Here is a 72,089-nt window from a genome sequence, read left to right on the forward strand (position 1 = left end):
GGTGAGAATTCTACCACTGAACTGCTCACACACCCCTGAAGCTATTATTTTTAAATATTAAAACCAATGGTGGCTCAGTGGCAGAATTCTCGCCTGCCATGCTGGAGACCTGAGTTTGAGTACCAGAGCCTGCCATTGCAAAAAAAAAAATCCAAGGACATCACATAGTAAGAAAGCAGATCAATATTCTTTATGTATATAGGCCAAGAAATATTACCAAATATTATCAAACCAATCCAGCAACACATAAAATGGTATGTGGAATAAATACTCAAGTGGTATTTATTCAAGCAATGGTTAGGATAGTTCAACACACAAGTATCAAACAATAAACACAACCATCTCATTAAACCCAGAAAAGTCACTTGACAACAGTCAACAAAATTTCACAATAAAAACACTCAAAATTAAGGAGTAGAAAGAGAATTTCTCAATTCGAACAACAACAACAAAAAACATCTATGAAAAGCACATATGTAAAAGAACTCTTAATGGTGAAGGACTGAATAATTTCCCCCTAAGATCAGGAACGACAGAGGATTACTGCTTTCACTGCTCCTATTCCACATCGTACTGGTGGTTGTAGCCAGGGTAACTGAACAAGAAAAATACTTAAAAACTTTAAGATTCGGTGTGCAATGGTGGCTCAGTGGCAGAGTTCTCGCCTGCCGTGCAGGAGACCCGGGTTCGATTCCTGGTGCAAAAAAACTTCTAGATCAGTACTGTGCACACACACACACACACACAGGTGACATCATCTTTATAGAAAACTGTAACAAATTCACTAAAAATTATTGGAGCTATTAAACAAAGGCTGCAAGTTTGCAGGATCTGATATCAGAAAACAAAAATCAATTTATCTTTATATACGCACAATGAAAAATCTGAATATTTTATTTTGAGAAAGCAATTGCATCTAAAATAGAATCAAAATAATGAAATACTAACAAGTGAATTTAACAAATAAAGTCCAAAACATGTGTATTGTAAGCTACCAAACATCTTTCACAGAAATATTTTAATAACACTAAATAAATGAAAAGATATCCGTGGTCACAGATTAGAAGACTTAATAGTGTTAAGATGGCAATAATTTCAAATTAATTTCCTGACTGAATAGAATCCATATAAGTCCCAGCTTAGATTTTTTTTTCAGTAATTTCTCAACTGACGCTAAAACTTATATGGAAAAGCTAGAGAGATAGGATAGCCAGAAAGGTCTTTAAAACAAAGAAAAAAATTAGAGGGCTCAAACTGAACAAATTCAAAAATTATACGAAGCTGCACAGTAACAGAGAAAAAGTGATACTAGATTCACACAGAAATATAAATAAATGAAATGAAATGGAACGTTTAGGAAAATACAATTGTTTTCTTAGAAGAAAACACAGTAGTAACTTCTCATGAACTTGGATTAGTCAACACTTTCTGAGATATGACATCGAAACCGCAAATTACAACACAAAATATTGATAAATTGAAAAAAATAAATTTAAAATTTAGTCAATATATAATGTAAAAATGATTTTTCTTCACAGGACATATGAAGAGTGTATAAAGATAAGAGAGAAAACATTTACAAACCATATAATTGACAAAGAATTTAATGAAAAATATATAAAGAACACTTTGAATTCAGTAACAGGAAGTTCACATTAATGGTGAGAGGCTGAAAGCCTCCACGATAAGGAATAAGACAAGCTCACCACTTCTCTTCAACTATACTGGAATGTCTAGACTAAGAAATTAGGCAAGAAAAACAGAAATAATATAAATCCAAACTGGAAAGGACGAAGTAAAATTATCTGTTTATGCAGATGACGTGATTTTATATATACAAAATCCTAAATATTAACGAAGAATATTAAGTAAAGAAATATGATATAACACAGCAGTTCTACTCCTGGATATATATATATATACAGAGAAGAACCGCAAACAGGTATTGAAGCACACATGAATATTCATAAAAGCACTAATACAATAGCCAAAAGGTGAGAACAGCCCTGATGTCCGTCGATTGATAAACGCACAAGCCAAAAGAAGGTACATTCTCATAACTCTCCTAGGCCATGTCCCTGGAGGGGGCCCTCATACTAGGATCCTGATGTCCACATTACTGCTGGGAGACGTACACGGCCACATCTTCTAAGCACTCAGGCGACTGGAACGGCACAAGGCCTCCTTTAACCTCAGATGCAAAAATAAAAATTTCACATCAGAAGCATGGGTTACAGAGACAGAAATGAGGGTGAGGGGCTGAGAACATGTGTGCAATGGGGAAAAGAATGCCAGGCATACAAGTGAGGTGTGGAGGAGACATGGGGGTGGGGAGACAAATGTGGACAAAGAAAGGAACCTCTGCAAGCGGCATCAAGAGCCCCCTACAGAGGTAGACTAAGGGCACTGGGGGAGAAAATAGGATCTTTCACAGCCGGCGGGGCCCAGTCGTTCTTTGTCTTCCAAAGTCTCCAAGGAGGAAAGAGTAAAAGCCATGGAGCAGATAATGCTGACAGTACTGGAAAACACAAGGAGAACAGCACCCCCAATTTCTGGCATCCCATGGATGATCACAACTTAATATATCCATTCCTTAAAACTAGTCCCTCACCCTTAGGACTAAACTCTCTAAGGGAAAAAAGGCAATGGAGGCATGATGGTATCCAAAAGGATGGGGTCACGATAAAGTTATACCAGCAGTCGTTCCCTGCAGACCTGCAGTGCTCCACAGTCCTCATCCTTCTGCCCAGGTTCCCATTCAAATGACATGATCTCTGCTCCACATGGATATGGGCTCCATTCCCCACCAAACTTTAGGGCCCCCCACCCACACCCACACACACACACACTCAGACACCATCAGACCAAGGGACTCTGCAAGGGGTTTTCCCCTCATGACAGAGATCTTGATCTAGAGGTGCTGTCCCACACTCTTAGCCTGGGACTGCCATTGTCCACCCAGAGACACCGTAATGCTGAGAGGCCCCAGCAAAGGGGATTATACCACAATAAGAGTGCAGTCTCATCACTGGAGGGGGTTCCTGTTACAAGTAGGTCTCACCACTGGAAGCACCCTTTTCCAGACGGCAACAGAATCCCTTTCCTCACCTAAGCGCACATGGTGGCCTGGCCTGCAGAGACTCTTTCTGGCACCCATTAGCTGCATCACCACGGATGAGTGGAAGACCCAGCCCCGTGGGATAAGCCAAGCATAGCAATATAACACCCACCAGCTCTGAAAATCAGACTGTCATGCAACCCACAGCCTGTGACAGAAAGCCAGGATCTGCATGGCAAACCTGAACATAATGATGTGTGATGAAATAAAACTTTAAACAGAACCTGAACTTACTAGCTAAAAGGTCCAGGATATACTCCAAAATCATCCTTCATACAAAAAACCCAGGAAAATCGCAATTTGAATGAGGAACGTCAATCAAATGAGGCGAACACCGAGAGGAATCTCATGTCAATCACTGAGCAAGGAATTGAAAGGAGCCGTCATTAAAAAAAAAAGAGGTGGGGGGCGTGCGATGGTAGCCGAGTGGCAGAATTCTTGCCTGCCTTGGCGGAGACCCGGGTTCAGTTCCGGTGCCTGCCCATGTTAAAAAATAAAAAAAATAATAAATAAAAAAAAAGGAAAAAAAGATTCACCAAGCAGTTAATAATTCTCTTGACCATCTCACGAAATAAAATAGATTTAATTAAAAAGACTCAAACCAGGAATTAGAGAACTGAAAAATACAGTAAGAGGAAAAAAACACCTCATTGGACAGCCTCACTAGTAGAGCGGACGTGACAGAGGACAGAGTTGTGAACTTGAGGGCACATCAACAACACCTACCCAATCTGAAAACCAGAGACAAAGAGATAGAAGACATCAGTAAATCTCAGTGTCTTCCAGCCACTTGCGACGTACCAGAAGCCAACATCGGGTCATTAGATACCTGGAAACAGAGGGTGTCTGATGAGCGTCAGAAGGAACAATGTGCGAAACCTTTCCATCTTTGGTGAAATATAAACCCAGAGAGTCATGAGTGGGGTGAACCCCAAAGAGGATAAACACAACGCAAACCACACATGGGAGCGCCGGGTGGTGCCCGGATACCTGAATTGCGCGGAAAATCCACAGAAACTGAGAAGCTTGGGGACGACCGACTGGGCTCGGAGCAGGTGGAAAGAGGGTTCCCAGCTGCTCAGGCTCCGCAGGGGCTGATGGGGGAGCAGCCCCCCCTGGGGTGACACCGCCTGGCCCCGCCCCTCCCCTGGGGGCCACTGAGGAGGAGGGACCGGAAACAGGGGCACTTCCCTCAGGGCTTGGCGCCCTCTGGAGGTCCCGCTCTCGTCCGCAGCCACGTGGGTCCTGCGCGGGTGAGCTGGGCAGAGCCGGCAGCTGAGGAGGTGAGTCCCGAGGGACCAGACGGAGGGCGGGGCCGGCACTGCCCAGAGGGCGCGCGTTGGCTGGACTCTTCCTCCTCCAGGGCTGCGCCCACTGACCACCTGCAGCCCTGTCCTGACTGACGAGCCGGGGAGGAGCGACCTTGGTGAGGCCCCCATCGGCCTCGGTCCTGGCTTCCCCGCGGCGCCTTCCCCGGGTGGTTCTGGGGCCGGGACGCCCCTGCGGGCAGCGCGACGTCGCGGAAGGGCGCGGGGGACCACAGCCTGCGCCTCGGCTTCGACTGAACCCAGATTTTGAACTTTCCGAGGAAGGTCCCTCTGACCTTTCCCCAAGTGCCCTGTGGCTCACGCACCGCCTTATTCCTTGGTCCCTGACGGCGGGATCACGACAGGGATGGTTGGGAGAGGAAACCCCCAGCCTCTTGGGAACTTTCAGTGGGGTGCGAGGGGAGCTTCTCACGGGAGATTGGAGGGGAATTTCTCTTCGGGGCGCGAGGGGAGCTTCTCACGGGAGATTGGAGGGGAATTTCTCTTCGGGGCGCGAGGGGAGCTTCTCACGGGAGATTGGAGGGGAATTTCTCTTCGGGGCGCGAGGGGAGCTTCTCACGGGAGATTGGAGGAGAACTTTTCATCCGGCTATGAAGGGTTCAGGTGGAATGTTAGGGAACTTTGCATTTGCGTGCAGGGAACTTTTCTTTCGATAGTGCCGATGGAAGGAAACCCAGAGTGTCGGGGACTATAAGCGTCCATGATGAGTCGCGACAACCACGCTTGCACTGTGCCAGGCACACTGCGATGTGCTTTCCTAGCAACTGGATCTAAACAGCAGATTTTTAAAAGTAGAAGCTATTATTCTATTGTTAAGGGGACGGCACGGTGAGCAGTTGAGTAACTTGCTGAGGGTCGCGCCGCCAGCAGGCTCGGCACGCGTGGGCGAATCTATCGCTGTAGTTCGCCTCCTCTTAGTCAAGTCAGAGGTGGGAGCAGAGAGGGTCGATTTTCAGTGACTCCTGGGAAGAGAGGCCTGAGCGTTTGATTTTCGTTCTTCCAGTCCAGGAGACCGCAGGCAGACATAGAGAGCCCAGAGACGCTTGGGCGGTTCTAGGTCCTAACAGACATGTGCGTGTCTGCGTCCTCCGTCTCGGAGTCTCCGCTGAGACCATTTTGATTGCTGTAGGGATGGAATTTGCGTGAGACCGCAAATTCTAAGCTCATTAGCTGTTTCGCTCTCTAACTTGCTCTATAGTCATGGGCAAATTATTCAACGTGGCTTAGACTCAAACCTCGGTTCCCTCAACTGCATTCAGGGGATCATACTCGTACCCACCTACTAAAATTGAGTGAGGAGTAAATGAGCTAATGTATGCAGGATGCCGAGAACAGTTCCTGGCATGTAGTATGAACTCAAGAATTGTCCATTTTTACGGATGCAGAGCAGATTCCTGATAGTCTGCCTTAGGCAGTGGTTTTTTCTCAGAGGAAAGAAACTTGGAATGTCCTGCAGGCAGGGGGAACGGGGACGGTAGCGGAAGTACTCATACCGGTGGTAAGACGAATGAGGGATTGATGCTTGACTGCTCTCACCAAATCTCTAGCCAAAGTCCATTTGATTTAAGGCTACTAAGGGGTGTTCAAGCCAAGGGACTTGAGGGTTATTCAAAAGTTTTGTTAGGGGTGTGCCGGTGGTTTAGCGGTAGAATGTTCGCCTTCGAGGCCGGAGACCCGGGTTTGATTCCCCGACTCTGCACCCCGCAAGAAAACAAACAAACAAGCAAAAATCCCTGCATCCAAGAACAAAACAAAACTTTTATTAGTATTCCTCCTCCTTTTCATTTGAGTCTATCTGTACTCAGAAACATTAAACAGTGTTTAGTGGATTGAAAATGGCATTAGAGGCCAGCACATTTAAGGGCAGGTGTTCTTCTCCTGGGCTGGGTGGAATTCTAGAACAGAGCTGTCAGAACTTATCACAATGATGGCGACCGAGCATTTACAATGATGGTAGTGTGACTGAGGAAGCAAATGTTTATTTTCAATTAATTTGAAAATTAAGTAGCCAGGTGGGGCTGGATGATGAAATCCTTGGATATCTGTAAGATATTGTAAAGATATTGTAAACCTTTGGGGATCGTATGTAGATTTGGATGTGTAAATGTATTTTTCTAGAGAGTGAGTTTGCCACTTTCACAAGCTTCTCAAAACCGCAAAATATAATAAGAACTGCTGCCATAAGACATTGGGGAAAAGAGATAATGGAGATAAGAAGGCCCTCTCCTAACCACTGCTCTTTCTTCTTATGTTTTCCTCTTCTCAGCTGTAGGTGGCTTTGAATCGGAATCTCAGACTTCAGTTCCCAGATCAATTCTAAATTGCTGGAAGGAGGCGATGGCTGTGATCCTAGGTTGTGCGATGCAGGCCTCCCTGAACCAGGGCTCCATGCTTCAAGAGTATGACCCTGACCATGAAGTCTTCCGTCAGTGCTTCAGGCAGTTCCAGTACAAAGAGGCAGCCGGGCCTCGTGACGCGTTCAGCAAACTGAGGGAGCTGTGCTTTCGGTGGCTGCAGCCACACATGCATTCCAAGGAACAGATCTTAGAGCTTCTAGTGTTGGAGCAATTCCTAAATATTCTGCCCACGAAGATAGAGACCTGGGTGAGGCTGAACAGCCCAGAGAATAGAGAAAGAATTTTGTCACTGATAGAAGACTTAGAGGAAGAACTTGAGATCTCGAAGAATCAGGTGAGATAAAAGTTGGCAATTAAACAGCAAGAGCTGGGACTAGATCAGATATTTTGTCTTGGCATTATTCTTTAACCGCAAGATTTCTCCAAAGCAACATTTCATAGTTTTCTTCTGCTGAAGTCAGCACATGAGTCAGGGATTGTCAGCTCTATCAGACCCAACCCCCATTCTATAACATGTTTTGTAATGACCCCCCTACTGTCCTAAAATAACATTCATGGATAGCATAGTCCATATACCAACATATATAAAGTAAAAAGATAAATAAAATGCTTGGTGTTTTACAGGCCAAATCTGGCCAACCCCCTGCTTTCGTACAACCCATGAGCTAATAATGGCTTTTACCTTTTTAGAGAAATGTTTTTTGTATGCTGTTTGGCGGGGGTCACATCTCATTCTTTTTCCATGTGATTATCCTGTTATTGCAGCACCATTTGTTGAATTTTATTTGTTTTTCCTGTTTGTTTTTCTTTTTTCTGGGGGGAGGAAGTACATGGGCCGCAAATTAAACCCAAGTCTCCCACATGGCAGGTGCGAATTCTGCCTCTGAACTACCCTTGCATTTTTATTTTTAATGAGGAAAAAAAAAAAAGGATATGCAACTGACCAGTTGTGGCCCGCAAAGGCTAAAATATGACTTTCTGCGCCTTGTTGGAAAAAGATTGCAAATCCCTGTGCCAAATAGCGTGTAATTGGAATATGAGGAAAAAGTTAGAGGAAAGCAATCTATCATGAAGAGATGTGTATTTCAGTACGTACAAAAGAGATATATATCTTATGTAAGTCTGGGCTTGATTGTACCTGAAAACATAATGAAGTGGTCTGATAGTTGCCTCTATTCATAGAGTTGTTGTGAATGCAACCGCCTGAAATTCACACTAAGACAGGTCAAATGTTAACAGCAGTGTTGCTGCTAGTCATGGGAGTTTCCAAAATGGGATTGAACTCTTGCCAAAATTCTGAACAAATTATAGTATAGTCTTCCTTGATTTTTACAGTAGTGGATTCCTAGAAAATTCAAGTTGGTCTAAAAATATGTGAAAATATTTTGCATTTTTATGACTAACAGGGTGCTGTTCTGACATTTTCTTCACCTACATGCACGTTTGAGTGGGACACTCAAGTGTTGCTTACGATGTGGAACATTTCTGCCTTGTAAATTACTCTCCCATGTCTGGCCCTCCAAATTCAAATAACCTCCACATGCCATCGCATTCTGAGCACCCCAAGAGGGTGGCACTGGCCCCTGTTGAGCACCACCATGGACCAGACCCTCTGTTTTGGTGTACTTTAGCTGCGCACAGGGGAGAATCTTTGGGAGACGCTAGGAAGAGCTTCTGGGTGGCCATGAAGGGCACTCCAGGGCTGTGTGTTGCTGGGGCTCCTCAGGAGCTGTTCCATTCCAGGCACTTGGCCTACCTGAACAGGAGCTTCCTAAATGCCTTCCTACCCTAGCATAGAAGTCATTTGTAGTTTTCCATCCTTTCTCTTCTTGGTATTGTTTGTCACATAAGATTCTTACGGTGTTAGACTTATGCTGCCCAATACAGTAGACACTAACCACCTGTGGCTCTTGAGCCTGTAAGGTGTGGCTCATCCAAATTGGGACATGCTGTTAGTGGAAAAAGTATACCAAATTCCAAAGACTCCTTATGCAATGATATGTGTGAAATATCTCATTAATGTTTGTTTGTTTTGATCAGAGTTTGAAATCAAGGTATTTTGAATATAACGTGTTAAATAAAACATACTATTAAGGGTGACTTCTCATTTCAGTTTTATTTTTTCCTATGGACACTAAAAAATTTACAACTGCAGGCGTGGATATCATTATATTTCTACTGGGTAGTGCAGGTCTAGAAGTTAGAGTGATGGTTTCTCGCATTTCTCCCAGGCTCACAAGAAAGAAACACTCTCAGAAGAGCAGCAACCAGTAGAAACAGCCCATACTCCACCACACATCGAACTGGAGTCCTCTGCAATCCAGGTTGTGGGACCTTCCCAGCATATCACACTGGCAGAGGAGTGGATCCCACAGGATGAGCCACAGGAGCTGAACTACAGTACTGCTGGGGAATGTCAGCCCTTCCTGGAGTTTGGTAAGTCAAAGGTTTGATTTCACGTCTTTTGTTTCTGTTTTGAGAGAACAAGAACTCTGAACGGTTGGCACTGTGGTCCGAGTTAGAAGCACCAATTATTAGCCCTGATAAATAGTCACAGGAGTGGGCAAGCTCTCAGGCACAGCAGGGAACAAAGCAAGTTAGATCAAATGGGATTAGGCACTCTGTAAGCTAATGAACTTTGGATCCCTTGTGACACGCAGGGAAGCTTTGGGAAAATGGATGCTGTGGATAATGACTCATTTCTCCCTGGAAAATAGAATCAATACGAAATGTAATGTTGCCAGTTCTGAGGGGTTTCCATCATTCCTGGGGTCTTCCTTGGTTGTTTTTTGGGGATAACTTTGAAATTTATTACTTTGAGTAATATTCACTCTACTCCAAACAATCAAAAGGGATGCAACTATTTACAAAATTAGAAAGAAATAGTCTATCTTATTAAATCTTAAACTAGATTGGTATTTCTCATAGTACAGTAACCAGACTATTTTGAGTCACCTGCGGTGCATTTTTTTAAGCAAACATGTAATCTTTATTGTTTAAGTAAAGGGGATCATATTATATGTACTCCCCTGCATATGCTTTTTTTAAGATCGTCTTTAATCAAGATGACACAAAAGTTTAAAAGTAAATAGAGGAGTTAGCATGATTTTAAAAATGCATAATATTTTTGAGTGAGGAGCCGTTTTCTAAAACAATAAGGAAGGAGGTGGTCAACATACATATCAATAAGGATATTAGTCTGATAAGACATAGAATCTTTGTCGTCTAGGCAGGTTACTCAGATGGTTAAAAATCTTTTATAGCTTCTCACTAAGAGCAAAAAAAAAAATAATCCAAGAAAACATTCTCATTTTAACAGAGTGAAAATTTAATCCATGTTTTACATGAACATACATCTGATAAGAAAACTATTAAAATGTTATACAACTATAAAATCTTACCCAACTTAACCAGAACCAATAAAAATCCCTTCCAGCACGTCTTCTACAACTTTCTGCATCAATCAGTTATTTTACTTCAAGGGGAAAAGTATTCCCTTTTTCCTTAAACAAAAACACTTCCTGCCTAGTTTACATGTTTAAATTACCAAAAAAGATCTTGAAATCAACCTTCAAGCCAACATTCTACAGAACACAATTCTTATTTTTGTGTTCGTTTGATTTTCCTTCTTTTCTTTGTTGTGAAAAATAACCTACGTACAAAAAAGCAATACATTTCAAAGCACAGCACAATTGGTTGTAGAACAGATTTCAGAGTTTGATAGGGGTTACAGTTCCACAATTTTAGGTTTTTACTTCTAACTTCTCTAAGACACTGGGAACTAAAAGAAATATCAACATAATCGATTCAGCAATCATGCTCATTTGTCAAACTTACCTTCTCTGTAAAACTCCAACCTGCAGTGCATTTTTACCTAGTTCTTCCAGAGATGAACATTAAGTTGTTAGAATCACTGCACAATAACCTACAGGGGTTAGCACTAGAGAGAAAAGCCCAGTTAGAGAAAGATCTTGGGTGCCTCTGTTTTTCACCGCCTATTGGGGTTTTCTTAGATTGTTATCAATGTGCTCCTCCTTGCTAATCTTTTAGAAAGAGGCCAAGTGTGTCCACAAACATCCCGCTTATTCCCAGGCACAGGTGCAACAGGGTGGCACTTTCAAGAGACAATGAAATAGCAAGAGAACAAAAGAGACATAAAAAAGTGAAAAATAAGTCGGAAAGAATCTAGGGTACAATAACAGTTTCTGAGCCATCCATAATTAGCGCATTGCTGGAGTTTAGCAAATTTTTCCCTTCCCACATCCTAATTTTATTCACTCAACAAATAAATACGGACACCCGTTAATAGCCAGGCACTGTGCCTGAAACTGGGGTTCGATAGTATACAGTCCCTGCTTTCCTGGAGCTTATAATACTATGGAGGGTTCAGATATGTAAATAGTGATCTGTACAAAGATGTGACAGAGGGAGCAGAACACTGTGGGATTGGCCTGGGGGACCACCTAACCAGCCTTTGACTGAGAGGGAAGACTTCCCGGAGGAAGGGGAGATCTAGTTTCTAACCCATGTGATGAGCTGTAGTCTGCCTGGTGAGCAGAGGCAGTGGAGAAGGGAGAGGGCACTGGGCAGAAGAGATAGTGTGCACGGAGTCTCCGAGGTAGAGAGTGGGCGCATTTGAAGAACCAAGAGCATGTCCCTCCAACTTGCCGTGTGAGTGGCAGTTGAGAAGGAGATGAAGGGGGCTGGCAAAAGAAGAGCCTGCAGAGAGAAGCAGAGGCCTGGATCATGAGAAACTTTTTCAGCCTGTTGAGAAATTTGTGCCTTCTTACCAGGGCTCTGGGGAGCCATTGGTGGTTCTTACATAGGGCGTAGATATCCACAGAATTGCATTTTAGAAGTTCAGTCTGGCTGTGATATGAGTGAGTAAGACTGGAAAGAGGGACACTAGTTAGGAGTTTGCTGTAATCCTCCACGTGAGAGAGGACGGTTTTTAAAAGTAGGATCATGGCAGTGAAGATGGAGAGAAAAGGTCTGATTCACAAATTATTTAGGAGGTAGAAATTATCGAACTGGGTGATCGATTGGGTGTTGGAATGAGGAGGAAGAAAGGGTTAAGGATGGTATCCAGAGTTTCTGGCCAGCAAACAGGGTAAAGGGTGTATTCTTCACTGAAACAGAGAACACTGGAGGAGGAGCAGGTTTGCTTGGTGAAGGTGAGTTTAAATTGAAACGTGGGGGTTTTTGAAGCGCTTATAAGTCTTGAGATGGAAGTGGCCAATTTGGAATTTGAGAGATCAGGGTTTGAGATAGGCATTTGCAAGTCAAAGGTTTATAGATGATCACTGAAGTCTTGAGGGGAGTTGAGATCAAACCAGGAGTGTATCCAGTGAGAAAGCACAAGGACCAAAGGGCAGACCCTGGGAGACATCATGTCACGCAAGATCATTGTATGAATTTAAAGATTTGTTAAACCTTTCGGGGACCTTGCCTGAGTTCCTTACATTCGAAACGAGCCACTTGAGAACTGATACCCCAGGTACTGTGACCTGTTTGCACTGGAAGCCTAGATCAATTCTAGCTCTGATGGTTCCCTAAGGCTGTTCCCATCCCTGCTGCTTTTCATTCTGAGAGCCATCTCTCTTCTGCTGGTGCCAGGCAGACTATGGGGAAGGGCACAGTCAGTCCTCTCACCTCTCATGTGAGACTCCACCTGGTACTTGGAGAGAATGGCTTCGTCCCTTCCTCACCTAACTGCAGGACTGTATGTTATCAGCACATGCCAGTGCCCCCATAGAATGTGAATACTCATCCTAAAATTACAGGGTAGCTGCTTTTCGAGAAAATTGTCCCTCTTTCTGCATTTAATCATTCTGTCCAGGTGCCATTTTTTGTAGCCTGCTTTACCAAGTGGTGCCCATGAAAAAGGCATGGAATCTCTCTTCTTTTTTTCTTTTTTTATTAATTAAAGAAAAAAAAAGAAATTAACCCAACATTTAGAAATCATTCCATTCTACATATGCAATCAGTAATTCTTAACATCATCACATAGATGCATGATCATCATTTCTTAGTACATTTGCATCGTTTTAGAAGAAGAACGAGCAAAACAACAGAAAAAGATATAGAATGGTAATATAGAGAAAAAAATAAAAATAATAATAATAGTACAAAAAAAAGACAAACAAACACTCAGACAAAATAAAAACACCTATAGCTCAGAGGCAGCTTCATTCAGTGTTTTAACATGATTACTTTACAATTAGGTATTATTATGCTGTCCATTTGTGAGTTTTTGTATCTAGTCCTGTTGCACAATCTGTATCCCTTCAGCTCCAATTGCCCATTATCTTACCCTGTTTCTAACTCCTGCTGGACTCTGTTACTAATGACATGTTCCAAGTTTATTCTCGAATGAAGGTTCACATTGGTGGGACCATACAGTATTTGTCCTTTAGTTTTTGGCTAGACTCACTCAGCATAATGTTCTCTAGGTCCATCCATGTTATTACATGCTTCATAAGTTTATTCTGTCTTAAAGCTGCATAATATTCCATCGTATGTATATACCACAGTTTGTTTAGCCACTCGTCTGTTGATGGACATTTTGGCTGTTTCCATCTCTTCGCAATTGTAAATAACGCTGCTATAAACATTGGTGTGCAAATGTCCGTTTGTGTCTTTGCCCTTAAGTCCTTTGAGTAGATACCCAGCAACGGTATTGCTGGGTCTTATGGCAATTCTATATTCAGCTTTTTGAGGAACCGCCAAACTGCCTTCCACAGTGGTTGCACCCTTTGACATTCCCACCAACAGTGGATAAGTGTGCCTCTTTCTCCGCATCCTCTCCAGCACTTGTCATTTTCTGTTTTGTTGATAATGGCCATTCTGGTGGGTGTGAGATGATATCTCATTGTGGTTTTGATTTGCATTTCTCTAATGGCCAGGGACATTGAGCATCTCTTCATGTGCCTTTTGGCCATTTGTATTTCCTCTTCTGAGAGGTGTCTGTTCAAGTCTTTTTCCCATTTTGTAATTGGGTTGGCTGTCTTTTTGTTGTTGAGTTGGACAATCTCTTCATAAATTCTGGATACTAGACCATTATCTGATATGTCATTTCCAAATATTGTCTCCCATTGTGTAGGCTGTCTTTCTACTTTCTTGATGAAGTTCTTTGATGCACAAAAGTGTTTAATTTTGAGGAGCTCCCATTTATTTATTTCCTTCTTCAGTGCTCCTGCTTTAGGTTTAAGGTCCATAAAACCGCTTCCAATTGTAAGTTTCATAACATATCTCCCTACATTTTCCTCTAACTGTTTTATGGTCTTAGACCTAATGTTTAGATCTTTGATCCTTTTTGAGTTAACTTTTGTGTAGGGTGTGAGATACGGGTCTTCTTTCATTCTATTGCGTATGGATATCCAGTTCTCTAGGCACCATTTATTGAAGAGACTGTTCTGTCCCAGGTGAGTTGGCTTGACTGCCTTATCAAAGATCAAATGTCCATAGATGAGAGGGTCTATATCTGAGCACTCTATTCGATTCCATTGGTCGATATATCTATCTTTATGCCAATACCATGCTGTTTTGACCACTGTGGCTTCATAATATGCCTTAAAGTCCGGCAGCGCGAGACTTCCTGTTTCGTTTTTTTTCCTCAAGATGTTTTTAGCAATTCGGGGCACCCTGCCCTTCCAGATAAATTTGCTTATTGGTTTTTCTATTTCTGAAAAATAAGTTGTTGGGATTTTGATTGGTATTGCATTGAATCTGTAGATCAATTTAGGTAGGATTGACATCTTAACTTTATTTAGTCTTCCAATCCATGAACACGGTATGCCCTTCCATCTATTTAGGTCTTCTGTGATTGCTTTTAGCAGTTTTTTGTAGTTTTCTTTATATAGGTTTTTTGTCTCTTTAGTTAAGTTTATTCCCAGGTATTTTATTCTTTTAGTTGCAATTGTAAATGGGATTCGTTTCTTGATTTCCCCCTCAGCTTGTTCATTACTAGTGTATAGAAATGCTACAGATTTTTGAGTGTTGATCTTGTAACCTGCTACTTTGCTGTACTCATTTATTAGCTCTCGTAGTTTTGTTGTGGCTTTTCCCGGGTTTTCGACGTATAGTATCATATCATCTGCAAACAGTGATAGTTTTACTTCTTCCTTTCCAATTTTGATACCTTGTATTTCTTTTTCTTGTCTAATTGCTCTGGCTAGAACCTCCAACACAATGTTGAATAATAGTGGTGATAATGGACATCCTTGTCTTGTTCCTGATCTTAGGGGGAAAGTTTTCAATTTTTCCCCATTGAGGATGATATTAGCTGTGGGTTTTTCATATATTCCCTCTATCATTTTAAGGAAGTTCCCTTGTATTCCTATCTTTTGAAGTGTTTTCAACAGGAAAGGATGTTGAACCTTGTCAAATGCCTTCTCTGCATCAATTGAGATGATCATGTGAATTTTCTGCCTTGATTTGTTGATATGGTGTATTACATTAATTGATTTTCTTATGTTGAACCATCCTTGCATACCTGGGATGAATCCTACTTGGTCATGATGTATAATTCTTTTAATGTGTTGTTGGATGCGATTTGCTAGAATTTTACTGAGGATTTTTACATCTATATTCATTAGAGAGATTGGTCTGTAGTTTTCTTTTTTTGTAATATCTTTGCCTGGTTTTGGTATGAGGGTGATGTTGGCTTCATAGAATGAATTAGGTAGTTTTCCCTCCACTTCGATTTTTTTGAAGAGTTTGAGGAGAGTTGGTACTAATTCTTTCTGGAATGTTTGATAGAATTCACATGTGAAGCCGTCTGGTCATAGACTTTTCTTTTTAGGAAGCTTTTGAATGACTGATTCAATTTCTTTACTTGTGATTAGTTTGTTGAGGTCATCTATTTTTTCCTGAGGCAAAGTTGGTTGTTCATGTCTTTCCAGGAACCCGTCCATTTCATCTAAATTGTTGTATTTATTAGCGTAAAGTTGTTCAGAGTATCCTGTTATTACCTCGTTTATTTCTGTGGGGTCAGTACTTATGTCTCCTCTCCCATTTCTGAGCTTATTTGTTTGCATCCTCTGTCTTCTTCTTTTTGTCAGTCTTGCTAGGGGCCCATCAATCTTATTGATTTTCTCATAGAACCAACTTCTGGTCTTATTGATTTTCTCTATTGTTTTCATGTTTTCAATTTCATTTATTTCTGCTCTAATCTTTGTTATTTCTTTCTTTTTGCTTGTTTTGGGATTCATTTGCTGTTCTTTCTCCAGTTCTTCCAAGTGGACAGTTAATTCCTGCAATTTTGCCTTTTCTTCTTTTCTGATATAGGCATTTAGGGCAATAAATTTCCCTCTTAGCACTGCCTTTGCTGCGTCCCATAAGTTTTGATATGTTGTGTTTTCGTTTTCATTTGCCTCGAGGTATTTACTAATTTCTCTTGCAATTTCTTTTTTGACCCACTCGTTGCTTAAGAGTGTGTTGTTGAGCCTCCATGTATTTGTGAATTTTCTGGCACTCCGCCTATTATTGATTTCCAACTTCATTCCTTTATGATTCGAGAAAGTGTTGTGTATGATTTCAATCTTTTTAAATTTGTTAAGACTTGCTTTGTGACCCAGCATATGGTCTATCTTTCAGAGTGATCCATGGGCACTTGAGAAAAAGGTGTATCCTGCTGTTGTGGGATGTAATGTCCTATAAATGTCTGTTAAGTCTAGCTCTTTTATAGTAATATTCAGATTCTCTATTTCTTTATTGATCCTCTGTCTAGATGTTCTGTCCATTGATGAGAGTGGTGAATTGAAGTCTCCAACTATTATGGTATATGTGTCTATTTCCCTTTTCAGTGTTTGCAGTGTATTCCTTACATATTTTGGGGCATTCTGGTTTGGTGCGTAAATATTTATGATTGTCATGTCTTCTTGCTTAATTGTTCCTTTTAATAGTATATAGTGTCCTTCTTTGTCTCTTTTAACAGTTTTACATTTGAAGTGTAATTTGTTGGATATTAGTATAGCCACTCCTGCTCTTTTCTGGTTGTTATTTGCATGAAATATCTTTTCCCAACCTTTCACTTTCAGCCTATGTTTATCTTTGGGTCTAAGATGTGTTTCTTGTAGACAGCATATAGAAGGATCCTGTTTTTTAATCCATTCTGCCAGTCTATGTCTTTTGATTGGGGAATTCAGTCCATTAACATTTAGTGTTATTACTGTTTGGATAATATTTTCCTCTACCATTTTGCCTTTTGTATTATATATATCATATCTGATTTTCCTTCTTTCTACACTCTTCTCCATACCTCTCTCTTCTGTCTTTTCGTATCTGACTCTAGTGCTCCCTTTAGTATTTCTTGCAGAGCTGGTCTCTTGGTCACAAATTCTCTCAGTGACTTTTTGTCTGAGAATGTTTTAATTTCTCCCTCATTTTTGAAGGACAAGTTTGCTGGATATAGGAGTCTTGGTTGGCAGTTTTCCTCTTTTAGTAATTTAAATATATCATCCCACTGTCTTCTAGCTTCCATGGTTTCTGCTGAGAAATCTACACATAATCTTATTGGGTTTCCCTTGTATGTGATGGATTGCTTCTCTCTCGCTGCTTTCAAGATCCTCTCTTTCTCTTTGACCTCTGACATTCTAACTAGTAAGTGTCTTGGAGAACGCCTATTTGGGTCTATTCTCTTTGGGATGTGCTGCACTTCTTGGATCTGTAATGTTAGGTCTTTCATAAGAGTTGGGAAATTTCCGTGATAATTTCTTCCATTAGTTTTTCTCCTCCTTTTCCCTTCTCTTCTCCTTCTGGGACACCCACAACATGTATATTTGTGCGGTTCATATTGTCCTTCAGTTCCCTGATCCCCTGTTCAAATTTTTCCATTCTTTTCCCTATAGTTTGTTTTTTTTTTGGAATTCAAATGTTCCATTCTCCAATTCACTAATTCTAGCTTCTGTCTCTTTAAATCTACCATTGTAGGTATCGATTGTTTTTTCCATCTTTCCTACTTTGTCCTTCACTCCCACAAGTTCTGTGATTTGTTTTTTCAGTTTTTCTATTTTTTCTTTTTGTTCAGCCCATGTCTTCTTCAGTCCTCCCTCAATTTATCGATTTCGTTTTTGAAGAGGTTTTCCATTTCTGTTCATATATTCAGCATTAGTCGTCTCAGCTCCTGTATCTCCTTTGAACTATTGGTTTGCTCCTTTGACTGGGCCATATTTTCAATTTTCTGAACGTGATCCATTATCTTCTGCTGGCGTCTGGGCATTTAGTCATATTTCCCTGGGTGTTGGACCCTGCAGGTTGAAAGATTTTTTTGTGAAATCTGTGGGTTCTGTTTTTCTCATCCTGCCCAGTAGGTGGCGCTCCTGGTACACGTTTGTCTGTGGGTCCCACCAGTAAAAGCTGCTGTGGCTCCTTTAACTTTGGAAAACTCTCGCAGTGGGCGAGGTTCGCCAGCCGAAGCGGCTTGGAAGAGTGCCAGCCGGCCCGGGGATCCGAACGCAGGGAGGGTCGCCGGCCGCCACAGCCCCGGAGAGTGCCCGTCTGAATCTCCTAGTCAGCCCGGGGTGCCAAGCGTCGCGGGAGTGTGCCAGCCGCTGCGGCCCGGGAAAGTGCACCGTTCCCAGCCGGACCGGAAAGTCACATGTCTGGAAGGGACCCCGGTCACCGTTCTCCGTGGCCTGGGGATCTCCTATCCAATTCTCCCAGTTGGTCCGGGGGGCTGCACGTGGGGGGGTCGCCAGACACCGCGGCTTGAGGGGACCGCCTGTCCACTTCTCCCAACTGGCCCGGGAAGGAGGAAGGGAGGGACGCCGGCTGCTTGCCGCCCCGCCTGGGGAAGCCTGCGCCCCTCGACGATCTCACCAGAGCGGGTTCTCCCAGCCAGTCAGCCATTCCAGGATGGGGTACGCTGTCTTTTTGATCTCTGTCGTGGCTCCGGGAGCTGTTCTGTATTGTTTCTTCTCCCCTAGTAGCTGTTCTGGAGGAGAAACTAAGATCCGCGCGTCTTACTAAGCTACCATCTTCTCCAGAAGTCTCTCTTGTTTTTAAATAGAGGTAATAAAGAGGAAAATCCAACAGGTACCTATTTACAGATACTATAATCAAAGGGGAATTGTCTAAAATGTTGTCATTGATATTCCAATCTTTACAGACCCTACATTTCATAGTGTATTTAAGAGTTTTTAAAACCCCATATTTTTGCCTGCAACAAGTGGAAGATCTCAGGTGGTAACTTTTAATATAAATTTTTCTGCATGTGCGTTACAATTCTCCACATTGACTGATTAGCAACAGTGCCACGTATAAAGATCACACATGATGCCAGACACCAACATGAATCTTGATTTTATACTTCACTCAACAAAGCATGGGGGAATTTCATGTATTTCATACACAAGTGAGAGTAAGAAGGACTTAATTAAACACGTAAAAAATACTGTTTGGAGAGTGATAATGGATGGCCCCTTTGTCATTGTGGTTTAAACTGATTTTTATGCTTTGCAAAATGCTGTAAGACTTACTGTTCCATTATTACATAATGACTTCAACTACTACTGTGTTTTTAAATGACCATTTCTTTGATGTGGTAAATGAATCTCTTGTGATATAGAGTGAATGGAAAGCATAGAATAGTGGTAGAATGGAAAAAATTTTTTGAAATAATGGGACAAATTACTAGATTATGTTTCCTGTCAGCTGAAAGCTAAGTTGTTTGCTATATATGGAATGACTGTGTGTGTGTGTGTGTGTGTGTGTGTGTGTGCATAGATAGACAGATGTATGCATGTATGTATGTATGTATGCATGTATATATGTATGTATGTATGTAGGTGTATACCTGCCTGCTAAAAGGACCATGGTAAAAATATATCTTGGAAACATCCTCCATTAGTAAATAACTAAAGAATTTGCATACTGATGAACAAAAAACCTAAGCTAAATCCTTTTATCCCTTTGTTGGGAGCAAGACATTGTATGAAGAAATATATATTCCTGAGAAATGAGAGCATGTGAAGCACATTAACAATCATCTGTACAAACATTTCCTATAGTTAGACTCCTCTCACTGTGAAAGGTTCCAATAGAGATAGGAAAGACAAGAGTTAATAGAGGTAATTCAAGAAATCTACTGTAATATTAGGGTCTATGGTGTGTTAAAATAATGAATTAGCATTCAAAGATTGGATAAATATACAGAGATCTAGCCATAGGAGGTTATGCTTTTAAATTAAGAGTATTGCTGTCCTCCTTATATACAGGAACACTTAGTAAGTTAGAAACAAGATCGCTGAAATGCTGCAGGATGAAAACTTAAGATATTAGGTAATGGGAGCATCAAAAAGGAAGAGAAAACACGTTCAAGAGTTTGAAGGGATTACTAGCAGGAAGCCTATAAAATACGAATACTAGGAAATACCCTTGCCTAACTAAACAGCTGACTAGGAAAAGGAACCGAGCTGAATGTAATGCAACCTGTGAAGAATTTCATTTGTGCAACAGAAAATAATCTATGAAAGACATTAGTTTAAAACAAACAAAGGAAACCTCGTGGGAACTCAACCGGACACTTCTGCTTGCTAGAGATATGCAGTAATATCAAAATGTCTGTAGTCATTAGAAATCAACAGAAGTGCTAATCCTAAAAATATAAAATACATTATGCTTTTGAAAATGTGGGGTTCAAAAGTACTATAATGAAACTGGGACATGTTTTCAGTGTGAAGTATTTGCTTTTTCATCTCAGTTGGTAAGGTTTCACCATAAACGTCTATGCAAAACGTCAAATTTTTATCTTTCTGGTGGTGAAGAATATACGCAATGAAAATTTAAAGCAGAAGGAGTTCCAGGGAGATGGCCTAAAAGGGTAACTCGAGTTCAGGCCTGCTCCACAGAAAAAGTTAGAGAAGGGATGGGAGGGTGACTGAGAGGGCAATTCAAGAGTGCAGCTGACCTGGGAGAGCTTTCTGCACCATATGTGGGAGCCCTGGTTGCAGAGGCTGAGGAACTGAGAAGCAGAAAGCTGGAGTGAAGGCGCAGAGGCGCGGAGCCTGCGGAAGTGCACAGACAGGGAGACTAGCAAGTAAGCCAGGCCGTGTTCCTTGAGCAGGCTACCCTTGCCATCACCGCCCTCCAACCCACGACTCACCTCACACCCCACAGATGTGAACCCTGTCACCCGCCCCCACTCCCTACTCTCCAAGTGCCCCTGCCCCACCAACCCCCAGCGCGCATGCCTGCCCCACACCCCCATCCCAAGTGCAGCCCAATCCACCTCTCCTGCACCCCTCCTGAGCACTAAAACCCCCTCCCGCCGTAGCCTGCAGGCTGTTGCCAGTGCATAAAACTGACAGCACATACCTTCATACCCAGGTTACACCCATCCCCCACCCATAGAGGCTCAGAGCCTCACCCCGCCTCCCCTGGATCTCTGCGAGTCAGTTTAGGGTACTCCTAGACCCGCGCATGCGCCTGCACCCCCAATCACATCCTTCAGCTCTGGGAATATTAGTTTCCAGCACTCCTAGACCTGTGCATGCGCACGGTCTTCAGTCACACTTTCCAGCTCTGAGAAAGAGATAACCTGCGAAGCCAGGTCACATCTGCCCCTCTCCACGAAGGCATAATGCTGACCTGCTGTCACAGCTCTACACGGGTGCACAAAGGGCCCCATGCCCTACACCAGCATCCACCACGGCTACGCCCCCCAGACCTGTGCACTCCCACAACTACCACCACACCATGGCCACTGGGCGCCCACGTTCACAAACCCCAACTTAACATCCCCAACCTGTGCCTATACCTGCGCTGCAGCATTATTCATAGCAGCATTGTTCACTATCGCCAAAAGATGGAAGCAAACCAAATGCCCATCAACGGACGAGTGGGTCAACACAATGTGGTATATACATACGTTGGAATATTATGCAGCAGTAAGACGAAATGACTTCTTGAAGCACCTGACAAGATGGATGAGCCTTGAGGACATAATGCTGAATGAAATAAGGCAGACACTAAAGGATAGAAACTGGATGATTCCACTTTTATGACCATCATAAAAACAGAATCAGAGGCTTTTAATACAGAATATAGGGGACTTAGAGATACATAGAAGGTAGAGATGGATGAACGGTTATCTAATGAGGTTGAACTCCAGTGTAAGGGAATAGATGGATGTGAAGGTGGTTCTCTAGTGCGTCCATAAGTAATGTTACCGTATTGCAGAAGAACAAGTTTGAAAGCGATTGTATAGATCTACCTGTCCCACTGATTAATGCTAGAAATATAAATTTGTTTTTGCAAGAATTACTTCTTGCAAAAGTATGATTCGTGTATACAAAGAGAGTTGAAGTCCAAGGTACAGGGGGGAAACTGCTATTGCATGCTATGGACTGTTTTCAGAAGGAAACCATCAGCGCTACCACAGCAATAGCAGAGGTAAATAATGGGATGAGGGACAAGAGTTAGGAGGTTTAGTTTTCCTATTTAGTAAGCGTGTGTTCATTGGTTTTCTTTCGCTTGGGAACAATGAAATTATCTAAAATTGAGAATTTTGATGGACTGTGGACTTGGGCACTATATATGATGCCTAATGAGTGCAGGTGGCTGAAGCATGCACTGAAGGGAGAAGTACATTGGTGAACGATGGTGTGTACTTATGAATGAAGGTTGTGCTTCTACAAAAGGAAATGAAGTCGTGAGGCATGCAACAGTGTGAATGAGCATGTGGTGGGACATTTGGTGAAGCAAAATGAGCCAGAAACAAAAGAACAACAATGGTATGGTGTCGTTTAGAAAAAGTTTGTAAGTAAAGAGGGGCCTGGATTGTAAGCTTTTAGAGCAGACACATTAAGTCCCGAGTGGTAATTATTGTTTCTAGATTTTGAGAGGCTGTTTTATATAGTTATAACCTGATATTCAGAGATAAGAACGAAAGCCGATCAGGTTGGTGTTAATGTAATTCAGAACCATTCCAGCCAATCCTAAAGAACACCTAGGGCAATATATAAGATTCTACAAAGGTTCCATACATTAGGGTAACATTCCAGAAACCTACCACTTCCAGATGGGTCCCTGGACCAGATAAGTCCTGAAACCTAAAAGGGCCAGCCTTTCCAGCACACCAGCAAGTTCCATCTCCCAACCCCTTATTGACAGCCCTTCTAACATTGAAAAGGTAGAATGAGCATAGTCCAAATACCCCTAAAAAGTGGTAGAAAGATCAAAGTTGATAGTGGAATTATGCAGAGAAGTTAGGGTTTGACAAATGAATATGATTGCTGAATCATTGTATTGATAATTCTTTTAGTCTCCAGTATTGTAACCCATACTGAATTCTGAAATATGTTGTACAACCAATTGTGGTGCTGTGCTTTGAAACTTATTGCCTTTTTTGTATATATATAGGTTATTTTTCTCAAAAAAAGAAAAAAAATCGATTGTGATGATAAAAAAAAATCTGAGCCTTCTAGCCTCCTATATTCTGGAGCAGGTGAAGGGAAAAATGCAAGAGAATCATATAGTAGCCCATGACAAATTCTGGGATATGTCCTGTAACTACTTGTGGAATAGCGCTTTGAAAACTATCGCTTTTTTTGTTTCTTTGCTTTGTATATATATTGTACTATACGATTAAAAAGTTAAAAATATTTTAAAGCAGAATAGAGAGAGAACAAGTGCTGTCTGAAAAGTATCAGAAGACTCTTGTAGCTTTAATTTCTTCAGATTATCCTGCTGGAGTAAGTGATGTATGGTAAGCTATCCAAATACCCAGTGTGTGTTTTTTCATGGCCCATTGGCAACTTAATGGCACAGAGTCTCTGTTAATGGAATTATGTTAAAGATATTACCTGAGCATGTTGCGGGGGCGGGGATATTCATAGTCAAAGCACCTTCTCTGTTCAACTCAGATTGCTTCTTCCCTTCTGGTATTAGATATCTATTGCTGCATAATAAATTACTCAAACGTTAGTTTAAGGCTTCTACATTTTTATAAAGTAGAGGCAACTTGTTTACTGTCATGAGAACAGTAGGTTCTGCAGTCATCTGAAAGATTAACTAGGTTGGGGCAGCCATTCAGAAGTTGGCTCTCCACTCTGATGTTGGCAGGAGGTCTCAGTGCCTTGGTGTGAGGGCCCTTCCATAAATTGCTCTAGTGTCCTCAACGACATAGCGCACACCTTCTCCCAAAGCCAGCAATCCAAGGGAGACAAATGACGTAGCAGCAGTGCCTTTTATAGACGAGTCCCAATACGACATCACTTCTTCCATATTCGGTTCATTAGGAGAGAATTACTGAGTCCCAAAAACATGTAATGGAAGGAGAATTAAGGTTCACCTCCTGAAGTGAGGAACAGCAAAGAATTTGTGAATATATTTTAAAAGTCACACACCCCATGCTTCCATGTTTCTGCTAGTGTTTTCTTTCTTTCCTTCCATTTATTAAGTCAAGCAGTGTATACCCTGGGCAACGCATTATCATCACTGGAAAACTAATATTCTAGTGGATGTTTTGAGTGAAAGACAGAAAATATTATTGAATGTCAGGAAAGGGGCTTTGGCTTCCATCTTTGAGGCCCTCATTTTTATCTTCTGACGAGCAAATAAATTCTCTTACCTCTGCTGCTGTAAAAATAACTTGTCACTGCAGTGGTTATTGGGCCAACACAGACTGGCTGACATAGAGGCTAATGAGAAGAGCCTCGCCGGCAGAAGTACACATGGAGATTTCGCTTCTGACTGTCATTCAATATTAAACCTAAAATCCTGGAACTAAGCTATAAAACATGCAGTGAGTATCCTTCTAGGTGCATGTGTCGATAGGGTCAAATGCTAGAAGGGGGATCAATTGATTAGTTGGCCAATGCATTGAGAATTAAGTAGATATTGTCAAATTGTCCTCCAAAAGTATTGTACCAGCATACGCACCCACCACAGTGTATGAGAGTGTCCCTGTCTAGATGTCTGTCAGATGATTTGTCTGTTTGATGATACTGCGTATTATCATCAAACCGTTTCATCTTTCTCTTATGAGAAGAACCATGGCTATTTTCACCATATTGGCAGGCAGAAGTTGGACGAACATCTGCAAACACCTTTTATTTGTTGCATGGGCAGGTACCAGGAATCGAACCGGGGCCTCCAGCATGGCAGTGAGAATTCTACCACTGGGCCACCGTCGCACCACCCTGTAAACACCATCTAAGGAGTGTTCCTTGATTATACTTTAGTGATGGTATTTTCAAACATTTTTTTAATTGTAAAATAGAACATATATACAAAAAAGCGGTAAATTTCAAAGTACATTTTAATAAGGAGTTATAGAACAAATCTCAGCATTTGGCATAGGTTACAGTTCCACAAATTCAGGTATTTCCCTCTAACTGCTCCAAGACCCTGGAGACTGAAAGGAATTATCATTTAAATGATTCAGCAGCCACACTCATTTAAAAAATCCTGTCATCTCTATTGCAACTCCTCCTTTGATCCTTCTCACAATCTTTAGAAATATTGGGACAATGTCCATTCTAACTTCTTCATGTTGAAAAGGGCTGTTGACATTATGGGGTAGGGGCATCCAACTGGATGATGTTCTTCTAGAGACTGGTAACTCCTGGTTTATCGGGCCTAGGAACCATCTGGAGGCTTTAGGTTTCAGAAAAATAAACGTATTGAGTGAAACATTTGTAAGACGAGTCTCTGATATATCCCTGGATATTCCTTAAGGTTTACAGGTTGGGGCTCGGCATACCATGGCAGTCAGCAATATCTAGCTGAAGCTTGCACAGGAGTAATGTCCAGAATAGCCACTCGACTTGATTTGAAATCTCTTAGCCACTGATACCTTGTTTTGTTACATTTCTTTTCCCTGTTTTGGTCATGTAGGCATTGTCAATCCCACGTTGCCAGAGAGACTCACACCCCTGGACATCATGTCCCATGTAGGGAGGAGGGTAATGATTTTACTTGGAGAGTTGTGCTTAGAGAGTGAGTGACCACATCTGAGCAACAACAGCGTTCTCTGGGAGTCACTCTTACACATAATTATAGGTATTCTTAGCTTCTCCATTACAGAAATAAGTTTCATAAGAGCAAGCCTCAAGATCAAGGGCTTAGCCTATTAATTTGGGAGTCCCTAATGTTTGAGAGTGTATAGTGATGGTACTTTATTCAGTGTATAATAGTAGCATACAGATACTGGGGTCAGAAAAGTGTGAGATTGTTCAAAGGGCAATAGAAAGTAGCCTAGTTGATAAGTGCTGGGAGTATAAGTAGGGGATTGGAAATCAGTGTAGTTTCAGGAGTAGGGCTTTAATAGTCCAGGGAGTTGAGGCTGGGATATACCTGATGCCCATGGAACCGAATGTCACGCAGGCAACACTGAGTAGATTAGCATAGAACTGAAAAGTACCTTAGGTTAACATCCATTAGAAGCTCAAGTTTGGGCACATGTTCTATGCATCTAGGGCATGGCACTGCCCTGATGCACCCAATTTGTGGCCAGGCTCTATGGAAGCTGGGACAGAAGAACTAAGGTAGAAAGTTCTCAGGCTTCTTTGAGTTTGTCTGATGTCCTTCTTTGACAGGACATGTGCTGTCCTGAGTATAGCACATGGACCTGAGGGCAGAAGCTTATGAGAAATCCATGAGACGCTGCTTCCCAGGAAGGATACTCCTGGTCTTATTTCTCATAGATTCTGACTCTAGGGCTACTTTTCATCATTGACGCGGTCTTATACCTAATCTTTCACCCAAGGCGCAGTTCTGTGGGTCTGATTTTCCAGTGGGTGTTCAATTAAATCTACAGCATCACTTGCTTCATATCCATACTGTGAGGGATGGGAATAGCCATATGGACAGTTCCTGTAGCTCTGGACTGTGTTTTGCTGTGTCTGTCATAATGGGATATTCTACGCCTCCCAGTTTCTGCCACCCTAATACTTTGATAATTTCCACTGTCCCATGATTCAATTCTCTCACACTTTTACTAGATGGCAGCTTTCTTTCATCTATGACCTCTAGTCTTACTTTACCTGAAGCACGGTCCTCTTCCATCCAATGCTTAGCTTTGAAATCCAAGCATTAACAAAACAGTGAATGTAAGAGTACTTTCTCTGTAATTCATTTTATTTTCCTGGAAATCTAATATATTACCTTTTGTCCGTGAAACTATGAAATAATGTATTTTACTCCACTTCCTATGTTTTGATAAAGTGTGTGGAAGTCAAAAATTGCCCTTGGAATAACATTAGCCAAACTTACTTGCTGATATTAGTGAATAATATTAATGTATAAATATTTCCCTACAAAAGTAGGTCCTAAAATTAGCATTTTCCAACCACTATTTCATTTCAGACCAGTAAACTTTTCCAGAGATGCAGAAGGGATTTGGAAAAGAGGGTATAAGACTCATCTGGTCTCAATGAGGAGAGGGATGGTGTAAGACATGAGGGGAGAGTGACTGGTGGGAAATTGTCCTTGTTTTCTCTAGATTGATAATCAGAGCACTCGCTGGTAATTATGCAGGATAATTTAAGAAAAATCACCATAGTCTTCAGGTGAAACAAACATATAAAGACAGGTCTTGCTGGTTGACAACCCTGTTCAGTTATCATTTTAACTTGAGGTTCTCTTACATGAAAATATTCCAGTAAGCAGTTTCATTACTCCCACTTCTACATTTCTTTCCTTGGTGCTTTTTAACGTAAGTTTTTTCAGTTTTAACATGACAAACTTTGTTTTGGCTTAACCTCAGGAATTATATATTCTAAATAAATGTAGAAATAATTCAACACACTAATCTAAGTGTAGAATTGATTCACACTCCTTCCATAGAATAGAGGAAACTAGTCCTGATTTTTGGTTTTGCTCCCATATTTCAAAAAATAAAACGCATGTGGGAAGTTTAGGTGAAGTAATTGCAATTGTGAAGTTATAAGATGTTGAGGGGCCAATAGTCCAAGGAATCAACCAGAAGTCTCCCGTGGTGGCTCATTATCGTACTTCCCGTCTTTATTTTCACCAGGATATCGAATTGAGAATCCTAACTTGAGCTTCCCATTAGACAACGGTGAATACTCATTGGAGAAGGATTTACAGAATTCCAGAGAAGTGACACAATTTCTTGACTCTCAGACAGGTAACAAATTGTCCATTAAACACCAGAGAAAGAAGCAAGGAAAAGTTCAGCCTTTTTCAGGGTCAAGCTCTTTGAGATACTCTCTAGGAGTTCCTATCTTTCCACTAGAGGTTAACCCAATACATGTAACTCACTCACTTTCTACCTGATGGCATCTGCAATTTCTGTTTTTCTTTTAGGCTTTCATCTCGAGAGAGAAAATGAAGAAAATACTTCAAAACAGATAAAGCTAGAGGATACATATTTCTAATTTTTACTTTAGAGGGGACCCCTATCCATGACCTCATTTCACAAACATATTACAAACACTTGAAATATCAACATGAAATCCACCCAGACGATCTACACTCAGATTTCACAAAGCTTGTGGATGATCAGAGCTACTTTCTAGGAGAAAAACCTGAGGTCTCTAACCTGGAAGAAGCTCTCAATCCCAGTCCCCATGAACAAAAGTGTCCAGGTGGTAAACCCCATAATTCTCAGAGTGTAGACTGTTTTGCTCAGAATTCACAAGTTTTGGGGAACCAGAAATCCCATTCAGGCAAAGAACTTCACAAGTGCCCTGAATGTGGGGAAAGTTTCCTTCGTATTTCAGACCTTTCTAGACACCAACGACTTCACACAGGGGAGAGACCCTATGAGTGCCCTGTATGTAAAAAGAATTCGCTCGACAGGCATACCTTAGAGTGCATCAAAAAAGACATTCTGAAGTTGAAACTTATACATGCCTAGAGTGTGGCAAGAATTTTCATCATAGATGCAGTCTTAAAAGACATGTGACAACTCATACAGGTGAAAAACCTCATAGATATGAGAGTTGTGGGAAAAGTTTTTTCAACTGACAGCTCTTACTTTGCACCAGAGAACCCACACTAAAGAGAAGCCTTTTAAATGCGGTTACTGTGGGAAAACCTTTACACAGAAGCCAAGCCTTGTGACTCATTTGAGAATTCATACAGGGGAGAAGACATACAAGTGTAATCATTGTTCTAAATGTTTCAGACAGAGGACAGGCGTGATTGTACACCAAGTCAGTCACTTTAAAAAAGATATCTTTAAGAGTTTTTGAGGGAAATATGTCCTATTGAAACTGACATTAACTCATGAAAGTCTTCACATAGCACTTAACCACAGCAACCTTTTTGTCTTGAAAGAAGTTTTGTATGAACTTATAAGAACAACCTCTTTTTTTTTACTAATTTTAGAAATCATCTTCCAAATCATATGAGTGCTAGTGTATTTATCTACTCTTGCAACTGTCATAGGTTTGACTTATCCTGTCTCAGCAAATCGTTTCTTAATTACATATTAATGTTTGCCTCTCAAGCCAACCATATTATAGTTGTAAGCCCACAGCATATAAATGATTAATGATGGGTTATCCTGTGAGCCATGGATGGGCCTAACTGATCTTTATTGCTGCTATGTTTTAGTAATGTTGAAATATAAATGCCCTTACTTGTTCAATCCCACATACCAGTTGTTAGAACAACTTGGCGCTGCTTCATGAACTGTGGCAACACACACTCCAATTGACTCCCACCCCCAACCTAAAACTGAGGCACTCGACTCTGTACAAGCATCGTGCTCTGTTTATGTGTCATTTTTAGTATTTAACGCAATCCATTTTAACTGGTTGTATTAGTTACCATCAAAATAGGAGATGTACCCACCATCTGTATCATAATCAAATGACTGAAATTTTACAGGCTGGAGAACATCAATTATTCATCTCTTTATTAAAATGCTTGCATATGGTAAACTTTAGCATATATTGTCAGTATTTAGATTAAAAGTGCCAAATAGTTCTTGGAAACATGAACATGCTTAGAATATTTAATGGATGGTTATGCTTCTGAACATTTCAAAAAGATAAGGGTAAACAAGGTACCAACCTCATAAGTACTATTAAGGGAAAATAAGAGTACTTTCCTAATAAGTACAATAAAGATGCAATGAACAGCAGGCAGAGTTCTCGCATGCCATGCCGGAGACCCCGGTTTGATTCCACGTTTGACTGCCCATACGAAAAAAAAAAAAAAAACAAAGAAAGAAAGATAAGTTTAAATGAAGTATACTTAGATACTTAGATGCAAGTACTACGCACGATAAGCTTTCAGTAAATATAAGCATATTGCCTTTTGATTTTTCGTTGAATTTTAAAGCTATGCATTCAAGACTATCCATTTTTATTTTCACCAGGCTATCCAATTCAAAATCGTAACATGAGCTTCCCATTGGACAATGGTGAATACTCATTGGAGAAGCATTTACAGAACTCCAGAGAAGTGACACACTTTCTTGACTTTCAGACAGGTAAGAAATTGTCCATTAAACACCAGAGAAAGAAGCAAAGAAAAGTTCAGCCTTTTTCAGGGTCAAGCTCTTTGAGATACTCTCTAGGAGTTCCTATCTTTCCACTAGAGGTTAACCCAATACATGTAACTCGCTCACTTTCTACCTGATGGCATCTGCAATTTCTGTTTTTCTTTTAGGCTTTCATGTCGAGAGAGAAAATGAAGGAAATACTTCAAAACGGATAAAACTAGAGGATACATATTCATTATTTTTACCTTAGAGCGTACCCGTATCCATTACCCCATTTCACAAAAATATTACAAACACTTGAAATATCAACATGAAATCCACCCAGACGATCTACACTCAGATTTCACAAAGCTTGTGGATGATCAGAGCTACTTTCTAGGAGAAAAACCTGAGGTCTCTAACCTGGAAGAAGCTCTCAATCCCAGTCCCCATGAACAAAAGTGTCCATAAGGGAAACCCCATAATTCTCAGAGTATAGACTGTTTTGCTCAGAATTCACAAGTATTGGGGAACCAGAAATCCCATTCAGGCAAAGAACTTTACAAGTGCCCTGAATGTGGGGAAAGTTTCCTTCGTATTTCAGACCTTTCTAGACCCCAAGGACTTCACACAGGGGAGAGACCCTATGAGTGCCCTGTATGTAAAAAGAATTCGCTCGACAGGCATACCTTAGAGCGCATCAAAAAAGACATTCTGAAGTTGAAACTTATAAATGCCTAGAGTATGGCAAGAATTTTCATCATAGATCCAGTCTTAAAAGCCATGTGACAACTCATACAAGTGAAAAACCTCATAGATGTGAGAGTTGTGGGAAAAGTTTTTTCAACTGACAGCTCTTACTTTGCACCAGAGAACTCACACTAAAGAGAAGCCTTTTAAATGCAGTTACTGTGGGAAAACCTTTACACAGAAGCCAAGCCTTGTGACTCATTTAAGAATTCATACAGGAGAGAAGCCATACAAGTGTAATCATTGCTCTAAATGTTTCAGACAGAGGACAAGCTTGATTGTACACCAAGTCAGTCACTTTAAAAAAGATATCTTTAAGAGTTGTTGAGGGAAATATGTCCTATTGAAACTGACACTAAATCATGAAAATCTTCACCTAGCACTTAACCGCAGCAACCTTTTTGCCTTGAAAGAAGTTTTGTTTGAGCTCATAAGAACCTCTTTTTTTTTTACTAATTTTAGAAATCATCTTCCAAATCATGTGAGTGCTAGAGTATTTATCTACTCTTGCAACTGTCATAGGTTTCACTTATCTTGTCTCAGCAAGTCGTTTCTTCATTACATTAAAATATGTGCCACTCAAGCCAACCATATTATAGATGTAAGCCCACAGCATATAAATGATTAATGATGGGTTATCCTGTGAGCCATGGATGGGCCTAACTGATCTTTATTGCTGCTATGTTTTAGTAATGTTGAAATATAAATGCCCTTACTTGTTCAATCCCACTTACCAGTTGTTAGAACAACTTGGCGCTGCTTCATGAACTGTGGCAACACACACTGCAATTGACTCCCACCTCCAACCTAAAACTGGGGCACTCGACTCTGTACAAGCATCGTGCTCTGTTTATGTGTCATTTTTAGTATTTAACGCAATCCATTTTAACTGGTTTTATTAGTTACCATCAAAATAGGAGATGCACCCACCATCTGTATCATAATCACATGTCTGAAATTTTACAGGCTGGAGAACATCATTTATTCATCTTTTCATTAAAATGCTTGCATATGATAAACTTTAGCATATATTGTCGTTATTTAGTTTAAAAGTGTCAAATAGATCTTGGAAACATGAACATAGTTAGAGCATTTATGGATGGTTATGCTTCTGAACATTTCAAAAAGATCACGGCAAACAAGGTACCAACCTCATAAGTGCTATTAAGGAAAAATAAGAGTACTTTCGTCATAAATACAATAAAGATGCAATGAACAGCAGGCAGAGTTCTCACTTGCCATGCCGGAGACCCCAGTTTCATTCCTAGTTTGCCTGCCCATACAAAAAAAGAAAGAAAGTAAAGAAAAGATTAAATGAAGTATACTTAGATGCAAGTACTACCCACGATAAGCTTTCAGTAAACATAAACATATTGCCTTTTGATTTTTCGTTGAATTTTAAAGCTATGCATTCAAGACTGTCCATTTTTATTTTCACCAGGCTATCCAATTCAAAATCCTAACATGAGCTTCCCATTGGACAACGGTGAATACTCATTGGAGAAGGATTTACAGAATTCCAGAGAAGTGACACACTTTCTTGACTCTCAGACAGGTAAGAAATTGTCCATTAAACACCGGAGAAAGAAGCAAAGAAAAGTTCAGCCTTTTTCATGGTCAAGCTCTTTGAGATACTCTCTAGGAGTTCCTATCTTTCCACTAGAGGTTAACGCAATACATGTTACTCCCTCACTTTCTACCTGATGGCATCTGCAATTTCTGTTTTTCTTTTAGGCTATCATCTCGAGAGAGAAAATGAAGAAAATCCTTCAAAACAGATAAAACTAGAGGATACATTTTCATTTATTTTTACCGTAGAGGGTACCCCTATCCATGACCCCATTTCACAAAAATATTACAAACACTTGAAATATCAACATGAAATCCACCCAGATGATGTACACTCAGATTTCACAAAGCTTATAGATGACGAGAGCTACTTTCTCGAGAAAAACCTGAGGTCTCTAACCTGGAAGAAGCTCTCAATCCTAGTCCCTATGAACGAAAGTGTCCAGGAGGAAACCCCATAATTCTCAGAGTGTAGACTCTTTAGCTCAGAATTCACAAGTTTTGGGGAACGTATAATCCCATTCAGGCAAAGAATTTCACAAGTGCCCTGAATGTGGGGAAAGTTTCCTTCGTATTTCAGACCTTTCTAGACCCCAACGACTTCACACAGGGGAGAGACCCTATGAGTGCACTGTATGTAAAAAGCAATTCGCTCGACAGGCATACCTTAGAGCGCATCAAAAAAGACATTCTGAAGTTGAAACTTATAAATGCCTAAAGTGTGGCAAGAATTTTCGTCATAGATGCAGTCTTAAAAGACATGTGACAACTCATACAGGTGAAAAACCTCATAGATGTGCGAGTTGTGGGAAAACGTTTTTTTCAACTGATAGCTCTTACTTTGCACCTGAGAACTCACACTAAAGAGAAGCCTTTTAAATGCAGTTACTGTGGGAAAACCCTTACACAGAAGCCAAACCTTGTGACTCTTTTAAGAATTCATGCAGGGGAGAAGCCATACAAGTGTAATCATTGCTCTAAATGTTTCAGACAGAGGACAAGCTTGATTGTACACCAAGTCAGTCACTTTAAAAAAGATATCTTTAAGAGTTGTTGAGGGAAATATGTCCTATTGAAACTGACCCTAACTCATGAAAGTCTTCACCTGGGACTTAAGAGCAGCAACCTTTTTGTCTTAAAAGAAGTTTAGTTTCAGCTTATAAGAACTACTTCCTTTTTTTTTTTTTTTTTTACTAATTTTAGAAATCATCTTCCAAATCATATGAGTGCTAGAGTATTTATCTACTCTTGCAATGGTCATAGGTTTGACTTATCCTGTCTCAGCAAGTCGTTTCTTCATTACATTAAAACGTTTGCCTCTCAAGCCAACCATATTATAGTTGTAAGCCCACAGCATATAAATGATTAATGATGGATTATCCTGTCAACCATAGATGTGCCCAACTGATCTTTATTGGTGCTATGTTTTAGTAATGTTGAAATATAAATGCCCTTACTTGTTCAATCCCACTTACCAGTTCTTGGAACAACTTAGCGCTGCTTCATGAACTGTGGCAACACACACTGCAATTGACGCCCACCCAGAACCTAAAACTGAGGCACTCGAATCTGTACAAGCATCGTGCTCTGTTTATGTGTCATTTTTATTACTTAACGCAATCCATTTTAACTGGTTGTATTAGTTACCATCAAAATAGGAGATGCACCCACCATCTGTATCATAATCACATGTCTGAAATTTTACAGTCTATTGAACATCAATTACTCATCTCTTTATTAAAATGCTTGCAGATGGTAAACTTTAGCATGTATTGTCGGTATTTAGTTTAAAAGTGCCAAATAGTTCTTGGAAACATGAACATATTTAGAGCATTTAATGGATGGTTATGCTTCTGAACATTTCAAAAAGATAAGGGCAAACAAGGTACCAACCTCATAACTACTATTAAGGGAAAATAAGAGTACTTTCCTAATAAGTACAATAAAGATGCAATGAACAGTAGGCACAGTTCTCGCTTGCCATGCCGGAGACCCCGGTTTGATTCCTAGTTTGCCTGCCCATACAAAAAAAAAAGAAAGAAAGAAAAGAAAAGATTAAATGAAGCATACTTAGATAAAGTACTACTCACGATAAGCTTTCAGTATATATAAGCTTATTGCCTTTTGATTTTTCGTTGAATTTTAAAGCTATGCATTCAAGACTATCCATTTTTATTTTCACCAGGCTATCCAATTCAGAATCCTAACATGAGCTTCCCATTGGACAACGGTGAATACTCATTGGAGAAGGATTTACAGAATTCCAGAGAAGTGACACACTTTCTTGACTCTCAGACAGGTAAGAAATTGTCCATTAAACACCAGAGAAAGAAGCAAAGAAAAGTTCAGCCTTTTTCAGGGTCAAGCTCTTTGAGATACTCTCTAGGAGTTCCTATCTTTCCACTAGAGGTTAACGCAATACATGTTACTCCCTCACTTTCTACCTGATGTCATCTTCAATTTCTGTTTTTCTTTTAGGCTTTCATCTCGACAGAGAAAATGAAGAAAATACTTCAAAACAGATAAAGCTAGAGGATACATATTCCTCTAGTTTTACCTTAGAGGGTACCCCTATCCATGACCCCATTTCACAAAAATATTACAAACACTTGAAATATCAACATGAAATCCACCCAGATGATCTACACTCAGATGTCACAAAGCTTGTAGATGATCAGAGCTACTTTCTAGGAGAAAAACCTGAGGTCTCTAACCTGGAAGAAACTCTCAATCCTAGTCCCCGAGTACAAAAGTATCGACTTCGGAAACCCCTTAATTCTCAGAGTGTAGAATGTTTTGCTCAGAATTCACACGTTTTGAGGAACCAGAAATCCCATTCAGGCAAAGTACTTCATAAGTGCCCTGAATGTGGGGATAGTTTCCTTCGTATTTCAGATCTTTCTAGACACCAACGACTTCACACAGGGGAGAGACCCTATCAGTGCACTGTATGTAAAAAGCAATTGGCTGGACAGGCATCCCTTAGAGCACATCAAAAAAGACATTCTGAAGTTGAAACTTATAAATGCCTAGAGTGTGGCAAGAATTTTCGTCATAGATGCAGTCTTAAAAGACATGTGACAACTCATACAGGTGAAAAACCTCATAGATGTGAGAGTTGTGGGAAAAGTTTTTTTCAACTAACAACTCTTACTTTGCACCAGAGAACTCACACTAAAGAGAAGCCTTTTAAATGCAGTTACTGTGGGAAAACCTTTACACAGAAGTCAACCCTTGTGACACATTTAAGAATTCATACAGGGGAGAAGCCATACAAGTGTAATCATTGTTCTAAATGTTTCAGACAGAGGACAAGCTTGATTGTACACCAAGCCAGTCACTTTAAAAAAGATAACTTTAAGGGTTGTTGAGGGAAATATGTCCTATTGAAACTGACCCTAACTCATGAAAGTCTTCACCTAGCACTTAACCGCAGCAACCTTTTTGTCTTTAAAGAAGTTTTGTATGAGCTCATAAGAACAACCTCTTTTTTTTACTAATTTTAGAAATCATCTTCCAAATCATAGCAGTTCAAGAGTATTTATCTACTCTTGCAACTGTGATAGGTTTCACTTATCCTGTCTCAGCAAGTCGTTTCTTCATTACATTAAAATATTTGCCTCTCAATCCAACCATATTATACTTGTAAGCCCACAGCATATAAATGATTAATGATGGATTTTCCTGTCAACCATGGATGTGCCCAACTGATCTTTATTGGTGCTATGATTTTGTAATGTTGAAATATAAATGCCCTTACTTGTTCAATCCCACTTACCAGTTGTTGGAACAACTTGGCGCTGCTTCATGAACTGTGGCAACACACACTGCAGTTGACTCCCACCCCCAACCTAAAACTGAGGCGCTCGACTCTGTATAAGTATCGTGCTCTGTTTATGTGTCATTTTTAGTATTTAACGCAATCCATTTTAACTGGTTGTATTAGTTACCATCAAAATAGGAGATGCACCCACCCTCTGTATCATAATCAAATGTCTGAAATTTTACAGGCTAGAGAACATCAATTATTCATCTCTTTATTAAAATGCTTGCATATGGTAAACTTTAGCATATATTGTCGGTATTTAGTTTAAAAGTGCCAAATAGTTCTTGGAAACATGACATAGTTAGAACATTTAATGGATGGTTATGCTTCTGAATATTTCAAAAAGATAAGGGCAAACAAGGTACCAACCCCATAAATACTATTAAGGGAAAATAAGAGTACTTTCCTAATAAGTACAAGAAAGATGCAATGAACAGCAGGCACAGTTCTAGCTTGCCATGGCGAAGACCCCGGTTTGATTCCTAGTTTGCCTGCCCATACAAAAAAAAAAAGAAAGAAAGAAAAAAAAAGATTAAATGAAGTATACTTAGATGCAAGTACTACCCACGGTAAGCTTTCAGTAAATATAAGCATATTGCCTTTTGATTTTTCGTTGAATTTTAAAGCTATGCCTTCAAGACTATCAATTTTTCTCAGAGTCTAATTGTTGTAATCTAGAAGTATATATATATGTGTATATATATATATATATATGTATATAAAATGTTCTTAATGATGATTTTTAAGTTTTGTCCTTTTGCAGTTTTCATGTTATTCTTTGACCCAAGAGTTGGACAGTGCTGACCTTGTCCTCCTAATTTTTGGTTTGTACTGCATGTTGATTAAGAAACGAAGTTCCTTATATTTATAGTTCATTTAAGTTTTCTTGACCACCTATATCTGGTAAAAGTTAATAAGTATCCTGAAGAACATAGAAAATAAGTGTTTTATTTATAGGGCACATATCTAGAATATAGTTTTGGACCTCCTTCAGTTTTCATTGTCCAATAACGCCTTCTCAGAGGTTAGCAAAGCCTGGACCCATACTTTTAAGGGCACGGTATATTAAAATATTAGACAAATATTGATATATTTTAAATATTTACATTTAACTAACATGTTTAAGACCCAACACAGGAATGTACGAATTACTGTAGTTTATTTCAAAAATCTAAAATTTGAGTCCTTTTATGAAAGTCATGCTATTAACTGTTGGCCCTGATAGAGGCCAGTTTAACCCTACTTTGAAGTTCATTCTGTAGTAATTCTCTAGCCATGTCTTACCAACTAGGTCCCTTTCTTAAGAATGAGAGAAATTAGAGAGTGAGCAAGAAAGAGTTAAAGCCCTCTCATCTTGGTCTGGGTTGGGGGGAAAACACATTCTCTGTCTTATCTCCTGAGATAGTAGAGTTGTCCTTGGGCAGGGAGGAGTCCCTACTCCTAAGATATTTCTCTCAAGGTGTTCCCCCTAATGGTAAGGTATCCCCTACATACCCCAAGGGAACAAGAATGAAATAAGGAAATTCATTATTCTTATCCCAATTCTTCCAGTTTTAAGCTGCGAGAAAGTATAATTTGCACTGGAAATCTCTTCCAAATGTTTGTTAGAAAAATGTCCTTGACGAATCTGCAAATCATGGTTTCTTTGTCATTTATAGCAATTTTAAAACATGGCCTCAGATCTTTTGCTCATCTCCCTGTGGTTGGCAGAATGGTGCCCCCTAAGGATTTCCGTGTCCTAAAACCTGGAACCATGAATGTGTTTCCGTTCGAAACAATAGGGGTTATGCAAATGTGATTAAGTTCAGGATCTTGAAATCAGATTATGCCCACTGTTCAACTTTACTATCCCAAGTTTTCTTATCAGAGAAAGACGGAAGCAGGAGAGTCAGGGAAGGAGAGGTGGTGACAGGAACAAAGTTTGGAATTCTGCCATTGCTGGGAAAGGCCAGGAGACATGAATTGCACGAAGCCTCTAAAACTTTTGTAAACTCAAAGAACAGATTCTCCTCTAGAGCCTCCAGAAGGAATGCAGCTCTGTTGGCATCTTGATTTTAGCCCAGCGAGACCCAGTTTGGACTTCCGACTTGCAGAACTTTATGGGACTTCCGACTTTCAGAACTTTAAGATTATAAATAAATTTGTTGTTTTGAACAACTGAGTTTGTGATATCTGTTACAGCAGCAACTGGATCGAATACGCTTCCCATCAAGAGGTGTGATCTGTGTTCCCTACCCTTAGATCTGGGCAGGTTTCAGGCTGCTACTAATTGTAGCAGGCTGAATTGGTAGCACTTGAGTACAGCAGGAGAGATGCGGTGCAAATTCTGCTAGGTCTTAAAAGACGTGCAGTATCCATCTTTTCCACGATGAGTCAAAGGAAACAATTTGTGCCCCAATTAAATAATCTATGTCTGCTTTAATTTGATTTCATCTCTGTACGTGTGTGTGATTATTTTGGAGGTCGATCTGCGCTGTGTTTGCTTCAATATTGTCTCAGGGTTCCTTATTTGACTTATGAACTTGTACTCATCTTAGTTTGGAAACCTCACATAATTGTTTCTCTCTGGATACAGTCTGCTCTTAAAAGTCACTTTGCTAACCCTCTGTAATCTAGTGAAACAATTTCTAAGTTAGTAAGATTTTCACAATTTTGGGCTTTCAAAATTATGGAGCAAAAACACGAAAGCCACCCTCTAGCATTTGGCTTGCTAAATTTTCTGTTTTACTTTACTATTTAATACTGAAAATACATTCATAGAATGTGTTGTTGTGGCATAGAATATGTTATTCTATTTTACACATAGAAAATGTGTAAACGGTCATTGGGAAAAATAAAAATGTATAGAGGACATAGAGAGAAAAGCCCAAGAGGCCCCCTTCTCCGGTTCTACTCTCTAGAGACAGCCCTCTTGTTTCCTTTTTATCCATCCAGATAGTTAAGCATAAAAAGATATTTTCCAGTTTTTTTCAAAAGTAAGACCATATTACATACATTGTACTACAGGCTGGTTTTCTTCATTTTATCTATATTGGCCATCTTTGCACACTAGCCCGCAGAAATTCACCAAGTTGTTTTCAGTGGCTGCCGCATAGTCCATGGAATGGATTCTCAATTTATTCAACCAGTCCCTATTGATATACATTTAAGTTGGTTCCCAATGGGTAACCCGTTTTCAAATGAAGAAGGCAGGTGAATGTTTGAGGAGGGTAATGTCCACCTCAGACTGACATAAAAGTATTGGATAAAAGAGAAGGTGGACACAGTTTGGTTATGTTTATCTGAATTATAAGCAGGGAAAGCATCTTCATGTGCAAGATCTTTACAGATGGAATGCTGGAACTGGAACTACAGGTAGATCACTTAACTGGGTATTTTCAAATTTGTTTTGGATGAGGAGGAGGGATTACAATACACTTGGATCTAAGAACATCTTTCTTTCGGTTTCAATATTAGAAAAGGTTTAAAAGTGGTGCTTGTCTGGTTGAAGGACAGGTCTAGGCCTAGAGCCAATCCCATTAGTTTCACCCAGATGGACTTCAAGAAATCCATGAACCCCCCGAAAAGGCAACTCACTGGCTTATAGCGGAGTGAAATGCATACCTGGAAGAGGGCCCAAACTCCCTCCCACCTCCCTCTTCTTTTTAACATGGGGATGAGGCTGCAATGCAGAAAACAAAGAATAGGGATGCAGAGGATGGGACTCCAACTAAGACTGGGTTTTGATAAGGGTGCTTATGGAATGATTCCACAAGCTGTACATTCTGATACTGTTCTCACACATTTACCCAGTTAGAAATTTTCCAGTCACAATAAATGTATCCCAGGGACACGGGTCATCAAGTGGCTCACATTTTTGACCATCAGTTCCCCCAATACCACCTCTATCAGTCAGAGCTGGGTCTACGCTGTGAGTATTTACTCGGACTGCCCCCCACTCACTCCCAACAGTGACAACTGAATGAAGGCCAAGGGCGTGAATCAACTACAGTGCAAATCTCTTGATTCCCCATGAATGCATGCTACAGTTTCTATAAAGCAATTCGGAATGCTGTCATAGAAGAATTTCATGTCATTCTGATGACAAATATTTATTGAATCTGCCAACACTAAAACTGCACACCCTTTCCTTTTTATGTCACATCACTCCACCAGAGTCTGAGCAGTGCTATTCAAAGTGTGACTCAACACTCACGTGTTGGTGTGGGAATTGCTTCTTTTTGGACCCCCCAAATGTGAATTCAGACATTGAGTTGAAGCATTTGGAAACTTGGAGTAAGTTGAAAGTGCACCTTTAAATCTACTGAATCTAATAACAATATCAGAAATTAGTCTTATGATTTACATGTATCTGACTTTTTATTTCACATTCTTATGATTATTTTTATTGTACTTTACAAATACATTAGAATGCTCCTTCTCCATTTGTGGAAGCTGCTGGAAGTTAAAGAGACTGTTATTGCTAAAGCACTTGGATACCCTAGTGGATACAAGAGAAGATGCCAAACAGTACTGGGTGATTTGAACTTGGAGAAGTGAAAGCCTCTCCTTGGGCTTGTGCAGGGAATTTTCCACATCTCCTAAGAAGTGGACGCGCAGATTCTGGCTGAGCTCTAACACCAATGCTTAGCATAACATCCTAAGATTCGACTTCCTAATTTGAGGAATGGTTACGTTTCTCTGCTACCAGCAAGGCTGGTTTAGTGTGGAGGAAAAGACATTTGATTGTGAGTCAGGTGACGTAGGTTCTGGTTTTTGTCCTAACAACTCAATTTACCATTAAGACATTGAGTATTAAACTATAATGCTGAAGGCTTAACTAAATCAATGTCCCTCTAGCCGGTGTCCCATACCAGTGCTCTGAGAGATGTTAGGAATGAACAAACCAACCCCCTCACACACACACACAAATTCTTCTGTGCTTAAAAAACACAGGAAAGGGGGGGCAAAGGTAGCTCAGTGGTAGAATTCTTGCCTGCCATGCGGCAGACCTGGGTTCGATTCCTGGCCCACGTACATCCCATGACAAGCAGGATTACCATGGCAACAACACATCATCAGTGACAAACAAAACAAAGAAACCCACAAAACCAACCAACAAACAAAACTCAACAAATGGTGCTGCAATAACAGGATACTCACATGGAAGAATAATGAAATGTGACCCCGCCATACAGCATACACACGCAAAAAAAGAAAGACCCATGGCAAAACGCATACTTATATCCCTCTCCCTTAATCCCTTAGATTCTCAGTATACATTTACACCCAAATGCTATCATCAGTCCAAGATTACGGGAACAATAACGTTACATAACTTCTATTCTCCTAATTTGCTTGAAGAGTATTTTCTTTTCATGACGCACATCTTAGTAGCTGTCAAACAGCATTGCCTGAGTATGTGTGGTGGGCCCTGAGTGAGGAAGATTTCTAGCTTCCTTCGAGAGCAGGTTTTGACATTCTATAATGTCAAAAATCTCAGTTTTGAGAGAATTAACGGGAAGTGTCCCATTCTTGCAAGGCCCCCAGGTGGTCTCTGTTAACATTCAGGCCACTACTACTTGGAAGTCCTGAATAGCAGACACTGCTGTATTGTGCGATGGGTGGAGAGGCAAGCTGCGTGGAGGTGCTTCTCCCATAGCACCTTATGAATCCCTTCCTATACCAGAGTAAAGTCCCCAGAGCCCTGGCCTTGGAAGTTTGTACAATTAGAATGACAGCCAGAGCAGCTGTCTCCAATTACTAGTTCTCTCTGAGCTCCCTGTAAAGGAACGGAATACTCTTCTCTTCTATTCCTCTTGCTAGAGAATGAGACAAGGACTCATGGGTGTCGTGTATGTGTTGACTATCTGACGCCCTGGAAATGAAGATCACTGAACTTGAGGAAACTGAGAGCTAATTTTCAGATGGCCAGAGCAGGTTCTGCTCTTTGATAGATATAGTGTCTTTATTTACGTATTTATTTATAAAGGACAAACTATGTGTCGCGTTTGTGTTAGGTGCTGAAGTTGCGAGGCTGAACAAGACAGGCAACTTATTTACTTTTTCTCAAGAATGACCTTTGCATCTCTCTAGGTCTCTGTTAATAACAGATCTTTATGTTTAAGTGCTTGGATGATTTTTTATTCTTTCATCATCTTTAGGGTCAACCTCCACTTGGTGACTTTTTTTTCGACTGTAGGCACTAGGCAAACTTCTTATTCCCTGTAGACTTTCTGGAGTCTCAGAAGGCTCAAAAGCCTGCAAATTTTTCTCCTGCATATGTCACAAAAATAAGGTGGCTCAATAAAAGTCTTCTCCAGTCTTTAACAAGGTGCACATTCTGACAGAAACTTTTCCCATATACCTGGCATTTAAAGGGAATCTTTCCTGCGTGAGTTCTTTGATGTGCATGGAGGTTTGTGGTATGACTGAAGCTTTACCAACACCAGGGGCATCTATATGATTTTATTCTTTGGTGTGTCATGAAGTGCTTATTAAGATATAAACGACAACTAACACCTCTAAAACATTATTGACACATATGGGGCTTCTCTTCCGTGTAAACGCCTTGGTGCTTAATAATTTCAGTCCTAATTCTGAAGCTTTCCCCACATTCCTGGCATTTGATGGACTTCTCTCCTATGTGAATTTTTTGATATACATGAAGATTTGTGGTGTGACTGAAGCTTTTCCCACAGCAGGAACAATTCTAGGGTTATGTTCCTTGGCGTCTCATTAGATGCTTATTAAGTTATAAACTAAACCTCTTAAAACATAGTTGGCATGTATCTAGTTTCTGCTCAGTGTTCATTCCCTGGTGCTTAATAATATTGATTTAATTCTGAAGTTTTCCCCATTTTCCTGACATTTATGGCAACTCCACACCCTGTGGAAAGTCACAGACATATCCACTGGTGGAAGGCATGATTTTCGTGGGTTCTCTGAAGGGAATTGTTGTGGATGTTGGCTACTTTACAAGATTAAAACATGCCTAGCTGAGAGGAATCAAACAGGAACATAGTTGAGAGTGAAGCTCCTGCAGAGGATAATAGCTTTCAAAAATTGAAGTTGTGGCTCTGATCTAGCCAGGGACTGATGGGAAACAATCGGCTTCCTTCAGGAGGAGGCATCCTATAAGCCCCTGAGTGACAGCGCCAGTTCTCTTGGAGGGCCCCCAGGAAGGAAGGGAGCACAGAGAGCAAGCACAGTGGGGAGGCGGTCCCAACCAACGTGCATATTCTCGTGGGCCCCACAACAACCACGGATGGCCATTCCCCAGGAGGATGCTAGGACCTCACACCTCTGGTAGCTGCCTTTTATGGGGCAGATACAGTAAGGACACCCTGCGCCCCTAAGGGCTAAGCTAGAAGCCCAAGGCCCTGGAGTTGGTATTTTCCATCGCATCCACAGAGGGAGCTGGTTCTGGGCCTATTCTAGCCTGGAGGTGGGCCTGGAGACGATTCCTGAGGGAGACCGGCTTCTCAGTGAAGTGAAGAAGCCCTGTGGCAGCCCCACTTCTGCTGTACTTAGACTCCACAGTTAGGTGGAAGTTAGGTGGAAATTATTAAGCACCAGGGAGTTCACACGGAAGAGAAACCCCATAAGTGTCAATAATGTTTTAGAGGTTTTAGTTGTAGTTTATATCTAAATAAGCACTTAATGACACACCAAAGAATAAAACCATATAGATGCTCCTGGTGTTGGAAAAGCTTCAGTCATACCATAAACCTCCATGCACATCAAAGAACTCATGCAGGAAAGATTCCCTTTAAATGCCAGGTATATGGGAAAAGTTTCTGTCAGAATGTGCACCTTGTTAAAGACTGAAGAAGACAAGCCCCTCGACCTTGAATCAGATCTTTACCGTTTGGTGCCCGGTCCGCAAACTGCGACTCAAAATGGTGGTTTGAGGAGAGATTCCAGGGAATGAGGGAGGGGCCGAGTGCCGGCCTGATTCTCCAAGGCCCCTGCCAGACAGTGTGTCTGGAATACTGCCTCCCTCAGAGGAGCAGGGGCGCACAGCTTCACTCCCCACAGTGGCAGGAGAGGGTGACTTTGCAGTAGAGACTGAGGAAGGGGAAAGTGGCCCCCACAGAAGCTGAGAAAGGCAGTCTGGAGGAAATAGGGACTTTAATTTTCCCTTTGTGTTCTGTCAGAGGACACTTCAGATAGAGAGGTCTCCTGTGTCCTTAGCAGCCTCTGGGGCCGCAGCTTGGCGGGGCTGAGGGCTAGGCAGGATACAACCACTTATTTAGAGTGGGAGGTGGCATCATCATTGATGGATGGTGGCGTCATCATTGCAGGGCAGCGTTCGGCCTGAGTCCAGGTGGGGCTGTAAATTGTATAAAGTGTACCCTCACCCATGCTATTGTGCAACAAGTCTCAGGTGCCAGGGCTCCTGGTGGCTCACCAATATCCACGTTATTCCTTCTGTTCTCTGAAACATCCTTCAATGGTTCCATTCTACGTTAACTTTAACCACTTAAGTTAGCTGTCATGGAGCACTACTCAGCAATTACAAAAGAATAAACTACTGATATATGCATCACTGTGAATGCACATACAGAGAATTATGATGAGTAAAAAAAAGCCAACCCCCTAAGGTTACATTCTGAACGACTTAATTTATATATCATACTTGTGATGACAAAATTACAGAATTGGAGACCATACTAGTGGTTTCCAGTAGTTAGGGTCAGGGCTGTGAGGAAAGAGATGAGTGTGGTTCTGGATCTTGGGCAACACAAGGAATCTTTGTGATAAAGGAACTCTTCTGGATCTTGACTGTATCAGTGCCAACATCCTGAATAAATATTGCACAGTATTTCTGTAAGATGTTAGTATTGGGTGAATGGTAAAAGAGTATCCATATTATTTCACACTACTGCATGTGAACGTACAATTAAGTCAAAATGAAAATTTTAATTAAAATATCAATGAATGGTCTCTTTTGTCCGCCGGCCCGCCGCGCGGCACCCAGGCCCCGGAGCAGCGGACCCGCCCGCCCTCCTCTCCCCTCTTTTGTCCGCCAGCCCGCCGCGTGGCGCCCACGCCCCGCAGCAGCGGACCCGCCTGCCCTCCTCTCCCCTTTTCCGCCTTCACCGGCTCCTCCACCACCAGCCTCGACAGCCTTGCCACCCTTACCTTTCCTCCTCCAGAACAGCTACTGGGGGAGTAGAGATATTACAGAGCAGCTCCCGGAGCCTCGAGGGAGATCAAAGGGACTGAGTACCCCATCCTGGAACGGCTGACTATCTGGGAGAACCAGCTCCGGTGAGATCACCAAGGGGCACGGGCTTTCCTGGGTGGGACGGCAAGCGACCGGAGTCCCTCCCTTCCACCTTCCCAAGCCAGCAGGTAGAATTGGACAGACGGTCCCCTTAGGCCGCGGCGGCTGGCGCCCCCACCACGCGAGGCCTCCCGGACCAACTGAGAGAGTTGGGTCAGAAATCCGCACACTGCGGAGAACAGTTACCGGGGGATCCCTTCCAAACACGTGACACCCCCGTCCGGCTGGGAACAGTGCACTCTCCCGGGCTGTGACAGCTGGCGCCCTCCCGCCACGCTTGGCTCCCCGGGCCAACTAGCTAATTCGGCCGGACGCTCTCCCGTGCTGCGGCGGCCGGCGACCCTCCCCGCGTTTGGAACCCCAGGCCAGCTGGCACTCTTCCAAGACGCTTCGGCTGCCGAACCTCCCCTACGGCGAGAATTTTTCAGAGTTAAAGGACCCACAGCAACTTTCACTGGTGGAACCCGTTAACAAACGTGTGCCACGAGCACCACCTACTGGGCAGGATAAGAAAAACAGAACCCAGAGATTGCACAGAAAAATCTTTCAACCTGTGGGGTCGAACACCCAGGGAAATCTGACTAAATGCCCAGACGCCAGCAGAAGATAACGGATCACGCTCAGAAAATTGAACATATGGCCCAGTCAAACGAACAAACCAATAGTTCAAATGAGATACAGGAGCTGAAACAACTAATGCTGAATATACGAAGAGAAATGGAAAACCTCTTCAAAAACGAAATCGATAAATTGAGGGAGGACATGAAGAAGACATGGGCTGAACATAAAGAAGAAATAGAAAAACTGAAAAAACAAATCACAGAACTTATGGAAGGGAAAGATAAAGTAGAAAAGATGGAAAAAACAATGGATACCTACAATGACAGATTTAAAGAGACAGAAGAGAGAATTAGTGATTTGGAGGATGAAACATCTGAATTCCAAAAAGAAACAGAAACTATCCAGAAAAGAATGGAAAAATTTGAACAAGGTATCAGGGAACTCAAAGACAATGTGAACCGTACAAATATACGTGTAGTGGGTGTCCCAGAAGGAGAAGAGAAGGAAAAAGGAGGAGAAAAACTAATGGAAGAAATTATCACTGAAAATTTCCCAACTCTTATGAAAGACCTAAAATTACAGATCCAAGAAGTGCAGCGCACCCCAAAGAGATTAGACACAAATAGGTGTTCCCCAAGAAACTTACTAGTTAGAATGTCAGAGGTCAAAAAGAAAGAGAGGATCTTGAAAGCAGCGAGAGAGAAGCAATCCATCACATACAAGGGAAACCCAATAAGGCTATGTGTAGATTTCTCAGCAGAAACCATGGAAGCTAGAAGACAGTGGGATGATATATTTAAGTTACTAAAAGAGAAGAACTGCCAGCCAAGACTCCTATATCCAGAAAAATTGTCCTTCAAAAAGGAGGGAGAAATTAAAACATTCTCAGACAAAAAGTCACTGAGAGAATTTGTGACCAAGAGACCAGCTCTGCAAGAAATACTAAAGGAAGCACTAGAGTCAGATACAAAAAGACAGAAGAGAGAGGCATGGAGAAAGTGTAGAAAGAAGGAAAGTCAGATATGATATATATAATACAAAAGGGAAAATGGTAGAGGAAAATATTATCCAAACAGTAATAACTGTAAATGTTAATGGACTGAATTCCACAATCAAAAGACATAGACTGGCAGAATGGATTAAAAAACAGGATCCTTCTATATGCTGTCTACAGGAAACACATCTTAGACCCAAAGATAAACATAGGTTGAAAGTGAAATGTTGGGAAAAGATATTTCATGCAAATAACAACCAGAAAAGAGCAGGAGTGGCTATACTAATATCCAAAAATTAGACTTCAAATGTAAAACAGTTAAAAGAGACAAAGAAGGACACTATATACTATTAAAAGGAACAATTAAGCAAGAAGACATAACAATCATAAATATTTACGCACCAAACCAGAATGCCCCAAAATATGTTAGGAATACACTGCAAACACTGAAAAGGGAAATAGACACATATACCATAATAGTTGGAGACTTCAATTCACCACTCTCATCAATGGACAGAACATCTAGACAGAGGATCAATAAAGAAATAGAGAATCTGAATATTACTATAAATGAGCTAGACTTAACAGACATTTATAGGACATTACATCCCACAACAGCAGGATACACCTTTTTTTCAAGTGTTCATGGATCATTCTCAAAGATAGACCATATGCTGGGTCACAAAGCAAGTCTTAACAAATTTAAAAAGATTGAAAACATACACAACACTTTCTCGGATCATAAAGGAATGAAGTTGGAAATCAATAATAGGCGGAGTGCCAGAAAATTCATAAATACATGGAGGCTCAACAACACACTCTTAAACAACAAGTGGGTCAAAGAAGAAATTGCAAGAGATATTAGTAAATACCTAGAGGCAAATGAAAATGAAGACACAACATATCAAAACTTATGGGACGCAGCAAAGGCAGTGCTAAGAGGGAAATTTATTGCCCTAAATGCCTTTATCAGAAAAGAAGAAAAGGCAAAAATGCAGGAATTAACTGTCCACTTGGAAGAACTGGAGAAAGAACAGCAAACGAATCCCAAAGCAAGCAAAAGGAAAGAAATAACAAAGATTAGAGCAGAAATAAATGAAACTGAAAACAATAGAGAAAATCAATAAGAACAGAAGTTGGTTCTATGAGAAAATCAACAAGATTGATGGGCCCTTAGCAAGATTGACAAAAAGAAGAAGAGAGAGGATGCAAATAAATAAGATTAGAAATGGAAGAGGAGACATAACTACTGACCTCACAGAAATAAAGGAGGTAATAACAGGATACTATGAACAACTTTACGCTAATAAATACAACAATTTAGATGAAATGGACGGATTCCTGGAAAGACATGAACAAACAACTTTGACTCAAGAAGAAATAGACGACCTCAACAAACCAATCACAAGTAAAGAGATTGAATTAGTTATTCAAAAGCTCCCTAAAAAGAAAAGTCCAGGACCAGACGGCTTCACATGTGAATTCTATCAAACATTCCAGAAAGAATTAGTACCTACTCTCCTCAAACTCTTCAAAAAAATCGAAGTGGAGGGAAAACTACCTAATTCATTCTATGAAGCCAACATCACCCTCATACCAAAACCAGGCAAAGATATTACAAAGAAAGAAAACTACAGACCAATCTCTCTAATGAATATAGATGCAAAAATCCTCAATAAAATTCTAGCAAATCATATCCAACAACACATTAAAAGAATTATACATCATGACCAAGTAGGATTCATCCCAGGTATGCAAGGATGGTTCAACATAAGAAAATCAATTAATGTAATACACCATATCAACAAATCAAAGCAGAAAAATCACATGATCATCTCAATTGATGCAGAGAAGGCATTTGACAAGATTCAACATCCTTTCCTGCTGAAAATACTTAAAAAGATAGGAATACAAGGGAACTTCCTTAAAATGATAGAGGGAATATATGAAAAACCCACAGCTAATATCATCCTCAATGGGGAAAAACTGAAAACTTTCCCCCTAAGATCAGGAACAAGACAAGGATGTCCACTATCACCACTATTATTCAACATTGTGTTGGAAGTTCTAGGCAGAGCAATTAGACAAGAAAAAGAAATACAAGGCATCAAAATTGGAAAGGAAGAAGTAAAACTATCACTGTTTGCAGACGATATGATACTATACGTAGAAAACCCAGAAAAATCCACAACAAAATTACTAGAGCTAATAAATGAGTACAGCAAAGTAGCAGGTTACAAGATCAACATTCAAAAATCTGTAGCTTTTCTATACACTAGTAATGAACAAGCTGAGGCGGAAATCAAGAAACGAATCCCATTTACAATTGCAACTAAAAGAATAAAATACATAGGAATAAACATAACTAAAGAGACAAAAAACCTATATAAAGAAAACTACAAAAAACTGCTAAAAGAAATCACAGAAGACCTAAATAGATGGAAGGGCATACCGTGTTCATGGATTGGAAGACTAAATATAATTAAGATGTCAATCCTACCTAAACTGATCTACAGATTCAATGCAATACCAATCAAAATCCCAACAACTTATTTTTCAGAATCAGAAAAACCAATAAGCAAATTTATATGGAAGGGCAGGTTGCCCCGAATTGCTAAAAACATCTTGAGGAAAAAAAACGAAGCTGGAGGTCTCGCGATGCCTGACTTTAAGTCATATTATGAAGCCACAGTTGTCAAAATAGCTTGGTATTGGCATAAAGATAGATATATCGACCAATGGAATCGAATAGAGTGCTCAGATATAGACCCTCTCATCTATGGACATTTGATCTTTGATAAGGCAGTCAATCCAACTCACCTGGGACAGAACAGTCTCTTCAATAAATGGTGCCTAGAGAACTGGATATCCATAAGTAAAAGAATGAAAGAAAACCCGTATCTCACACCTTAGACAAAAATTAACTCAAAATGGATCAAAGATCTAAACATTAGGTCTAAGACCATAAAACAGTTAGAGGAAAATGTAGGGAGATATCTTACGAATCTTACAACTGGAGGCGGTTTTATGGACCTTAAACCTAAAGCAAGAGCACTGAAGAAAGAAATAAATAAATGGGAGCTCCTCAAAATTAAACACTTTTGTGCATCAAAGAACTTCATCAAGAAAGTAGAAAGACAGCCTACACAATGGGAGACAATATTTGGAAACGACATATCAGATAAAGGTCTAGTATCCAGAATTTATAAAGAGATTGTTCAACTCAACAACAAAAAGACAGCCAACCCAATTACAAAAGGGGAAAAAGACTTGAACAGACACCTACCAGAAGAAGAAATACGGATGGCCAAGAGGCACATGAAGAGATGCTCAATGTCCCTGGCCATTAGAGAAATGCAAATCAAAACCACAATGAGATATCATCTCACACCCACCAGAATGGCCATTATCAACAAAACAGAAAATGACAAGTGCTGGAGAGGATGCGGAGAAAGAGACACACTTATCCACTGTGGGTGGGAATGTCAAATGGTGCAACCACTGTGGAAGGCAGTTTGGCGGTTCCTCAAAAAGCTGAATATAGAATTGCCATATGACCCAGCAATACCATTGCTAGGTATCTACTCAAAGGACTTAAGGGCAAAGACACAAATGGACATTTGCACACCAATGTTTATAGCAGTGTTATTTACAATTGCAAAGAGATGGAAACAGCCAAAATGTCCATCAACAGAAGAATGGCTAAACAAACTGTGGTATATACATACGATGGAATATTATGCAGCTTTAGGACAAGATAAACTTATGAACCATGTAATAACATGGATGGACCTAGAGAATATTATGCTGAATGAATCCAGCCAAAAACTAAAGGACAAATACTGTATGGTCCCACTGATGTGAACGGACATTCGAGAATAAACTTGAAATATGTCATTGGTAACAGAGTTCAGCAGGAGTTAGAAACAGGGTAAGACAATGGGTACTTGAAGCTGAAGGGATACAGACTGTGCAACAGGACTAGATACAAAAACTCAAAAATAGACAGCACAATAATACCTAATTGTAAAGTAATCATGTTAAAACACTGAATGAAGCTGCATCTGAGCTATAGGGGTTTTTTTGTTTTTGTTTGCTTGTTTGTTTGTTTGTTTGTTGTTGTTGTTTTTACTATTATTACTACTTTTATTTCTTTTCTTTATATTAACATTTTATATCTTTTTCTGTTGTGTTGCTAGTTCCTCTAAACCGATGCAAATGTACTAAGAAACGATGATCATGCATCTATGTGATGATATTTAGAATTACTGAGGGCATATGTAGAACGGTATGATTTCTAAATGTTGTGTTAATTCCTTTTTTTTTTCTTTCCGTTAATAAAAAAAATCAATGAATGCAAATCATTAGATCGACATATTAAGGAAGAAAAAACATCTCAAGAGATGTAGAAAAACTATTTGATATAATTCAACAACAATTACTAATAAAAACTCGCAGCAAGCTTGGAATAGAAGTATTGACTTTTTCCCCATTAGATTAGGCATAAGGCAAGGATCTCTGTTCTCAGCACTGTGATTCACCATCATGCTGGATGTCACAGGCAGTGGTTCAACAAGAAAAAGAATGAAAAAGCATACAGTTTGTAAAGGAACGGAAATAAAGCTGACTGTATTCATAGATGACTTCACTGTCTACACCGAAAATCCTAAAAGATGTTACAAAAAGCTAATAGAATCAGGACCTAAGTTTAGCAGTTATACAGGATACAGGATAAATATACTATAATATATCTTATTATATATGAACAACGCACAAGAAGTTGGAAAATTTCAAAAGCAGTATCATTTAAAACAGCACAATAGTAAATCTAAGAAAATGTGCAAGAACTAAATGCAGAAATCTACAAAATTCTGATAAAAGCAAATAAAAAATTAAGTAGACATAGAGGTATACCATGAGTGGAAGATTCTGTATTTTTTAGACGTTAATCTTTTCCATTACAAGGAGGGGAAAAAAAGAAACAGTTCCCAACTGGAGAGGATGAAGGAAAACCCTATATGCTCCTGGTTGAAATGTTTATCTAGAAAATCCTAAGGAACCTTCAAAACCACAATTATAACTAACAACATAAGTTTAGCAAGGTTGGAGGATACAAGATCATTATATTAAAATAATTGTATCTCTGTATGTTAGCAATAAATGGGAAGACATTGAAATAAAATAAAAATATCATTTACAATGGCATGAAAAATATGAAAATCATGGGGACAAATTTGACAAAAGATGTATAACACCTGTGCATTTACTTTGACTAGAGGTCTCAACCAAGCAGAGGCCCAGGACATTCAGGCATGTAGACAAAACTGCGTTTTAGAGATGTATTTCCCATCTGGCATTCAAGGGTCTGTAAGAATGGTTTGTTATGTGAGGCTCCAGAAACTCCTACTACTGCTGTAGGCTTTGGAGATAGCGTCCCTGGCTTTCAAATTAAGACGAAGTGAGCAGCTCCTTTCCCGATAAGAAAGTCCCCAGGTCTTTTTCACCCAGGATAAATATCTGGGGTACCTGGTGGGAAATGGTGATGTTTTGGCTAAAGGAGAAAAGTACCTGTGCTGGTTTGAAACTGTTATGTACCCAAGAAGGACATCTTTCCTTAATCCTGATTCAATATCATAGAATAGGACTCCATTAGATTGTTTCCAGGGAGACTGACACACCCAATAGTGGGTCTGAGCGGTTGATTAGATAGAGATAGGAAGTCTGCCCGTTTAGAGTGGGTCTTGATTCGTTTACCGGAGTCCTTTGAAAGGGACAACATTTTGGAAAGAGTTCAGAGCCAACAAAGAGACATTTGGCAATGCAGAACGAAACCATCCCTGAGGAAGCTGTTTGAAACCAAAAGCCAAAGGATGAGCAGATCCCAGCCACGTGCCCTCCCAGCTGACAGAGGTGTTCTGCATGAATCGGCCTCTCCTGAATCAAGGAATCTTTCCCTGCATGCCCCAGTTTGGACATTATTACAGCCTTAGAACCGTGAACTTGAAACTTAATGAATTCCCATTATAGAGCCCAGCCTACTAGGTCCATCGCTGCTTCAGTTGTGTTTCCTGGAATTGATCACTATTATTGAGAACCTTGAAGACGGTCTCAATTAGCTGTGAGATTGGCATTCCTAGCCCTGCTTCCGATTTCTGCACTTTTCTTTCTTTTTTTTTTTACATGGGCAGGCACCGGGAATCGAACCCGGGTCCTCGGGCATGGCAGGCAAGCAGTCTTACCTGCTGAGCCACCGTGGCCCGCCCCCGATTTCTGCACTTTTGTTTCTGATGTCTGGGGCCCTCTGGTTGATGAAAGTCACACTTAGTAGTCTTATGTTATCGGGATGTTCTGGGTCTGTGTCAGTATCTGGCTGAACAGCCTCAAAAATTCTCTGAAGTAAAACGAGGGGGTTCTCTTTTGGCCCCTGCAGTATGTTTTGGATTTTTCTTACCATTTTTTTTGGTTTGGGGCCCGCCTCTGCAGCCCTCTCATTATGAAACTTTTATACTGGTCTAATTTGGCTCAGTCACTGTATTCACTGGGGTTCCAATGTAGCTCAGAAGCTGAGTAGTATTGCTACTGGAGCCTGAACCGCGCTGTTGGGTTGTAATTCGTGCAAAGTCCCGCTTTCTACTTTGGCTTTCTCATTTACCAGCCACGTTTTCTTCCGGGGTAAGAAGAATGCTTAAAAATGCCTCGATATTATTCACAGTTGTCAAGAGATGGAAGCAGCCCATGTGTCCATCAAGACAGAATGGAGAAACAAATGTGGTACGTACATATGATGGAATATTGTGCAGCCATAAGAAGAAATGAAGTCCTGAAGCATATGAATACATGGATGATCCTTGAAGACGTAGTACTAGGCGAAATAAGCCAGACAGAAATGGATAGATACTGTACGATCTCACTAATATGAATCCTCTGGAAAAGGTCAACGCGGAGTGTTAAAATGTAAAATATAGGGGACCTAGAGATAGACAGAAGCTACATAAGGGGGAACCGTTACCTAAAATGTACAGACTAGTAAATGAGTTTGAATTTGAAAGTATGGGAATGGATAGAGGTGACAGTAGTTCATTAGTGGGTTTATGAGTAATCGTGCCCTAGTGAATGAGAATATGATTGGAAGGGGTTGTTGGAGCCATGTACCCTCACTGATAAGCACTACAAATATAAGTGAGTTATTGAATGAACTACTCCAAAAGCACAACACTTGACCAGAAAGTCAGTAATAGAACGGTATGTGGGGAAAACTACTTTCTGCATGGTATGATCTATATTTACAGGAATGCATCACTAGGCCCACGACAATACTGGGGTAAATAATTGGGGGGGGGGGGGTTGGAGACAACAGTTAAGGGGAGTTGGGGATTTTCTGTTTACTGTGGATATGTCTATCTGTTATTTTTCCCTTTGGAGCAATGGAAATTGTCTAAAATTGAGGGTGATGATGATTGTATTGCTAAGTGAGGATATTGTGAAACATGGATTGTTTACTTTGAATACAATATATGCTATATGGAAACATTTCAACAAACGCTACAGATTCAAAATAAATAATAAGCAGAAAGATGCAAGTGCTAGAGAAAACGTGGAGAGTTTCATACTTATTAAAAAAAGTGCTTCAATGTCTGCCAAGGTGGTTTTATAGGTTGCAAATACTGTGGAATAAACATTTTCGATTTTACTCAGGTTATCATAGTGTGAGGTTATGCTATTTTTGCAGTATAGAGAGAAAAAAAGGGTGTATGCGTGAAAATGAATCCTCTTGGATGCTCCTGTTCATCTAGTCTGGTGGGGACCTGCCTGAGCAGAAATTGCCTTGCCTGGGGTTGGGGGGCGCCTAGGTGGAAATCTGTACCCTGTTGGATGTGGGGTAGGGAGCCCATTCCTTCTTTGCTGGGAGAAGAACCTGATGAGGATTCACTTTGGGGCGAGGGCACCTCACCTTCCTCCTGTTCCCCGGGGAAAGGAGTTGGGGAGCTGAGGAACAGTCTAAATGCCTCGGAGAGAGAAACCTTCACCAGGGAAAGAATCTAGAAACCCCTCTTTCTTTTATGTGGACACATCCAAGAAGTTTTGCCCTGACCTTTCCCTATTTTAAGTCCCTGTTCTTCATCTTCTTTTTGTACCATAATTTGAGAAGTTTTTTGAAAATTTTTACTTTGACATAATGTCACAAATGATTGGATATAGGAGATCTCATGCCATTTTCCTCTCTTTTGCAGTATAATTCGAGTCGTAAAATGGTGTTATCATTTAGAGATCCTTCCATTGGACATTTCCCCCCAGACTCTAATGTATATCGAGGCCATGTAGGTTTGCAGAAAAAAAACCTGAAAAAAAATTCCTTCTTTTCTCTTTCAAAGACTCATCTGTAAACTGACCAGCTATCCAGAATATAGTTTAGTGGGCATTTACTTTCAGCACTGCTAATAGTTCTCATAGTTACCGGTTACAAGATTTTGGTGCACTTTCAGATGGTCTCAATCTAGGAAAACGGTTTATCGTAGCGGTTTCTTAACAGTGTGGACACCCTCTTGGAAAAGGGATTGGAAACACACAGGAATCAACACTCAGGATCAGCAGGGCTAGATCCCATGGCCAACTGAAGTAATAGAGCGGTCCATACTGTTCAGCAGACAGTCAGACCGCACTGAGGTGGGACTTGAACCCACAATCCTAGTTATGTCCCGACAAGTCAGGAGAGGTGCGACTTCCCAATTCCTAGTGAGATGGGGACTCTATGAACACCAGATCAAAATGAAAGATTAACTCACCCAAAGACATTCTTTCCTGAAACAATTTTGCTGGGGGCTGTGCCGGACTCAATCATTTATTTTCAGTGGGTGGCATCATCATTCATGGATGGTGGCATCGTCATTGCAGGGCGGCGTTCGGCCTGAGTGCCAGTGGATCTGTCTTCCCAAGCAGGTACCCAGGCACCTGCCTCACTTCTAACCTCCTGAGGCAACCTCAGTCTACCCTATGAGCAGATAGAACCCGGGGGTGTGGCTGATACACACTCGGAGGCTGCCTGCCTGCAGCGTGCCTATGGGCGATACTCGAGTTTCCATGTAGAGGAAGAGTAACCCCGTGGGTTGGCGGGAGTGAGGTGAGTGCGGGAAGGGGTAAGCATCAATAATATCTATCGCTGCAGCTGAAGAAACATTTCCTTAACCCTGGCTTATGGTATCATGACACAGCACGTCACTTCAGACTCAGAGACATCAGCCTACGCTTATACAAAACCATGGAAAGTATCCGTATAGCTCTAAAGCTGCTGTGGGCATCAAGGAACCAGACATTCCTTTAAACCCGTTGTGCCCGCTGACATTTGGAAGTTGTTCTAAGAAGTACAGAAATAAATAGTTGCATGAACTCACTGCTCCTCTTATAGCCAATGAGTGTCAGTTCACATGTTTCTAAACTTCCGGCAGGGTTGATCATGGCCATAGAAAAAATAATTGCTTTCTGCCTGCTAGGGGGCTGAGCTGTGGCTGAGGGCCCAGAGGTGGGGCAGCAGGTGGCAGGTCTGGCGTTCTCCACAGTTTGCTTCACTTTATGCCAATTTCCGCAGTTTGTGAGTATAGACCTTTGTGGGGAAAAGGTGGCTTGGTGTGTCTTCTGTTTTTTAGTTACTTCCTTTAGTGCCTCACATTTTCCAACTGTGGACTGTAATGTGTTTCCCCTCCACCACCATTCCAAAACCAAATGTGGCTTTGTGGTAATGAAGATGAGGATTGTTTCTAGGGTACGGTCCATGAGCTGGGGATGCAGGCAGTGCCCTTGGGGGTAGCAGCAGAGGTCCCTGGGTTCAAGAGGCATAAGGCAAAGTTCCAACCAGTGGGTGTGCAACAGGACGAAGAAATTTGGAATATATACAGACTAGAGCGGGGAAAGCTGGACCCAAATCCTCACAAAGAAACAGAACCTGCAGGAGAAAGAGGTGAGGAGCTTCCTTAGAATGATCAGCTCCTTGGCGCGGTGGTAATATTTGGTTCAGCTTGAATGTCGTGGGTGTTTTCTGTGTGCTCAGCCATGTTGTCAATTATGACATCTCCAAGGTGGGAGTACAGGAGTCCAGCAACAGGAGATTGGTGAGGATCCCAAAATACCCAAGCCACACAACTTAACACCATATAACCTGCTCCTTAGTATATTGGAGAAGATAAGCCCTATCAGGAAGTTTTGCAGACACCCTGTCCTTAAAAGGGAGATGAAGAATTGGGATCAGAAATACCCCTAGAGATAGAATAGGAATAGCGGGGTGCACCTGGAAACAAAGAAATAAAAGGAAAAGTGTCCCGCATTTCCTACTTTCCACTGTAGGCAGCATTCTTCCTTTTCAAACACCTCTAAATGTTGCCCAAATCACAGAACGTTTCAGGTCATGATAGGTACAAATATTGTATTTGCATTAATTAATTACTTTCGGGAGAAAAAGGGAAAGAGCCAACGGGGGATTTATTTCTATGGGTTGATAGATATTTGGTTCTTATGTCCAATGAGATGGACACTTCTGGGCACTACACACGCACGTGTGAAGATGTACCACCTTTACTGAAAGAGTCTGGATGTTCTCTGTTGTAGAAATCAGTTCAAGATGTTCATGAACAAAAAAGAGAGGAATTTCCTCAAGCTCTTTTGCATCTCCTGCAGGGCTTTCTGAACTGATCCTGGCCCTTTCTGAACAGAGGAGCACCAACCAGTTGAAGATGGAATGGCATTCCACCTTGCCTGAATCCCAGGTGAGCAATACTTTCCAGTTCATTCCCTTATCAGCATTTGAAATTGCCTGTGCTCAGCAGGTGCTCTCAGGCAAGTTCGTTGTTACTTCCACATGGTCTCTCCTGGACAGCTAGGATTGTCATCACGAGAATGAAGATCTCCCACGCTGCTTACGCATCCCTTTGGATCCTTCTTTTCTGCTTTCTCTTTGTCTTGGAAATCCTTGACATACTTCCTTCAGTTTTCTGGCCTTTCACATACTAGAGACAGGTGACGGGACTGTTATGGGAGAGGAAGGTCCTGCACTAAAGTCCATTCTCTTCTTTAGAAATCATTGACATTTGAAGATGTGGCCATATATTTTACCCGGGAAGAGTGGAAGATACTGAACCACGCTCAGAAGGTTCTCTACATTGGTGTCATGCGAGAAGTCCGTGAGACCATCGCCTCTCTAGGTAACCATGCCCCTTTCCCTTTGAGGTCATCTTTGTTTACTTCTTAGAATTGTAACGTTCAGCATAGAAATTCTGTATGTATCAGATCGTCTCCCCTTCTATGTTTTATAAAAGTTGTATAAAATTGGATTTAATTCTTTAAGGCTTTGAAGAATTTGCCAAGGACACCATGTGAGCATGGGGATTTCTTTTCCAGGACCTTGTCAATTGTAAATTAAATTTCTTTAATATATACGCTGATGTTGAGGTTATCTATTTCATACTAGTGGAATTCTCGTAGTTGGGAATTTCTGAGGAATTGGCCCATTTCGTCTAACTTATCAAACATGTGAGGATAAATCTGTTTGTAGTAATCCCTTATTATTCTTTTCTTAATAGAAATTGTAGTGATATCTTCCATTTTTTTCATGTTACTTTTGATTTGTACCCTCTCTATTTTTTTATTTTGGTTCAAAGTTTATTGATTTTATTGATTTTGTTCTGCCAAAAGAAAGTCTTTGGTTTCATTCATTTCCTCTCGTTTTTGACTTATATTGTGATCTCTCCTTACTTCTGTTACCGTTAGGTTTTTTGCTTGCTTGTTCTAGTTTATTGTTGTAAGAACGTAGTTCAGTGGGGCCTCCCTCCTTTCTAATGTGGACATTTAAGGCAGTACGTTTCTTTCTAAGCATGGCTCTAGGTACTTTCTCCATATTTTCGTATATTATACTTTTGTTTTCTTTCTCTTCTCTGTATGTTTTAATGTCATTGTGGTGTCCTGTTTGAATTACAGATTACCTGGAAGAGTATTTCTCCCTTTTCGAATTTATAGTGACGTTTGCCCTCGCTTTTCTGTTATTGATTTCCAGTTTTATTCCATTTGGCCAGGATAACTATGCTCACCCAAGTGATGTCGTTCTTGGATTCGTGTATGATGTAAATTTACAGTTGCAGACACCCTGTTTTAGCAGAGCATGCAAGTTCCTTCCCACGACCTTGGGCCATGGTGCAGAGGACAGTTTAATTGTTTCAGTGCCTCTGTGGTGTTAATATTGGCCTTCTTGTTTTCACTATTTCTACTGCTGTTCCCTCTGGTCCTTGTACGTTCTGTGTAAGGTTGGGGGTGGAAGATTTTTTCCCCCGTCCCGGCACCCGGATACCTCTCAGTGGATAAGGGGAGACTCACACCTGAAGGGAAAAAAAGACTTCCTGGGTTGAGCCACAGCTTGTGGCTGGGCCTCTTGTTAGATCCTTTGCCATGACTTTGTCCCCTGTGCTGGGTTGGGAATCTCAGGCCTCAAGGTCTCTGGGATCCATTCACTAGTTCTGAGAGTTTACATGACAATCTCCTACATTGGGTGTCTCAGACCCAGTGTAGAAGGAGAGTACATCTTCTGACCTTTTCTGTGGGCTGGCCTCCAGGTTGGCCTGCTGGTCCAAAGGTTTCAGGCTTGGTTGATGTTTTCACAATGATTCCCTTTTGTACCGGGCAAGCAAAATCATACTGGGGTGGTGTTCTCGGGCATTGCTAAGTATCAGAAAACACTGGATCTGGAGTGTCTTCTTCATGTTAGTTGGTGCCACGTTACTCTGGCCGTGCTGGGGTTCCAAACCAGTTGACCCTCCTTTACCAGTTTTAAGATTTCTCCTCTGGTTGTGGTTTGACTTCTTTATAGCGTTTCCGGTAGTGCTTATCAGGGATGTGCTGAGAGAATCGGGTCTGTGCCATCTTGTCTGGATGGGATTAGATATCAGTTTTTCCTATAAATTATGACATTGGTCTCGCTATTCTCACAATCCCTGTGGTTTCCTTGTACTGGGACAGGCATGACTGATTCTTCTGTTTATTCCAACAAGGTTAAAACTCAGAAGTGACACTGGGAATGATGTGCCAGCATTAGAATTACAAGCACCACGTGACAAAGTAGTATCTGTGCAGGCCAGAGTAAATGCTCCCGGAAAATGAAGAGTCAAAGGAGTACGCACGGAGTGTTGTAAAACCCCATAAAGATGTGCCAAGGGACAAAGGAATGAATGAGTTTATAAATGAGAGCTTCAGAATCTTATGGCCATCACAAGAGCAGTTTTATGGGAGAGAAATGTTTTAAATACCTAGGAATGTAGGGAAATTTTCAGAATTAGGTCTGCCCTCATTAAGCACCAGCATATTCACACTGAAGAGAAAACCCACGCATATCACTAATATGATAAACAATACAGATGTTTTTGGTGTGGGAAAAGTTCCACTCTTAGCATAAACCGTCTATAAATTCATGAATCTATAAATTCATCATAGAAATTCACCCAGCAGAGACATCGTATCAAAGTCAGAAATGAGGTAAAAGTTTCGGTCATAATGTCCACCTTTTAAACACCAGAGAATATGCTCAGGCAAGCAGCCTTTTATCGTAGCATGTGTGGGATAAAGTTTAGCAGCACTCAAACCTTCTGAGATACAGAAAGTCCCTAGGGGGAGGGAATCTTGTCCAGTGGCCCCAATCTAAAGAAGACACCAAGTGGAGTTTAACCCTAAGATGATGAATGAATAAAAAAATCATCAACACCAAAGATAAGGCCCTATGATTAAGAGAAACCTTGAAAGAGGCAAGGGCCATGCTTGACAAAAGAGAAAATAAGTTATCTTCTTGTTCAGCATTCTTTCTTTCATGCTTGGCACAAACCTGACCCATGGTAAGTTCTTTACGCTTTAGGACTTTTGACAGTGATTTCTTTATACTTTAACACTTAGCACAGTACTGACATACAGTGAGTGTTTTGTACTTTATTACCAAGCACCAGACTGACACATAGTGAGTCCTTTATACTTTAAAACTTAGCACACCACTGACACATAGTGAGTTCTTTATACATGAGCACATAGCATAAGATTGAAACAGTCAGTTCTTTATATTTTACCACTTTGCAGAAAACTTACACATGGCGAGCTTTGTGACACAGCATATGGTCTATCTTTGAGAATGATCCATGAGCACTTGAGAAAAAGGTGTCTCCTGCTGTTGTGGGATGTAATGTCCTATAAATGTCTGTTAAGTCTAGCTCATTTATAGTAATATTCAGATTCTCTATTTCTTTATTGATCCTCTGTCTAGATGTTCTGTCCATTGATGAGAGTGGTGAATTGAAGTCTCCAACTATTATGGTATATGTGTCTATTTCCCTTTTCAGTGTTTGCAGTGTATTCCTCACATATTTTGGGGCATTCTGGTTCGGTGCATAAATATTTATGATTGTTATGTCTTCTTGTTTAATTGTTCCTTTTATTAGTAGATAGTGTCCTTCTTTGTCCCTTTTAACTGTTTTACATTTGAAGTCTAATTTGTTGTATATTAGGTTAGATACTCCTGCTCTTTTCTGGTTGTTATTTGCATGAAATATCTTTTCCCAACCTTTCACTTTCAACCTATGTTTATCTTTGGGTCTAAGATGTGTTTCCTGTAGACAGCACATAGAAGGATCCTGTTTTTTAATCCATTCTGCCAGTCTATGTCTTTTTTTTATTTTATTTTTAATTTTTTTATTTTTTTATTAACGGAAAGAAAGAAAAAAAGAAAAAAAATAAAAATAAAAAAAGAAATTAACACAACATTTAGAAATCATACCGTTCTACCTATGCTCTCAGTAATTCTTAACATCATCGCGTAGATGCATGATCATCGTTTCTTAGTACATTTGCATCAGTTTAGAGAAACTAGCAACACAACAGAAAAAGATATAAAATGTTAATATAGAGAAAAGAAATAAAAGTAGTAATGATAGTAAAAAACAACAACAAAAAACCCTATAGCTCAGATGCAGCTTCATTCAGTGTTTTAACAGGATTACTTTACAATTAGGTATTATTGTGCTGTCCATTTTTGAGTTTTTGTATCTAGTCCTGTTGCACAGTCTGTATCCCTTCCGCTCCAATAAACTTGAAATATGTCATTGGTAACAGAGTCCAGCAGGAGTTAGAAACAGGGTAAGATAATCAGTCTATGTCTTTTGATTGGGGAATTCAGTCCATTAACACTTAGTGTTATTACTGTTTGGATAATATTTTCCTCTACCATTTTGCCTTTTGTATTATATATATCCTATCTGACTTTCCTTCTTTCTACACCCTTCTCCATACCTCTCTCTTCTGTCTTTTTGTATCTGACTCTATTCCTCCCTTTAGTATTTCTTGGAGATCTGGACTCTTGGTCACAAATTCTCTCAGTGACTTTTTGTCTGAGAATGTTTTAATTTCTCCCTCATTTTTGAAGGACAATTTTGCTGAATATAGATGTCTTGGTTGGCAGTTTTTCTCTTTAAGTAATTTAAATATATCATCCCACTGTCTTCTAGCTTCCCTGGTTTCTGCTGAGAAATCTACACATAGTCTTATTGGGTTTCCCTTGTATGTGATGGATTGTTTTTCTCTTGCTGCTTTCAAGATCCTCTCTTTCTCTTTGACCTCTGACATTCTAACTAGTAAGTGTCTTGGAGAACGCCTTTTTGGGTCTATTCTCTTTGGGGTGCGCTGCACTTCTTGGATCTGTAATTTTAGGTCTTTCATAAGAGTTGGGAAGTTTTCAGTGATAATTTCTTCCATTAGGTTTTCTCCTCCTTTTCCCTTCTCTTCTCCTTCTGGGACACCCACAACACGTATATTTGTGCGGTTCATATTGTCCTTCAGTTCCCTTTTGAAAAATGTTCAAATTTTTCCATTCTTTTCCCTATAGTTTCTGTTTCTTTTTGGACTTCAGATGTTCCATCCTCCAAATCACTAATTCTATCTTCTGTCTCTTTAAATCTATCATTGTAGGTATCCATTGTTTTTTCCATCTTTTCTACGTTATCCTTCACTTCCATAAGTTCTGCGATTTGTTTTTTCAGTTTTTCTATTTCTTCTTTTTGTTCAACCCATTTCTTTGTCATGTCCTCCCTCAATTTATCGATTTCGTTTTTGAAGAGGTTTTCCATTTCTGTTCATATATTCAGCATTAGTTGTCTCAGCTCCTGTATCTCCTTTGAACTATTGGTTTGCTCCTTTGACTGGGCCATATTTTCAATTTTCTGAACGTGATCCATTATCTTCTGCTGGCGTCTGGGCATTTAGTCATATTTCCCTGGGTGTTGGACCCTGCAGGTTGAAAGATCTTTCTGTGAAATCTCTGGGTTCTGTTTTTCTCATCCTGTCCAGTAGGTGGTGCTTGTGGCACACGTTTGTCTGTGGGTCCCACCAGTAAAAGCTGCTGTGGCTCCTTTAACTTTGGAAAACTCTCGCAGTGGGGGAGGTTCACCAGCCGAAGCGGCTTGGAAGAGTGCCAGCCGGCCCGGGGATCCGAACGCAGGGAGGGTCGCCGGCCGCCGCAGCCCGGGAGAGCGCCCCTCTGAATCTCCTAGTCTGCCCGGAGCGCCAAGCGTGGCGGGAGGGCCCGGGAGAGTGCACCGTTCCAAGCCGGACTGGGAAGTCACGTGTCTGGAAGGGACCCCGTTCACCATTCTCCACGGTCTGGGGATCTCCGATCCATTTCTCCCAGTTGGTTTGGGGGCCGCATGTGGGGGGGTCGCCAGCCGCCGCGGCTTGAGGGGACCGACTGTCCACTTCTCCCAGCTGGCCCGGGAAGGACGAAAGGAGGGACTCCGGCTGCTTGCCGCCCCGGCCCAGGGAAGCCCGCGCCCCTCGACGATCTCACTGGAGCGGGTTCTCCCAGCCAGTCAGCCATTCCAGGATGGGGTACGCTGTCTTTTTGATCTTTGTCGTGGCTCGAGGAGCTGTTCTGTATCTTTTCTACTTCCCTAGTAGCTGTTCTGGAGGAGGAACTAAGATCCGCGCTTCTTACTAAGCCACCATCTTCTCTGGAAGTCTCTCTTGTTTTAAATAGAGGTAATAAAGAGGAAAATCCAACAGGTACCTATGTACAGATACTGTAATCAAAGGGGAATTGTCTAAAATGTTGTCATTGATATTCCAATCTTTACAGACCCTACATTTCATAGTGTATTTAAGAGTTTTTAAAACCCCATATTTTTGTCCGCAACAAGTGGAAGAACTCAGGTGGTAACCTTTAATATAAGTTTTTCTGCATGTGCGTTACAATTCTCCACATTGACTGATTAGCAACAGTGCCACGTATAAAGATCACACATGATGCCAGACACCAACATGAATCTTGATTTTATACTTCACTCAACAAAGCATGGGGGAATTTCATGTATTTCATACACAAGTGAGAGTAAGAAGGACTTAATTAAACACGTAAAAAATACTGTTTGGAGAGTGATAATGGATGGCCCCTTTGTCATTGTGGTTTAAACTGATTTTTATGCTTTGCAAAATGCTGTAAGACTTACTGTTCCATTATTACATAATGACTTCAACTACTACTGTGTTTTTAAATGACCATTCCTTTGATGTGGTAAATGAATCTCTTGTGATATAGAGTGAATGGAAAGCATAGAATAGTGGTAGAATGGAAAAAATTTTTTGAAATAATGGGACAAATTACTAGATTATGTTTCCTGTCAGCTGAAAGCTAGGTTGTTTGCTATATATGGAATGACTGTGTGTGTGTGTGTGTGTGTGTGTGTGTGTGTGTGTGTGTGTGTGTGTGCATAGATTGACAGATGTATGCATGTATGTATGTATGTATGTATGTATGTATATAGGTGTATACCTGCCTGCAAAAAGGACCATGGTAAAAATATATCTTGGAAACATCCTCCATTAGTAAATAACTAAAGGATTTGCATACTGATGAACAAAAAACCTAAGCTAAATCCTTTTATCCCTTTGTTGGGAGCAAGACATTGTATGAAGAAATATATATTCCTGAGAAATGAGAGCATGTGAAGCACATTAACAATCATCTGTACAAACATTTCCTATAGTTAGACTCCTCTCACTGTGAAAGGTTCCAATAGAGATAGGAAAGACAAGAGTTAATAGAGGTAATTCAAGAAATCTACTGTAATATTAGGGTCTATGGTGTGTTAAAATAATGAATTAGCATTCAAAGATTGGATAAATATACAGAGATCTAGCCATAGGAGGTTATGCTTTTAAATTAAGAGTATTGCTGTCCTCCTTATATACAGGAACACTTAGTAAGTTAGAAACAAGATCGCTGAAATGCTGCAGGATGAAAACTTAAGATATTAGGTAATGGGAGCATCAAAAAGGAAGAGAAAACACGTTCAAGAGTTTGAAGGGATTACAAGCAGGAAGCCTATAAAATACGAATACTAGGAAATACCCTTGCCTAACTAAACAGCTGACTAGGAAAAGGAACTGAGCTGAATGTAATGCAACCTGTGAAGAATTCCAATTGTGCAACAGAAAATAATCTATGAAAGACATTAGTTTAAAACAAACAAAGGAAACCTCGTGGGAACTCAACCGGACACTTCTGCTTGCTACAGATATGCAGTAATATCAAAATGTCTGTAGTCATTAGAAATCAACAGAAGTGCTAATCCTAAAAATATAAAATACATTATGCTTTTGAAAATGTGGGGTTCAAAAGTACTATAATGAAACTGGGACATGTTTTCAGTGTGAAGTATTTGCTTTTTCATCTCAGTTGGTAAGGTTTCACCATAAACGTCTATGCAAAACGTCAAATTTTTATCTTTCTGATGGTGAAGAATATACGCAATGAAAATTTAAAGCAGAAGGAGTTCCAGGGAGATGGCCTAAAAGGGTAAATCGAGTTCAGGCCTGCTCCACAGAAAAAGTTAGAGAAGGGATGGGAAGGTGACTGAGAGGGCAATTCAAGAGTGCAGCTGACCTGGGAGAGCTTTCTGCACCATATGTGGGAGCCCTGGTTGCAGAGGCTGAGGAACTGAGAAGCAGAAAGCTGGAGTGAAGGCGCAGAGGCGCGGAGCCTGCGGAAGTGCACAGACAGGGAGACTAGCAAGTAAGCCAGGCCGTGTTCCTTGAGCAGGCTACCCTTGCCATCACCGCCCTCCAACCCACGACTCACCTCACACCCCACAGATGTGAACCCTGTCACCCGCCCCCACTCCCTACTCTCCAAGTGCCCCTGCCCCACCAACCCCCAGCGCGCATGCCTGCCCCACACCCCCATCCCAAGTGCAGCCCAATCCACCTCTCCTGCACCCCTCCTGAGCACTACCGCCCCCCTCTCGCCGTAGCCTGCAGGCTATTGCCAGTGCATAAAACTGACAGCACATACCTTCATACCCACTTTACACCCATCCCCCACCCATAGAGGCTCAGAGCCTCACCCCGCCTCCCCTGGATCTCTGCGAGTCAGTTTAGGGTACTCCTAGACCCGCGCATGCGCCTGCACCCCCAATCACATCCTTCAGCTCTGGGAATATTAGTTTCCAGCACTCCTAGACCTGTGCATGCGCACGGTCTTCAGTCACACTTTCCAGCTCTGAGAAAGAGATAACCTGTGAAGTCAGGTCACATCTGCCCCTCTCCACGAAGGCATAATGCTGACCTGCTGTCACAGCTCTACACGGGCGCACAAAGGGCCCCATGCCCTACACCAGCATCCACCACGGCTATGCCCCCCAGACCTGTGCACTCCCACAACTACCACCACACCATGGCCACTGGGCGCCCACGTTCACAAACCCCAACTTAACATTCCCAACCTGTGCCTATACCTGCGCTGCAGCATGATTCATAGCAGCATTGTTCACTATCGCCAAAAGATGGAAGCAAACCAAATGCCCATCAACGGACGAGTGGGTCAACACAATGTGGTATATACATACGTTGGAATATTATGCAGCAGTAAGACGAAATGACTTCTTGAAGCACCTGACAAGATGGATGAGCCTTGAGGACATAATGCTGAATGAAATAAGGCAGACACTAAAGGATAGAAACTGGATGATTCCACTTTTATGACCATCATAAAAATAGAATCAGAGGCTTTTAATACACAATATAGGGGACTTAGAGATACATAGAAGGTAGAGATGGATGAACGGTTATCTAATGAGGTTGAACTCCAGTGTAAGGGAATAGATGGATGTGAAGGTGGTTCTCTAGTGCGTCCATAAGTAATGTTACCGTATTGCAGAAGAACAAGTTTGAAAGCGATTGTATAGATCTACCTGTCCCACTGATTAATGCTAGAAATATAAATTTGTTTTTGCAAGAATTACTTCTTGCAAAAGTATGATTCGTGTATACAAAGAGAGTTGAAGTCCAAGGTACAGGGGGGAAACTGCTATTGCATGCTATGGACTGTTTTCAGAAGGAAACCATCAGCGCTACCACAGCAATAGCAGAGGTAAATAATGGGATGAGGGACAAGAGTTAGGAGGTTAGGTTTCCTATTTAGTAAGCGTGTGTTCATTGGTTTTCTTTCGCTTGGGAACAATGAAATTATCTAAAATTGAGAATTTTGATGGACTGTGGACTTGGGCACTATATATGATGCCTAATGAGTGCAGGTGGCTGAAGCATGCACTGACGGGAGAAGTAGATTGGTGAACGATGGTGTGTACTTATGAATGAAAGTTGTGCTTCTACAAAAGTGAATGAAGTCTTGAGGCGTGCAACGGTGTGAATGAGCATGTGGTGGGACATTTGGTGAAGCAAAATGAGCCAGAAACAAAAGAACAACAATGGTATGGTGTCCTTTAGAAAATGTTTGTAAGTAAAGAGGGGCCTGGATTGTAAGCTTTAAGAGCAGACACATTAAGTCCCGAGTGGTAATTATTGTTTCTAGATTTTGAGAGGCTGTTTTATATAGTTATAACCTGATATTCAGAGATAAGAACGAAAGCCGATCAGGTTGGTGTTAACGTAATTCAGAACATAGGGGTAAGGAAGACATTGTCTATATTTTAGAACCACACATACTCTTTAAGACCATAGGAAGAAAGGTTTATTTGGTCTGGAAGTGAAATTTTCTGTAGTGCATAATCTAACTCAACCTATCTGTATAGCTCATTTGAACAATAGAAACACAGGAAGCCCAGAATAAGAAAGAGGTCCTTTAATCCCGTATAGGTTAATGCAATGCCTGAATACATCCTAGATTATAGTAAGCAGATAATCAAAAAGTAATGGCAAAGACCCTTGAGCGATAGGAGATAAATATGGGACTATTAAACCTTACCAACAGGGAATCCCCTGATACTGTGTCAGACTTTAGGGACACCCAAATCAATAGGCCATGCCCTTGATCCTGAGGCTTCCTCTTGTGACGCTTATGTAGGCAGCAGAGAAGCTTAGACCACCTACAGATATGCCTAAGAGTTACTTCTGGAGGACCTCTTTTGGTGCTCAGATGTGGCTTCACTCTCTCTAATCCCAACTCTGTAAGTGAAATTGATGCCCCCTCCCCTACGTGAGACATGACATCCAAGGGTGAAAGTCTGTCTGGTGACATGGAAGATGACTCCCAGGGATGAGCCTGGCCATGGCACTGTGGGATCAACAATGCCATCCTGACCAAAAGGGGGAAAAGAAGTATTACAAATAAGGTATCAGTGGCTGCGAGAGTTCAAGTAGAGTCTAGAGGCTACTCTAGAGATCACTCTTACTCAAACTTCAGTTAGACGTTGGTACCTATCATAACTTGCCAAACCCCAACCAGGACCATTCCAGCCAATCCTAAAGAACACCTAGGGCAATATATAAGATTCTACAAAGGTTCCATACATTAGGGTAACATTCCAGAAACCTACCACTTCCAGATGGGTCCCTGGACCAGATAAGTCCTGAAACCTAAAAGGGCCAGCCTTTCCAGCACACCAGCAAGTTTCATCTCCCAACCCCTTATTGACAGCCCTTCTCACATGAAAAAGGTAGTATGAGCATAGTCCAAATACCCCTAAAAAGTGGTAGAAAGATCAAAGTTGATAGTGGAATTATGCAGAGAAGTTAGGGTTTGACAAATGAATATGATTGCTGAATCATTGTATTGATATTTCTTTTAGTCTCCAGTATTGTAACCCATACCGAATTCTGAAGTATGTTGTACAACCAATTGTGGTGCTGTGCTTTGAAACTTATTGCCTTTTTTGTATATATATAGGTTATTTTTCTCAGAAAAAGAAAAAAAATCGATTGTGATGATAAAAAAAAATCTGAGCCTTCTAGCCTCCTATATTCTGGAGCAGCTGAAAGGAAAAATGCAAGAGAATCATACAGTAGCCCATGACAAATTCTGGGATATGTCCTGTAACTACTTGTGGAATAGCGCTTTGAAAACTATCGCTTTTTTTGTTTCTTTGCTTTGTATATATATTGCACTATACCATTAAAAAGTTAAAAAATATTTTAAAGCAGAATAGAGAGAGAACAAGTGCTGTCTGAAAAGTATCAGAAGACTCTTGTAGCTTTAATTTCTTCAGATTATCCTGCTGGAGTAAGTGATGTATGGTAAGCTATCCAAATACCCAGTGTGTTTTTCTTCATGGCCCATTGGCAACTTAATGGCACAGAGTCTCTGTTAATGGAATTATGTTAAAGATATTACCTGAGCATGTTGCGGGGGCGGGGATATTCATAGTCAAAGCACCTTCTCTGTTCAACTCAGATTGCTTCTTCCCTTCTGGTATTAGATATCTATTGCTGCATAATAAATTACTCAAACGTTAGTTTAAGGCTTCTACATTTTTATAAAGTAGAGGCAACTTGTTTACTGTCATGAGAACAGTAGGTTCTGCAGTCATCTGAAAGATTAACTAGGTTGGGGCAGCCATTCAGAAGTTGGCTCTCCACTCTGATGTTGGCAGGAGGTCTCAGTGCCTTGGTGTGAGGGCCCTTCCATAAATTGCTCTAGTGTCCTCAACGACATAGCGCACACCTTCTCCCAAAGCCAGCAATCCAAGGGAGACAAATGACGTAGCAGCAGTGCCTTTTATAGACGAGTCCCAATACGACATCACTTCTTCCATATTCGGTTCATTAGGAGAGAATTACTGAGTCCCAAACACATGTAATGGAAGGAGAATTAAGGTTCACCTCCTGAAGTGAGGAACAGCAAAGAATTTGTGAATATATTTTAAAAGTCACACACCCCATGCTTCCATGTTTCTGCTAGTGTTTTCTTTCTTTCCTTCCATTTATTAAGTCAAGCAGTGTATACCCTGGGCAACGCATTATCATCACTGGAAAACTAATATTCTAGTGGATGTTTTGAGTGAAAGACAGAAAATATTATTGAATGTCAGGAAAGGGGCTTTGGCTTCCATCTTTGAGGCCCTCATTTTTATCTTCTGACGAGCAAATAAATTCTCTTACCTCTGCTGCTGTAAAAATAACTTGTCACTGCAGTGGTTATTGGGCCAACACAGACTGGCTGACATAGAGGCTAATGAGAAGAGCCTCGCCGGCAGAAGTACACATGGAGATTTCGCTTCTGACTGTCATTCAATATTAAACCTAAAATCCTGGAACTAAGCTATAAAACATGCAGTGAGTATCCTTCTAGGTGCATGTGTCGATAGGGTCAAATGCTAGAAGGGGGATCAATTGATTAGTTGGCCAATGCATTGAGAATTAAGTAGATATTGTCAAATTGTCCTCCAAAAGTATTGTACCAGCATACGCACCCACCACAGTGTATGAGAGTGTCCCTGTCTAGATGTCTGTCAGATGATTTGTCTGTTTGATGATACTGCGTATTATCATCAAACCGTTTCATCTTTCTCTTATGAGAAGAACCATGGCTATTTTCACCATATTGGCAGGCAGAAGTTGGACGAACATCTGCAAACACCTTTTATTTGTTGCATGGGCAGGTACCAGGAATCGAACCGGGGCCTCCAGCATGGCAGTGAGAATTCTACCACTGGGCCACCGTCGCACCACCCTGTAAACACCATCTAAGGAGTGTTCCTTGATTATACTTTAGTGATGGTATTTTCAAACATTTTTTTAATTGTAAAATAGAACATATATACAAAAAAGCGGTAAATTTCAAAGTACATTTTAATAAGGAGTTATAGAACAAATCTCAGCATTTGGCATAGGTTACAGTTCCACAAATTCAGGTATTTCCCTCTAACTGCTCCAAGACCCTGGAGACTGAAAGGAATTATCATTTAAATGATTCAGCAGCCACACTCATTTAAAAAATCCTGTCATCTCTATTGCAACTCCTCCTTTGATCCTTCTCACAATCTTTAGAAATATTGGGACAATGTCCATTCTAACTTCTTCATGTTGAAAAGGGCTGTTGACATTATGGGGTAGGGGCATCCAACTGGATGATGTTCTTCTAGAGACTGGTAACCCCTGGTTTATCGGGCCTAGGAACCATCTGGAGGCTTTAGGTTTCAGAAAAATAAACGTATTGAGTGAAACATTTGTAAGACGAGTCTCTGATATATCCCTGGATATTCCTTAAGGTTTACAGGTTGGGGCTCGGCATACCATGTCAGTCAGCAATATCTAGCTGAAGCTTGCACAGGAGTAATGTCCAGAATAGCCACTCGAGTTGATTTGAAATCTCTTAGCCACTGATACCTTGTTTTGTTACATTTCTTTTCCCTGTTTTGGTCATGTAGGCATTGTCAATCCCACGTTGCCAGAGAGACTCACACCCCTGGACATCATGTCCCATGTAGGGAGGAGGGTAATGACTTTACTTGGAGAGTTGTGCTTAGAGAGTGAGTGACCACATCTGAGCAACAACAGCGTTCTCTGGGAGTCACTCTTACACATAATTATAGGTATTCTTAGCTTCTCCATTACAGAAATAAGTTTCATAAGAGCAAGCCTCAAGATCAAGGGCTTAGCCTATTAATTTGGGAGTCCCT

The 72,089-nt window shown here is 40.9% G+C and overlaps 3 protein-coding genes, 1 long non-coding RNA gene and 1 pseudogene across 5 annotated transcripts in view; 4 read left to right on the top strand and 1 right to left on the bottom strand.

Moving 5' to 3' along the window:
- Positions 1-1,939: 1,939 nt before the first annotated feature.
- LOC143671617 (uncharacterized) lies at positions 1,940-4,314 on the bottom strand. Of its 2 annotated transcripts, none has more exons than XR_013169613.1 (3): positions 4,109-4,314; positions 3,845-3,947; positions 1,940-2,191 (listed from the first exon to the last, which is right to left on the bottom strand). It is a non-coding gene; the product is annotated as an uncharacterized LOC143671617 (long non-coding RNA). The 2 variants fall into 2 exon arrangements; XR_013169612.1 differs by lacking the exon at positions 1,940-2,191 and adding an exon at positions 2,237-2,518.
- A 103-nt stretch (positions 4,315-4,417) lies between these two features.
- LOC143671740 (zinc finger protein 449-like) lies at positions 4,418-28,966 on the top strand. The gene is given in 8 exon segments (XM_077146933.1): positions 4,418-4,544; positions 6,713-7,137; positions 9,035-9,239; positions 27,784-27,897; positions 28,077-28,139; positions 28,142-28,555; positions 28,558-28,728; positions 28,731-28,966. Coding segments are annotated over 7 exon segments (1,557 nt in total). The 5' UTR covers positions 4,418-4,544; positions 6,713-6,783.
- Positions 28,967-29,260: 294 nt separating this feature from the next.
- LOC143671742 (uncharacterized) lies at positions 29,261-31,282 on the top strand (annotated as a pseudogene).
- A 1,136-nt stretch (positions 31,283-32,418) lies between these two features.
- On the top strand, positions 32,419-38,311 carry LOC143671743 (uncharacterized). Its single transcript, XM_077146934.1, has 5 exons — positions 32,419-32,509; positions 33,050-33,156; positions 33,302-33,488; positions 34,709-34,822; positions 35,002-38,311. Exons 1-5 carry the CDS (start codon positions 32,419-32,421, stop codon positions 35,892-35,894), a joined length of 1,392 nt encoding a protein of 463 aa, XP_077003049.1. The 3' UTR covers positions 35,895-38,311.
- Positions 38,312-56,046: 17,735 nt separating this feature from the next.
- LOC143671744 (transcriptional repressor RHIT-like) overlaps positions 56,047-72,089 on the top strand; it is a 21,227-nt gene continuing 5,184 nt past the window's right edge. Inside the window, 4 exon segments of the mRNA XM_077146935.1 lie at positions 56,047-56,112; positions 56,932-57,127; positions 57,841-57,929; positions 58,238-58,364. Of these exon segments, the coding sequence (XP_077003050.1) occupies positions 56,047-56,112; positions 56,932-57,127; positions 57,841-57,929; positions 58,238-58,364 (478 nt within the window).

Source organism: Tamandua tetradactyla, chromosome X (genome assembly GCF_023851605.1).
Source record: "Tamandua tetradactyla isolate mTamTet1 chromosome X, mTamTet1.pri, whole genome shotgun sequence".
Lineage (NCBI taxonomy): Eukaryota > Metazoa > Chordata > Mammalia > Pilosa > Myrmecophagidae > Tamandua > Tamandua tetradactyla.

What these genes read in the sequence shown, in the direction of transcription:
- LOC143671743 (XM_077146934.1), top strand. Translation starts at nt 32,419, where the DNA reads ATGAGCTTCCCATTGGACAACGGTGAATACTCATTGGAGAAGGATTTA. An exon ending in AGGGGAGAAGCCATACAAGT is followed by an intron (nt 33,489 to 34,708) that starts GTAATCATTGCT and finishes TATTTTCACCAG; the next exon opens with GCTATCCAATTCAGAATCCT. An exon ending in CTTTCTTGACTCTCAGACAG is followed by an intron (nt 34,823 to 35,001) that starts GTAAGAAATTGT and finishes TTTTTCTTTTAG; the next exon opens with GCTTTCATCTCGACAGAGAA.